At 36.1% G+C, this 52,357-nt stretch overlaps 1 protein-coding gene across 1 annotated transcript; it reads left to right on the top strand.

Annotated features, from left to right (window-relative positions):
- The first annotated feature begins 15,189 nt into the window (after nucleotides 1–15,189).
- Znf33b (zinc finger protein 33B) lies at nucleotides 15,190–52,031 on the top strand. Its single transcript, XM_027947925.2, has 5 exons — nucleotides 15,190–15,213; nucleotides 16,306–16,358; nucleotides 19,232–19,376; nucleotides 19,639–19,734; nucleotides 49,739–52,031. Exons 2-5 carry the CDS (start codon nucleotides 16,350–16,352, stop codon nucleotides 51,805–51,807), a joined length of 2,319 nt encoding a protein of 772 aa, XP_027803726.1. The 5' UTR covers nucleotides 15,190–15,213; nucleotides 16,306–16,349; the 3' UTR covers nucleotides 51,808–52,031.
- Nucleotides 52,032–52,357: the final 326 nt, after the last annotated feature.

The raw sequence follows: 52,357 nt of genomic DNA on the forward strand, positions 1-52,357 counted from the left end.
GAAGTTTAAATCCCATGTGTGGCATACAAAGAATACCAAAGAGTTCCAAGCTCGACCAGCAATCTGTGTGCAAACAGTGGTGTAACTGTGACAAAATTAGGCCACTGTTCCTATCTCTAGCTCCAGAGCTGTAGCATAGAGTTTTTTTCCCAGAGGGAGAAGCAAGTTACGAAAGAGAGAGAGAGAGAGAGAGAATGCAAGCATGAGCGAGCGTGCTATGAAGCTGTCTCCATGAGAATTGACTATGAAAGATAATATGGAAAGTGAAACAATAGAGATTTGGGATATTGACAATGAAGAAGGCTGGTAGTTCCATGAGGGAAACAAGTTATACCAGAAGTTTACCAGAATAAACTAGACAAAAACATTCTAGAAAGAATAGTCCTGGTATTAGGGGTCAGATAGATGAAAATGGTGGAACACAAAGTTACGAGAATAATTCTATATAATGGACCCACTGTTCTGACCCCCACATACTTTCTTTGCCAAAGAGCAATTTGCCTGCAGCCTAGCCAGGCCTAAGTGGACAGGATATGTCACAATCCTCAGCAAACTGAGGGAGGGGCAAAAGTCAGGTAATCAGTGTAGGAGAGAGGATGAAGACTGGTTAACAAAGAACAATGGGCTGATAATGGTCAACCTCTGGATTGTGCTCCTAGGCACTCTGGGTTGCTAACAATTAACCTCCATGCTTCTGTTCCTTCCTGTTCTGAGGTTCTGTAAAAAAGCAAGTCGCACCCCCTTTCATGGACTCTTGGCTCTGAGGTTCCACTTCTCTTCAAAAACTCTGTCCCTATCACTTTCTTAATAAAACTTTCTCTATGCTTTCCTCAGCATCTCTTGTGTTTATTCTTCAACATTGGGGAATAATAACCTGTTCCCCATCTGCAATGGACTGGTATCACTGGAATCAGAATCTGAAAACCTGGTCTCAAAGACTATTTTTGAAAAGCAGACTGAACTTAATTGGATCATTGTAGTGTAATTTATATTCCAGATCATTGTGTAAAACAATAACTATCAGCTTGAAATTAGTAGTGACTAACCAAAAGGGACAGTTTTATAAAGAGATTAGGGAAAAAGAGAGTTTTTCTGGGAACATTGCTATTTTTGGCTCACTGTGAAAATGCCCAGGGCTTCACCATTCTGAGGAACTACATCAGAGGCTGTACTTTGCAAGGGAATTAGACTTCATTACAATAGCCCAGACAAGTCACTCCTCAAGCAGGCAAACACAATGCCCTGGTGTGTGTGTGTGTGTGTGTGTGTGTGTGTGTGTGTGTGTATGTGGCAGGGGGATCAATAGACACATTGTCATAATACATAGTCTACAATATTCAATTTTAAACAACAGCAAATTATAAGATACAAAGAAGTAGGAATGTGTGACCATACACAAAGAAAATTCAGGTAACAGTGCCTACAAGAAGAAAATGTAGCCCCAACTCTCCATCATGTTGGCTTAGGAACCAATTTCCTCAACAAGACTCCTAAAGTGCAAGAAATAAAATCAAGAATCAATAAATGTGATAGTATCAAACTAAAAAGCTTCTTCACAGCAAAGGAAATAATTAAGAATGTGAACAGAGAGCCTACAGAATAGGAGAAAATTTTTTGCCACCTGCACCTCAGATATGGCATTGATCTCCAGAATATATAAAGAACTCAATCTTAACCCCCACCCCACCCCCCAAAAAATCCCAATAAATAAATGGGCAAAGGAACTGAACAAGTACTTCACAGAAGAAGAAATACAAATGGTCAACAAATTTATTAAGAAATGTTCAACATCCCTAGCAATTACAGAAATGCAAATTAAAAAACTACACTGAAATTCCATCTTACTCCAGTCAGAATGGCAATTATCAAGAATGCAAGCAATAAGTGTTGAGGACGCGGGGGAAAAGGTATACTCATACATTGCTGGTAGAACTGCAAATTAGTGCCACCACTCCGGAAAGCAGTATGGAGATTCCTCAGAAAACTTGGCAGGAATTACCAATTGACTCAGTTATCCCATCCCTCAGTATATACCCAGCATACTACAGTGAAGTAGCCACATCAATGTTTATAGCAGCTCAATTTTACAATAGCTACGCTATGAAAAAAACCTAGGTGCCCTTCAACAGATGAATGGATAAACAAAATGTGGTACATGTACACACAAGGAGTATTACTCAGCTATAAAGAAGAATGAAATTATGGCATTTGCCAATAAATAGTTGAAACTAGAGACTATCATGCTACATGAATAAGCCAGTCTCCAGAAAAAAAGGCTGAATGTTCTTTCTGATATATGGATGCTAACACACAATAAGGGCATGGCAGGGAGAATAGAAGTTCATTGGATTAGACAAAGGGGAATGAAGGAAGGGAATGGGAATGGGAATAGGAAAAACAATAGAATGAATCACTCATAACTTTCCTATCTTCATATATGAACACATGATTAGTGTAACTCTACATCTTGTTCAACCACAAGAATGGGATCCTAATTAGAATAAGTTATATTCCATGTATGTATAACATGTCAAATACATTCTACTGTCATGATGTATATCTATAAAGAAGAAATAAAACAAGAAAATTTGGATAACAGAAATTGCCTTTATATTTAGCTAAAACTTTAAAGCATCTCTAATATGTTGAAAGAACTAAAGAAACCCATGATTAAGGACATAAAGGAAGATTTGATGACAATATCTCAATAAAGAGAAAAATATTATGAAAAAAATAGACATTTTGGAGTTCAGAAGCAAAACATCTAGTATGGGACTCTGCCCGTAAATTATTTGAACTTATATGAACATCTATACTCAGTCTTGAGCCAGGAAGGTTTAGGTTTGGCATTGCAAACTATTTTGTGGCCCTCCCCACTCAATGGATTGCGCAATGCATGTGACCTCTGCCTTGGCTCTGCTAGGAAGACCGCTTTCATAGCTCTGAAGTTGGGCGTAACCTGTTGGAAACTGGACAGCCCACTCCTATCTTAATTGGCAAAGAACATTCTATGGAAAACCTTTGATGTTTCCCCATATAAATAAAGCAAACGCAGGCTCTCACTCTCTTTTTCCAGTGTGGAAGCTTGATACTTAAGATGGAAGAGCTGTCCTGCCCTTTCTTTCTTTCTTTTTAAAAATTATTTATTTATTCTAATTTGTTATACATGATGGCAGAATGCAATTTATTTCACATTACACATATAGATCACAATTTTTCAGGTCACTAATTGTACACAAAGTATTTTAACACCATTTTTGTCTTCATACAGGTACTTAGGGTACTGATGTCTAACTCATTCCACCACCATTCCTACCTCCTTGTCTCCTTCCTTCCCCTCCCTCCCCTTTGTCCTATCTAAAGTTTCCCCATTCCTCCTATGCTCCCCCCCCCCATCACCATTATGAGTTAGCATCCTCATATCAAAGAAAACATTCGGCCTTTGTTTTCTGGGGGTTGGCTTGCTTCACTTAGCATTATCTTCTCCAACACCATCCATTTACCTGCAAATGCCATGATTTTATTCTCTTTTAATGCTGAGTAAAATTTTATTGTGTATAAATACCATATTTTATTTATCATTCATCTACTGAAGGGCATCTAAGTTGGTTCCACAATTTAGCTATTGTGAATTGTGCTGCTATAAACATTGATATTGCTGTGTCCCTATAGTATGCTGTTTTTAAGTTCTTTGGATATAAACTGAGGAATGGGATAGCTGGGTCAAATGGTGGTACCATTACAAGTTTTCCAAGGAATCTCCATACTGCTTTCCATATTGGCTGCACCAATTTACAGTCCCAGTGTATGATTGTGCCTTTTCCCCCCACATCCTCGCCAACATATATTGTTGTTTGTATTCTTGATAGCTGCCATTCTGACTAGAGTGAGATAAAATCTTAGAGTAATTTTGATTTGCATTTCTCTAATTTCTAGAGATGTTGAACATTTTTCATGTTTGTTTAATGATTTTATATCCTCTTCTGAGAAGTATCTGTTCAGTTCCTTGGCCCATTTATTGATTGGGTTATTTGTTTTTTTGGTGTTAATGTTTTTGAGTGCTTTATATATCCTAGAGATTAGTGCTCTATCTGATATGCTTGTAGTAAAGATTTGCTCCCATTCTGTAGGCTTTCTTCACTTCATGATTGTTTATTTTGCTAAGAAGAAGCTCTTTAGTTTGAATCCATCCCATTTATTGATTCTTGTATAACATGTCAAATACATTCTACTGTCATGATGTATATCTATAAAGAAGAAATAAAACAAGAAAATATAGGAGTCTTATTAAGAAAGATGGGGGGCTGGGGATGTGGCTCAAGCAATAATGCTGTCGCCTGGCATGCGCGGGGAGCTGGGATCGATCCTCAGCACCACATAAAATAAAATATTGTGTCCACCGAAAACTGAAAAATAAATATATAAAAAATTCTCTCTCTCTCTCTCTCTCTCTCTCTTCTCCCTCTCTCTCTCTTTAAAAAAAAAAAAGGAAAGTTGGGGCCTAATCCAACATGATGAATATTTGGGCCTAGTTTTTCTTCCATTAGGCACAAGGTCTCTGGTTTAATTCCTAGGTCCTTGATCCACTCTGAGTTGAGTCTTGTGCATGGTGAGAGATAGAAGTTTAATTTCATTTTGTTACATGAGGATTTCCAGTTTTCCCAGCACCATTTGTTGAAGAGGCTATCTTTTCTCCAATGTATGTTTTTGGTGCCTTTGTCTAATATAAGATAACTTATGTGGGTTAGACTCTGTGTCCTCTATTCTATACCATTGGTCTACCAGTCTATTTTGGTGCCAATACTATGCTGTTTTTGTTACTATTGCTCTGTAGTATAGTTTAAGGTCTGTTATAGTGATGCACCAGCTTCAGTCTTCCTGCTAAGGATTGCTTTGGCTATTCTGGGTCTCTTATTTTTCCAGATGAATTTCATCATTGCTTTTTCTATTTCTATAAGGAATGTCATTGGGCCTGCCCTTGCTTTCTAAAATTACTTCCTGTGCCCTGTGATTTCTTCACCGCCTTTTTTCCCCTTGGCTTTATTTTGCAGCCAGCCTACTCCACCAAAGAGAAACCTTCACATCTACCACTTGCGGGGCATGTGGACAGGAAACTAGTAACAAAGGGTCTCAATAGTAAATATGATCTAGAAAAAAATCAGTGGATTTGAAGATAACTGGATGCAGATTATGCAATCTGAATGACAGAGGGAGAGGGAAAAGTGAAAGACAAACAGAGCTACAATAAAACATGGAAGCCATTAAACACGTTAATATAACTTTAACAGAAGTAGTCTGAACAGAAAGAATAGAGAGGGAAAGGAACAGAAAAAAAAATCAATCAAAAATAGTATTTTGTCATTACAAAGTCATATATAGTCATATAGGTAGAGTTGTTATATTAAAAGTCCTTTAAAAATTGATAAAATGAGTCTCCAGAGAATTTCCATGAATAAAACTCACAAGGAGGCTGGGCGTGGTGACACATGCCTATAATCCCAGCTGCTTGGGAGGCTGAGGCAGGAGGATTGTGAGTTCAAAGCCAGCTTCAGCAATTTAGCAAGGCCCTAAGCAATTTAGTGAGACCCTGTCTCAATAAGTAAGGAAGGAAGTAAATAAATAAATAAATAAATAAATAAAAATTAGAAAAAGAGCTGGGGAAGTGGCTCAGTGGTTAAGTGCCCCTAGGTTCAATCCCTAGTACTAAAACTCAGAATGAAAATGACTAGCACTGATAGTTTATTTTATGTGTAAACTTGACAGAGCTGCAGGGTGCCCAGATTAAATATGATTTTAAATGTGTTTGTTGAGGGTATTTGTGGGAGGCCAAGCTTATGGGTGACTGAGTTACACTCCCCAGCTGGGTGCTGAGGTGCTCAGTCACAGAAATGGGTGTGTCTTGCTACAGCCCCATGGGTGAAGCTATGCTCACCTGTTCCTTTGTAATATAACCCCTTGCCCTGTTTAGGATAGAATGTTCCATGGAAGTGCCTTGTGTGTGTCCCCTCCTCTTACTGTGCACTTGGGTGTGGCCTACCCAGGTGTCAGTCAACCTGTTGACAGTGGACATAATGAAGATAGACTCAGCCCGCTGACACCTGACCCCTTGCCTCATTTGAATAGCTTCTCCTCAATAAAAGGGGTCAGCGCGTGCTCTCGCTCTCTCTCTTTCTGTGGACCCTTAAGGTCAGAGGAGCCATCACAGCAACCCCAAAGAAAAAGGTATTTGTGTCTCTTGTGTGGTTATTTCGTGCAGCCCAGTTAGCCCAGTTTAACTAGAGTGACCCCTGAGCCTTTTAGTCATGAGAACAGAAACCCGGCAATTGGCATCCAACGTGGGCCGAAAGGTCTGCATCTTTAAGCCGCCGGGGACAAAGGGGACAAAAGCGACAAATGCTGGTTCCTAAGGGGACTCCAATTTAAATATTAAAGAAAGTTAGTGAAGTTGAAAGTTCTCTCCAGAAGTTAAGCATGCTTAGGATTGCAGAGTATTGTGGGCAGAATTGTAGAAAGTAAGTGAATTAGACAAAAGGAAAATCTGTGACGTTAAAATTTTTAATATTGGGGTATAATTGTAGAGACTCTAAATAAATATAGTTATTAAGATGATTGATGGGCTATGTTGTTGAGTTGAGTCCTCTCCATGGAAAGCGCACTTTTGTGGATTTTTTAAAATTGTTTTTATAAATCTTTATAAAAGATTTTTTTGGGGTTAGGATTGTTGCTCAGCGGTAGAGTGCTTGCCTAGCATGGGCGGAACCTGAGTTCGATCCTCAGCATCACATAAAAAAAAAAAAGCCTAAAAAAAAAAAAAAAAGAGAGAGATTTTTTGGCCTTTATGTTCTAGAAGTTTGCGCTAGGAGAGTGAGAAAAAGGGAGAGAAAATGTGATGTTTACCTGGAGAGAAATAAGTTTCAATTTTTATTGTTTTTGTCAATACTCAGAAAATATGTACGGACCTTTTTACTACATGATTGTCCTATGAGTCAGAATGGCTGTAACTCAGCCGCTGGGGACAAGAGACTTTAGCCGCTGCTGCTCGCTATGGGGTCCTAGCCCCTGCGGCCAACAGTGCTTTTAATCCTTGAATTACTTGACCTAAATGCCAAACACAGACTAACTTAAGATCTGATGGTAATGCTAGTGTTTGCTGCTAAAAAAACTTTGGAGCACCCACGTGCCACAGAAAAAAGTGCAGGATGTACATGAGCTGCAACCGCAGGTCGCAGAGACAGAACAAGCTGCTACCGCAGTAAGATCTTGGCCAGGTGGGGGAAAATGCAGACAAAATCAAACAAAATGCAATCGGCTAGGAAAACTTGGGGAACTTTTGCCCCGAAAATGGGCAGCGGACTCCATGTTGTTTGCATCACCATGGTAACCATGGGGTGACTGGCCGGAAGAGCAGGCTTCCTGGTCCCACCTCCCACACTTTCGCGGGCTTCCGATTGGTTCTTCCACAGTCACTCAGACGGGACTTCTAGTCCTGCCTTCCAGCCACTAACCTGTACTACTGTGTTTCAGATTTCTACCGGAGCTGTTCAGAGCCTGTATTTTTAAGAATGCCTACCTGTGAATGCTAACGAAAGATATCCTTTTCAGACAAAATTTAATTCCACAGGTTTCTATGTTGCAGTCCTACATTTAAGTTAGTTCTGAGTTAAATAACCTGACTTTTCTCTATAGTTGTGTTACTAAATAATGTTCTATTGATGAGAGATATCAAACATGCTTCTTTATATTTTACTTTTAATTTTGGAGGTTATGAGGATGCATTTGCTTGCCACAGGAACAAAGCCGGCAATGTTCCTGTGATGACCAAAAAATCCTTATTCTCATTCCTAACTATAAAAAAAAAAATATGTATACTCAAGGATCTTAATTTCAGTTACATCAAGTGACATCACATAAAAGAGTGCACTTTAGTTAAAAATAAATTAAAATGGATCCAAATATTTTAAGACCACGTGGTTACATAAAATTAATACAATTATAAGTTATGTTCTTATTCTTAATATATATTTTTTAGATATTTAGATAACCTATATTTGTTAATCTATAAAATAATTAGCACATGCCTAATTGATTAGTTAATATATATTTGCCTAATTATTTTTCAACAGAAAACCCATAATTTATGTTTTATATTTACATTTATCAGATACTCTGCCTTTTCAGTTACAGATATTTGAGATAAATGTTTACTATAAATTTGCTTTTAAGTGAAAATACAATCTTCAAGTAGTTTCTAATTCTCAGAGTTACTGTTCAAACTCATAAGATGATAAATAATTATAATTATGTCTACAAAATATCTAAGGATTTTAACTATATTTTTCATTGATATTTCTTATCAAAGTACAATAATTTGTTTATAGATTCTAAGGTTTTCAGAAATTGTTCCAAAGTATAGTCAAAAAATTTTTTTTTTCTAAAAGAAAAAGATGCTTCAACAAAGAAAAAGCACACATGGATCCTAAAAAGAAGAAAGAAATCATCTTTGGGTAAAACAAGGTCTTTATATTCATATTTCAATGATAAAAGTATTTTCCTAAGTAAAAAGGATTTTTCTATTATTATCTAAACAGAAGATGTAAAAAGTTAGAATGATTAAAAAAGAGATTTATGTATACTAAACTAACTATAATTAATTTAAGGGTATTTCAGGCTATTTTCCTAATTTAACTATACTAATGTGAGCTAAGATTTTGTCCATATTTTGACATGATAAGCACCTATTAAAATGTAAGTTTATTTCTTTAAAGAAAGATCCTTATTGCCTAATAATTCTTACTGTTTAAGACAAAGATTAATTTTGGTAAATAAATTTACATTGTTGATTAAACATTAAGTATATTGAACTACTAACTTAAATCCCGATTTTAACAATTGTCCTTAGAGACTAAAATTGATTGATTCTAAGTCACTGAGATACTAATTTTTACATATTTTGTTTGTTAGATAATTATAAAATTAAAAAATTTTTTATTAAGACTAAGGTTCTCCAAATTAAAGTTATATATTAATTTTAAACAATAAAGGTTACAAACTAAAAAAAAAATTCATTGATATTATATAAGTTCTCTAACTAGATCTATTGTCCATAAAAAATACAGTAAGATTTATATACTGCTCCCTACACAGAAAATAACCTTCATCATATTTTTTAAAGGCAATTAAGAGATACCTATGTAAAGGATAATATTCTTAAATATAGAGATTTTGAGACCTTCTCTCAAAAAGATTGAGGATTCTTTCTAAATTGTTAGGATGGATCGACTAGTCTATATTAAAAAATTTTAATAATCAATAAAAGGTAAATCTAAGTCATTTAAATACTTGTACTATTATCTATAACTTAAACTAATAATACTATGACTTATGCCAAGCCTTTACTCAATTTTATTAAATAAGGAAAAGGGGGAATACAGGATCCCAGAAAGACACTAGATTTTACAAAATACTTTAAAAGTTTTTTCTTAAATTGTAATATTGAGAGTCTTAATGTTACTGAACATGATTCAGTAAATTAAATCAGATATCAAAGGAGAGTTTAAACCAGTCATCATGATAATGACTGAGAAACCTGGCCCAGGAAGGTCAATTTCCAGCTACAGAGTTTATAGCCATGCAGCTTCACGAGCTTGTCAGGTAAATAAAAATTATGAAAAGACTTGTATGGACCCATTTTCCAGGTCCACCTTTAATGTGTCTTGCAGTGTGGACTGGAAAGTCCACCCATGAAACTAAATTAATTGTCCTGACTGTAATGGTCAGTTATACCTATATATTGATTCTATGGTAAACAGACTGTCTGGAAGTATCTTTTGAGAAAAAGACAGTGTTGAAATAATGGATTGTTCTGCATCCCTATGGATAGCAGCTATGGACCAGATATGAGTAACACCAATTAAGGGCCAGTTGTGTATGAGGGATCTCCTCTTCATCTGTCTCTCTCAGCTTTGTCACTATATTACTGTTTGTCTTTCTATGGCCTGTCTCCTTCCTTCCTGAATGCATCCCCACCAGCCCAGTGCTGTGAGCTGGGCCCTCCATGGAGAAGAAACCTGAGTTTGCTGATCCTAGGGTAAATGCTGGCGTGGAGGCCATGGGGGCATTATCTATCAAGGAGACAGAAAGCTCTCTTGGGGACGATACCGTGCACACTCCACATCACCCTGTTTGGCCCCAGAGAATGGCTGGTTAGCCAATGGCGGGTAAGATTCCTCAAGGGAGGGACAACCTAAGACAGGCACAGTCACAGAGGGGCCATCAGGAGAAAATTTGGGGGCCAACTGAGGTGAGGCAAAGAACCTCACCCCCCCCCCCCCCGCACTGGTGCAAAGGCCTAATTCTTCTCCCCTTCTGAGAGAAGTCTCCTGCCCCATGGTTGCTTTGCTCCCCACATCCAGCTCAGATCAGAACCCTAGTGACAGAAACCTAGTCAACAGTGACTGCCTGCTCACCACAGCAGGAGACAAATGCAGCTACAGGAATGGGCCATGTCTGGATGCTTTTCTCTTTCTTGGTACTCATTTTTTTCTATGCCTTTCCTTTTCCTTTCTTTTCTCATCAGGGTTCTCCTTTGACAATAAATTTAATAGAAGAGGAGAAAATGTTAGAATAGCCTTCAGTTGCAACTAACAGCTACGAGCATATAGAGTTTCCTCACAGTATGGTTACATTAGGCAGAAGATGATTGCCTTATGGATATTATCTTGCTAATGTAGATTGACAGGCACGCCCACTCAAACCCGTAACAGTTGTGCACATTCCAAAATGAAACTGAGCTACTGGACATTAACTTGAGGTTTGTCACCAGCCAGTTATCACCAGTTCCCGGGACTGAGGTAGCCAAATAGTGCAGCAACAAATTGACCACACCAGTGACAGAAACTTATGCTAGAGAGCAGATAAAAAACTCAAGCCAGCCAATTTTGCTGGACTTTAGTGACTAAGACTACATTTACCTTTATGGACAATTGTTGGAAAGATTATTAAAATAAATTTTTCCAAGGGTATTTGAATTACTGACAGACCTAATTAACTCCTTAAGTATGAGAGTGAAGAGAAAAAATGATAAATATCCTGTAGCCTATAAAAATATAACTTATTGCCTCATTAATTATTGCCAGCTAATATTTCCAAACTATAATATGCTGAAGTTAATATTCAGGCTTTGAAACAGGTGTATGTCTATTAACCAGACCTAGCCAAACTGCTGATCCCATAATCCCTAAAGTAACTACTTTAAATATTATTCCTTGCTTATTCAATTTTGGCCTTTGTGGCTATGTCTTAAAACTTACAATATATAGATTTTCTTAGTGTTTGACTTAAATTACATCCAACTTCCCTCATGGTCAGATAAATACTGATGGAAGGATGAGAACTAAGTAATGATGTTCTAGAAGACAATGTAATGAATAATGTGAGTGAGCCCTTTGCTCTATGGTTTATGGAGAGGCCTAAATGCCATGGCAATGAAAATGTCTGTTACTGTGGCCAAACACAATGCCTCCCAATAAAATTGGGAAAAGATTAAAAATCTTCTGATGAGTATTTGGCAAGGTAATAATAATCCAGATTATTGTGTTGACTGTTATGAAGATAATATGTTTTCTACTAATTCTTTTTGTGTTTCAATAGCAGATTGTGATGACCTTGGACCAAGAGCCAAGTGACTGAAAGAAAATTTCCCAGTTACATTCTTTTTTTATATTAAGAAAGGGGGAATATGTGGGAGGCCAAGCTTATGGGTGACTGAGTTACACTCCCCAGCTGGGTGCTGAGGTGCTCAGTCACAGAAATGGGTGTGTCTTGCTACAGCCCCATGGGTGAAGCTATGCTCACCTGTTCCTTTGTAATATAACCCCTTGCCCTGTTTAGGATAGAATGTTCCATGGAAGTGCCTTGTGTGTGTCCCCTCCTCTTACTGTGCACTTGGGTGTGGCCTACCCAGGTGTCAGTCAACCTGTTGACAGTGGACATAATGAAGATAGACTCAGCCCGCTGACACCTGACCCCTTGCCTCATTTGAATAGTTTCTCCTCAATAAAAGGGGTCAGCGCGTGCTCTCTCTCTCTCTCTTTCTGTGGACCCTTAAGGTCAGAGGAGCCATCACAGCAACCCCAAAGAAAAAGGTATTTCTGTCTCTTGTGTGGTTATTTCGTGCAGCCCAGTTAGCCCAGTTTAACTAGAGTGACCCCTGAGCCTTTTAGTCGCGAGAACAGAAACCCGGCAGGTATTTCTGGACAAGAGTAACATTTGATATCTTTGAGAATCAGTTGACTGTTTATGGTTGTATTTATTTTTGGGATCTCTGTTCCATTGGTCATTGTATCTATTTTTAATTAAATACAAGACTATTTTGAATACACTTCACTGTCAAGTTGGGACATCACGTCCCATCTTCTCCTGCCTCAAAATAAGATTTATATCATCACTCTGCTGTTTCTCAGGTCTTCAGACAGAATTATACCAGCAGGTTCCCTGTGTCTCTTGCTTTCAGATGGCACATTGTGAGACTTTCTTGGCCTCCATAATCATGTAAATCAATCCCTTGAAGATACCAATTTATGACTTTCTCTCTCTCTGTTTGTTTGTGTGTGTGTGGAGAGATTATGAGGATTTGTGATCACAAACCCTCATAGATTTCTATTCCTCTCTCCTCCTCCTCCAGTTGTGCTCACTGGTACCTGCAGAGCATTACTGGTTGCAGGAATCCTCTTGAATACCAAATTCTGCAGAAGCTTAATTAAGTCCCTTATATAAAAGAACATAATATTTGTATCTAACATGAACACATGCTCTCATATACTTTAAATCTTCTCTAGATTACTTATAATAGCTAATATGCTGTAAATGCTATGTAAATAATCATCATCAGATAGAAAATTGGTGATACAGAAAAAGAAAATGAAAAAAACCCACATTGGAATACAGGAAACACCTATGAACCTTTGAAATGCAAATCAAAGTTCTGAGCAACCTGTCCATGTCCTTGGCCAGAAAACTTGCCCTCAGAAAGTAGCATAATATGGGTCATACACAAGTACAAGGAAAACTGGCTTGAAATTGTATAACTCTAGACCTCATTTGCTAGCTATTCTCTAGCTAAATATTAATAGACAAGACCAAAGAGTTGCTGTCTCTTCTGGAGATGGCCCTATTCTCCCTTAAATGTGAGTTCCACGCTATACCAAAGCTTCTCTTTCTCAAGATGTGTATTTCTTGCTTTACCCCAAAAGATGTCTCTCTATTGAGAGAGCACACATTCTACCTTGAATTGTGTATTTGCTTTCCTAAGTAAATCTAGTTTTGTCTCTGACTGGTGGTGCTGAAATTATTTTCCTTCACATATTCCAAGGACCTCACTTGTCTTCAGTCAAGGGCCCCTTCTTTGGGAACTCTTCCAGTGATAATCATGCTTTATTTTTTAGGGAATCAAGGACACAAAATCTGCACATGTTCAGAACAGATGCTTCCCCCCAGCCCTAATATTTGTGATACATACTTGGATTGAATTTGTGAATGAAGAATGCAGATTTGCTTTTAATCTTAAAAAAAAAAAAAAAAGTCCTGGAACTGAGCTGTTTGTTGTTTTCTACAATAAAATATATCAGGCACTAAATTTATGGTTTGTTTTTAGGGTCTCCGTTCAATTTTTAAAATTCTGTCAACATTATTCATTCTTTGTGGGTTAAATGTTTCAAAAATTGAACACGTTAATTTTTTTCATGCATAATCTAACATAACTTTATACATGTTCTTTATTGGAATGACATTCTGTTAGGAATACTCCATTGTTTTGAAATTTTACAATTATTATTTAGTAGTATTTCTTTGTGATACCAGTTATTGAAATCAGGGGCATTCTACCATTGAGGTGCTTCTCCAGCCTCTTATTTTCTGAGAGAAGGTCTAACTTGCCCATTCTAGCTCTGAATTTGCCATTTCCTGGCTCAGGCTCCCCAGTTGTTGGGGTTACAGTCCTGTGTCACCGGCCTGGCATACGCTTATTATATTCAAAAAATACTCTTAATCATGGCATTGTACTTCCTTGAAGCAGGTGCCAAACTATTTTAATGCAGCAATATTTTACATATTGCTATTTCTTAGTTTTTTTTTTTTTTGGGGGGGGGTGTTAAAATATACTCGTTAATTTAGGTTTTTGTTTAACACTGATGAAGTTGACAATGCTTTTGTAATGTGCACAATACACTAAAGAGAGAAAAACACATTTTGAGATTTTTATTGGAATTTTTTCAACGAATAGTCTTCCTATTAATTTCAGTATCGCAGAGGTACGAATCTGTACTATTTATTTTCTTCTTTCTCATGTGCTCGTTTTCTGATTTAGCTTCCATTTACCTTTGAGTGATTTTGATAAGCTAGGTTTCTTATTCCGCGACCACTTTTTTCCTCCCAGACACAATCTCTGATGGTGTCAGATGAATTTTTTATTGTATGGATTTATCTACTTTCCAGTTTCTAAAAAGTGAGATTGACAGACGGCTTTCCTTTCCTTGACAGTTCTGCGTGTAAACTGCACACAAGCCACACAAGGAACTAAGAATCCGTAGGGGAACCAGGGATGGTTGCTTGAGACACCAACACGGACCTCAAACCCTAGAGCTAAATCCACAGTTCCCCGCAATTCCTAAGAATTATTGGTCGCGGGGCCTCATGGGAAAGGTAGTTTTTCATTATTGCGTCGGGCCCTGCACCGCGTTTTGCGCATGCCTCATTTCGTCTGCTGCCTCTAGGACTCCGTCTTCCCTGGTTTTATTCAACTCCTGAGTTGGTCGGGTAGCAGAGTCTTCGTAGTCTTCTGTGGTCAATGCGACACGGCTGGGGATTGACCAGTGAACCCTGAAAGGCTGGGCAAGGAACGAGGGGCCCCGAGAGCGGTCAGCGGCCGGTATCTGGCGGTAGTAAGGAACCTTGTGGACCCCGTGGCGGGACCCTGGGACTGCGGGGTCTTTGTCAGGATGTGAGGCCCCGTCACTACAGATTCAGTGGCGCGCTTGTTGAAGTTGTGTGTGGGGCCGCGAAAGGAGGAGGTGTGCACAGGAGGAAGTTTACTAGGAGCTCCTGGAGAGGGGGCGATGCTGCAGGGAGAGCCTGCGTGAGAGCTAAGGGTTCTTCCAACGCCTTGCGTGGGAGTTTGGACTCGTTAGTCACTACGGATTTCTTATCAACTTTGTTTAGGCAAGTTCTTTTTCCTTGGTTCTTCATTCTTTAGAGATTATGAACTGCTTCTCTATTATGTTCATCACTGCATCTTGATATGTGCTGTTTTTCTGTCTTAATTCTCCTAAAGTTTAGGAAGGATCTACAAGAATTATCTTTTTATTTCATTTGAAAAGGAATAAGAAAAAACCCTAAAGGTTTTTGCATCTCAGGATCATACTTTGTTAGTGGCCAAAACTATTTTGAGATCTCCTGACTCCCAAGCCAATCCTTTCTACTTTGTCATTTAAGTGAAAGGAAGTTTCTTATTAAACACATGTTGAGTAACAGCAACAAAGTTAAATTTAGAATTTTTTTTTTTTCCTCGTGAAGCATTGCTTTTTGTGGAGTCACTAATCAAAGGTTAAATAACACTAGTAGGAAAACTGATAGATATCAGTCCAGAGTATTATTTTACAACTGTGAAATGTTGATGTTACTTCATTAGATGTAGTAATATAATTGACCGGTATTATTGTTTTAATATTTTTGTGAATCCTTAGTATTCACAAGAGAATTCTGTTGAGATCCATAGGAAGCAAATATTAACTTTCATTCAGAAAAAAAAAAAAATTGTGCACATGAGCTACATGATTATATTAGAGTCAGGTGGTCTTTCATCATTCCTCCTGATTATTCTGAAGGGTCAGTGGAGTGTTGGCATTATTCTAGGTTATTATTCATTAGGTCACTGGCATCAGTAGTAATTATTATTCATTGTGTCATTAGGCAGGTTACAGAGTTAGCAACATTATACAGCTACATGTTACTTCTCAGTTACATGTTACAGTTAACAGTGTGCAATGTTAGGACTTTTGTGAAGCTCTTAAGAAAGTCCATTGTTTAAAGTTACTGTTTTGTGGACAGGTTCAGGCTTAGTGGAGCTTGGTAAAACATTGTGGTTGTCTAACAAGAGAGTTCCATTATTCCTAGGAGCTGTGTGCCTGAGATCAATTCTCCCACAGGAATCATTTTATCTAGTGAATGAGTGTAGCTTTTTAGGGCAGGAGAATTCATGAGCTGCTGAGCAGGCCAGATCTTTTATGATCCCATTCCCTTTTTGCTAACTAGCTGTGTCTTCAGAGTTGTCTACATCTTTCCAAGAACAGCACAAGATGAACAAGGTAAGTTGTATGTTTATTTGTCCTTCATGTTATTTTACAATGGATTTTGAAAGATTTGTAAGAGTCAATGTGAAGATGAGAAAATTGTAATAGATAAAAATCCAATTTTGCAGAAAATATAAACCAACAGATAGGTTGTCGCATTGGCATGTTGATATATACTGACTATATAACCTTAAAATCACTCAGGTGAGCTGCAAAATGTCTCTTGGGTTTTCAACCATCAGGGCAGATGAGTTTTGCAGCAGAAGACTGAATCCTATGAAAACAATGGTATCTTTCTGAAAGATACCTTTTGTTTTTAACAAAGATACATAGTGAATAACCTTCCAATAATAGCCTTATATTAATGCAGTCTGTTTCCTTAAACTGTTCTTCAGCAGTGTCATTAGGCAGGTTACAGACATGGTTCAAGACATGGTTCAAATAGTGTCAATTTTCTGAATGGTCTTGTATGATTCTGGCATAAAACTAGAATGTTGAGAGGAAGAAATGGCCTGTTATGTATACCTGTAACATAAACTTTACATAGCTATCTTATATTAGCCAGGTTTTGTATATAGGTTATGTAGCATACATTTCAAAGTTGACATTCTGGTAAATGTTTCTGAGTCTCAGTCACATTTCCTCTCATAGTATGTAGTATTGTTTCTACACTTTTTTTTTGGAGTTTATCTAAATAAAGGTCAATCAATGACTAGATTGTGGTTGCATTCCTTGAATAAGTGCTACATTATCCTACTGATTTTTGTCCTTGGATGACTCCTCTGTCAGTATCTGATAGCATTCTTTTGATGCTTTGTTTCTGGAGTCTTCCTTATCGTGTTCAGTTCCAAGTTTTCATACTTTGTCTTATAGTCTTGTTTTGTTGAAATACGTACATTAAAAACATATAGCTGGTGGAGCAATACTGTTTATTATTTTGAGTGCTTTTAAGTGTCTTCAAGCTTAGATGATACACATTTTCCCTCCCACTTCACCAGTAGCTGTTAAGAAATCAAAAGGGGACAGAGGAAAGTTGCAAAAGCAGAATGAATGACAGAATAGCAGGATGGCAGAAAGGCAGAAAGGCAGAAAGCCCCTTGTCCAAGCTGCCAGCTTTATTTATATCAATAGGTTACATTAGGTTACTGGCATCAGTAGTACATTATTATTCATTGTGTCATTAGGCAGGTTACAGAGTTAGCAACATTATACCGTTTATTTCTCAGTTACATACTACAGTTACAGTGTGCAATGTTAGAACCTTTGTGAAGCTCTCAAGAAAGTCCATTGTTTAAAGTTACTGTTTTGTGGATAGGTTCAGGTTCAGTGGAGCTTGGTGAAACATTGTGGTTTTCTAACAAGAGAGTTCCTTTATTCCTAGGAGCTGTGTGCCTGAGGTCAAGATTGAGGCTGATAAGACTCTAGCACAGAGCCTCCTCAGGAAGGGCATTGCCATAGCAGCTAGGCACTGCATATGTACTAGTTATCTTACTAGTTCCTGGGAGAAACTGCAGAATATTCCAAGTGTGGAAAACAGGGTGCCTGTTACCACCCCCCCCACCCCCCCAGGAGTTTGCTCACCAGAGGAACGCTGTCCTGTACATTTCCACAGCCAGAATCCTTACTAATAATTTCAGATCTGCTCATGTGTAGTTTATTGTTTCTTGTATTTTATCAATGTTGTGATGTTTTGTACTTTAGTTGCCCCCTGCCTTTCTTGAAAAGATTGGTTCTATAAATGAAAACCTGATCATATAATATGCTCCTCTCTCTTCATTGGCTCTCCTCTTCCATAGCAGTATTTCCTAAAATAAAGAAATGTACCCTAGAGATATCCAAATCAATCCATTTGGATATTTTGTACTGAATATCCTACAGATGTTATAATAGATCCCAAATCTTTCCATTTTCTATACATCCTAATTATAGTCTATAACTTGAAGGGTTAGAACCTGGAATATGTATTGCAGTGAAGTAAAATGTTAGACATTCAAATTTGTGTGTGTGTTTGTGTGTGTGTGTGTGTGTGTTACCCCTGGGATTAAACTCCAAGAGCATTCTTCCTCCGAGTTACATTCTCACCCCTTTTAAAAATTTTGGGACTCACCCTCCCAAGTAACTGGGATTATAGGTGTGCACCATTATATCTGGCTATCTTTCTACATTTTAAAACCTAAATGAGAATTAAAGTGAAATTCATAAGAAATGAATTGACAATTTCTGTAATTTGTGTTAATTGGTAGTACTCAAAAATATTCTTGCAATGGTCATATACTGTGGAGACTATTAGTCTAAAATTACTTCGTAATGAATTCCTTGAATACTTCCATGGCAGTATCTCATGACAGCACCAGACCATGTTCTCATGTCTTCCTCTGCCATTTGCCCTATTGCTGATTTCTTCAGTGTGTAAAGTTCCCTGCCTTTGCTTGTGCCATGTCTTGTAAAGAATACTGTATTACTCTTCAGCCAAAAGCTGTGCTTCAAAATAGAACTCATCTTGCTCCCAATTTATATTAGTCTATCTTGTATGTACTTTCACTTTCACATTTACAACATATTCTGTATATATTATGTTTTTTTTTTTTTTTTTTTTTTTAAATCAGGTTGTATGGTTCTTAAATACAAGAAGATTTTTAACAGTTTTTCTATTTCCAGCTACTATAATAGTTCCAGGTACATTGTGAGAACTTGCTAATTTTTTTCGCACATCAATTCATACCTTAATGCAATAGTAGAATATTCCTATTATTGTTTCTCTTTTCCTACTGATATATAAAGCAAAAACAAATATCCTGTAAATCATCTTAGTAATTTGTAATCAATAAACACAGTGAGGATCAGTTCCATATGTCTTTTTCCATGTCAACTAATTATGAACATTTCAGGTTGAACAGAAATTCCAGGAGTTAGTGTCATTTAACGACGTGACTGTGGGCTTTACCCAGGAAGAATGGCAGCACCTGGACCCTAGCCAGAGGTCCCTGTATAGAGAGGTGATGCTGGAGAACTACAGTCACCTTGTCTCTGTGGGTAAGACCTGTTTACTTACTGTGTAATTCCAAATAGCATTTATTTATTTCTTTAATTATGAAATATATGGGAATTCTATTTAGTTTAATAATATTTGAGATTGGAATTCAGAAACCAGTGTTGATTGATCACTTATGGGGCATCGAGGATAGTTGTGTTCATCTCTCTAGTAAAATGTTACAATGGCAGTGGGTTTTCCTCTCTGTCAGAGGCCCTGACATCTAGGCTGCCAGCCAAGTCCATAATTATTTCCTGTTGATAGGGTATTGTGTGACCAAGCCAGAGGTGATCTTCAGGCTAGAGCAAGGAGAGGAACCATGGATATTGGAGGCAGAATTCCCAAGCCAGAGCTTCCCAGGTAAGTTAATCTCTATTGTACAGAGAAACATCAAGAGATTTATTATTTTCTTGTAGTTAATTCAGGGGTTGGCAATTGTGGAACATTTTTTAGAGGACTTAATCCTTACTGATTCTTAATTCAAACCTCCAAACACCATTCTCAAGTATTTTTTGATTCATTTAAAAACTAATTTCTATTTTTAGACCTGCCCATTGTCTAGTCTTTGCTTGTCTTATGTTTACTGTTGTTTTTCTTGGTTACTTTGTGCTTCTCAAAGCAGTTTCAGTTGCCCACTTTAACTTCCATTGTTCTATATTCCTTCTGTTGTCACACATTCTTTAATATACTCATTTTTTGACTCAACAAATATTGAGTTCTTGCTATGTGTTAGTCATTTTCTAAGAACTCAGTATATAGTAGTGAAAAAAACAACGTCTAAATGAATTTATACAAGTAGTACTAAACACAAAACAGATACTTATGTATAGTCAGTGTTCTGTGGTGATCAGAGGAAACCTTAGTGCAGTTAAAGTTAAAGCAAAAACTTTAATGAAATGATGATATGAGCTATGAAGACTGCGTTTTTTTTTTTTTTTTTTCAGTAAGGTGAAATAATAGCTGCTGAGCCCATGAACAGGAATGTGCTTATGTGTTTCTGAGGAATAATAAAAAGTCACAAGGACTTTGGGGAGTGATTGATGGAAGGAGAAATAGCTGATGATGTCACAGAGGTAGTTACTATACAGAAGATGAGAGAATCATAAACTCTGTTAAGTAATTTAATTTTATTGATGATTTTCTGCAGATGAGCAATGTGTGATGTATATTGTGTAAGACCTCTCTCAACTCTATAGAGAAAACATTGATATAGATAACAAGGACAAAGAAAGTTCATTAGTTCAAAGTTCTCCTTATGAGTGATTATGATGACTTAGACTAAATTGGAAGGCATGGAAGTAAGAAGTAATTTGATTCTCTTGATATATGGAAAGAGGGGCAACAGAAAAAGACCTCACAGTTGTAACAGTAACAGATGGAGAAGAGAGAGGTATTTAAAGTATTTGAGGAAGAAATGACTGAAATCTTCTCAAATTTAACAAAACCATAAAATTTTTCATTCAAGAATCTGAATAATATCAAATAAGATAAATCCAAAGAAATGCATGCTGAAGGCACATGATGATCAAAGTATAATTATTAATCATAATTAATTTATTAATCATAGTTAAATCCAAAGGAGAATTACCTGTAGGAAGTGACAACATATTTCTCATCTGACACCATGGTGACTAGAAGAAAGTAGTATCTTTTTAAGTACTGAAAGAGAATAACATCAAACAAATATTCTGTCTTGTGAAATGCAGTTCCATTATTAGACAAAAGCTAGCAAATCTACCTTTAAGAAAATGGCTAGTTTTCTAAATAGAAAGCAATGAGACTTGAACCTTCAGAAAAGAAATTGAAAGTTGGCAAAGATAGGGGTAAAAGTAATAGAGTAACCCTCTTTTGAATTTCTGAAATTATATTTGAAGATTAAAGCAAAATTTATAGTGTCACATGATTCAGTGCTCTCTGTAGAAGAAATATGTAAGACAGTTATATTTAAGACATGCGGAGGGTGAAGTAATTTAAATGAAATTGAGTTTTCTACATTTCATATGAAATGATAAAATATTGATGCTGTTAAAAAGTTACATAGGTAACTAGATCAACTAACTACTAAGAAAAACTATAGAACATGAAATACTTAGTAACACCAAATATGCATTGATGGAATATAAGAAAACAAGAGGAACAAATATGAGAAATATAGAAACCAAATAAAATAGGAGTCAAGTGACAAAATTTGTCTTAAATATAAATGATTAATATATATTAGATAAAATACATATTGATGGTAAAGAAAACAAGAAGCATTACTATAAAATATGTTATCTGTAGAAAACTCATAGCATAGTTACCAACATAGTTTGGTTAAGATCTTGAAAAAATAAGTTATACAAAATTAATCAAAACAAAGTAAGAACGGTTCTGTAAATTTCAGATATGGTAAACTTCAAAATCTTTCTTCCTAATGGATGCCTTTATTTCCTTTTCTTTATTATTTTCACTGGCTAGAAGTTATTCTACAATGTTGACTAGCATTGGTGAAAGTAGGAATCCTTGTCTTATTCCTGATGTTAGGAGGATATCCTTTATTAAGTTGTGGAATTTCTATAAATGCCCATTATCATGCTTAAGAAGTTGTCTTCTATTCCATATTTCTTAGTATGTACCATGAAAGGGATTGCATTTTGTCAAAGCCTTTTCTGCATCAATCAAGATGATCATGTGTTTTTTTTTTTGTTTCTATTAGTGCAGTCTATAACATTCATTTTTTTGTGTTAAAATACATTTCTGGGGTAAGACCCATGTAGTTATAGGATATAATCCTTTAAATATATAGCTAAATATATGGTTGAATTTATTTTGCTGGCGTGTGGGTATGTGTGTGTGTGTGTGTGTGTGTGTATAATCTACCATCTATAGTCATAGAGGATATAGGTCTAATTTTTTTCCTGTATTTATCTTTATCTGGCTTTTGTGTTGGTAATAATACTGACTTCATGAAATTAATTAGGAAGTTATTCCTACCTTTCTAATTTTTGGAAGAATTTGAAAACTGGTGTTAATTCTTTAAATGTTAGGTGGAGTTCATCTGTGAATCTATCTGTTGCTTAACTTTTTCTGTTGGGCATTTTTTGATTACAGACTCAATCTCTTGTTATAGAGCTTGTGAGATTTTTCTGTTTCTTGTTGAGTCAGTTTATTTCCAAGTATTTATTTCATCTTGGTTATCTAATTTATTAACCTATGACTCTACAAGGTATATTCTCTTAATTCTTTGTATTTCTTATAGGTTAGTAAATAATATCTCCATTTTCATGTTAGTTATTCACGTTTCCTCTCTTTTTCTCTTTAATTGTCTAGATTTAAGATTTGTCAATTTTGTTTATTTTCTCAATGAACCAACTTTTGGTTTTGTTGATTCTCTGTATTGTTACCCTGTTTTCTAGTTTAGTTTTCATTTCAAGGTCTGTTTCTAATCTTTATATCCTCTCTCCTGCTAGCTTTGGGTTTCGTTTGCTCTTCTTTTTCTAGTTACTTAAAGTGTAAAGTTAGGTTATTGAATTGAGTTCCTTATTCTTTTTTTAGTATAGATTGTATACAGCTTTAAATTTTCCTATGAGTACTGCTTTCACTGCATTCCATAAATTTTTATAAGTTGTGTTTCAGTTTTCATTGGTGTTTCTAAGCATTTTGTAATTTCTCCTGTCCTTTGACCTGTCCATTAAGTGTTTAATTTACATATATTTGTGAATCTTCCAGTTTTCCTTACTATTATTATTAGTTTCATTCCATCATGACTAAAAAAGAACTGTATAATTTCAGTGGTTTCAAATTTATTGAAACTCTGTGTGGGGGGAGGGAGGCATATCATGAGGTTTATCCTGTCATATTTATTGGCTGTTTGTATTCTTTTGAGAAGTAGCTCTTTCATTCTTTTGCCTGCTTATTGATTGGGTTATTTTTTGTTGGTTTTGTTTTTTGGCTGTTAAGTTTTTTTAGTTCTTTACATATTCTGGATATTGATGCCCTGTCTGAAGAGCAGATGGCAAAGTTCTCTCATTCTGTAGGCTCTTTCTTCACACCCTTGTTCCCATTGCTGTGCAGAAGCTTTTTAACTTGATGTTGTCCCCCTTATTGATAATAGGTTTTACTTCTTGCATTTTAGGAGTCTTGTTAAGGTAGTCAGTGCCTGTGCCAATATGTTGGAATGTTGAGCCTATGTTTTCTAGTAGCAGTTACAGTGTTTCTGGTCGAATTCTTAGGTTTTTGATCCACTTTGAGTTGACTTTTGCCAGAGTTAAAGATAGTTTCATTCTTCTACATATGGATATCCAGCTTTCCTAACATCATTTGTCAAAAAGGCTATCTTTTCTCCGGTGTATGTTTTGGCACATTTGTTGAGCATCATATAACTGTATCTCTGTGGATTTGTCTGTGTCTTCTCTTCTATTCCATTGGTGGTCTTGTGTGTTTTTATGTCAGTTTCATGCTGTTTTTGTTACTATATCTTTATAGTTAATTTGAGGTCTAGTACTGTGATGCCTACAGCATTGCTATTCTTGCTCAGGATTTCTTTGTCTATTTGGGGTCTCTTATGCTTCCAAATAAGTTTTAGAACTGATTTTTTTCTAGTTCTGTGAAGAATATCATTGGTATTTTGATGGGGATTGCATTGAATCTGTATAACTTTTTTGGTTATACACCCATTTTGACAGTGTTAATTCTTCAAAATTTTTTCTTTCAGTGTTCTTTAGTTTTCATTTTAGAGTTCTTTGACCTCCTTAGTTAGACTTATTCCCGATTGTTTATTGTTTGTTTGTTTTGTTTTATTTTTTGAGGTTATTAGGAATGGGAGGATTTTCCTGTTTCTTTTTTAGCAGATTAATTACTGGAGTATGGGAAAGTGATTGATCTGTGTATTTTGATCATGTATCCTGCTACTTTGCTAAATTTCTTTGTCAGCTCTAGAAGACTTCCGGTAGAATTTTTTAGGTCTTCAAAATACAGGATCATGACATCAGCAAATAGATACTTTGACTTTTTTTTTTTTTTCCCTATTTGTATCCCTTTCTTTCTCTTGTTGGATTGCTCTGGCTAGAGTTTCAAGACAATGTTGGATAGGAATGGTGAGAGGGAACATCCTTGTCTTGCTCCTGTTTTTAGAAGAAATGCTTTCAGTTTTTCCTCTCTATATTATTTAGTATGTTGGTCTGAGGTTCATTGTATATAGTCTTCACAATATTGGACATTAGAGATAAGTTCCTCTATCTCTAGTTTCTCTAGTGTTTTGAAATTGAATGCATGATGGACTTTGTCAAATACATTTTCTGTATGGAGATGATAATGTGATTCTTGTCTTTTACTCTTATTTATTTGGTAAATTACACTTATTTAAATATTTTGGTTGAATAAACTTTGCATCCCTGGGATGAAGCCCACTTAATCATGGTGTACTATCTTCTTGTTTTTGAATGTGGTTTTCCAATATTTTAAGGATTTTTGGATGTATGTTCGTCTGGGATATTGGACTGAAGTTTTCTTTCCTTGATGTGTTCTTTGTCTGATTTTGTAATCAGGGTGACACTGGCTTCACAATAAATTTGGCAGATTCCTTCTTTTTTATTCATGGAATAATATGAGAATTGTCATTAGTTCTTTAAAATTGTGGTAGAGCTTGACTGAGAATCCATTTGATCCTAGCATTTTCTTTGTTGGAAGGCTTAAAATTGCAGCTTCAGTTTCATTGCTTGATATTAATTCATTTAAATTTTCTATATCCTCATGGTTCAATTTGAATAGGTTATATAACAGAATTTCTCAGTTGTCTTAAAGATTTTCTAGCTTAGTGGAGTTTATATTTTCAAAATAGTCTCTAATAATCCTCTGGATTTCAGATATGTCTTTAATTTATCATCTCTAATTTTTGTTGATTTAGGTCTTCTTTTTTGGTTAGTTTGGCTAGGGGTTTATCAATCTTGTTTATCTTTTCATGGAACCAACTACTTTTTTTCATTGTTTTTTATTTTCAATTTTATTAATTCCAATTCTGACCTTAATTATTTACTATCTCCTACTGATTTTGCTATTATTTTCTTTTTCTAGTGCTTTTAGGTACTACATTAGATTATTTATTTGGCATTTTTCAATTTTTAAAATATAGAAGCCCAGAGCTATTAAGCTTTCCTCTTAAAACTGCCTTCGTATTGTCCCAGAAATTTTGGTATGTTGTTTCTCTATCCCCTGATTTCATGTGTGATTTATTGCTCATTTGAAAGTGTGTTATTTAATCTTGATATGTTAGAATGGCTTCTATTTTTGTTGTTGATTTCTGGTTTCATTTCATTATAATCTGATAAGATGCAAGGACATTTTCTGTTTCTTGTATTTGCAAAGCTTTGCTTTGTACCCTAAAATATAATCTTTTTTAGAGAAAGTTCTATGTGCTGCTGCGAATAAAGCGAATTCAGTTGTTGATGGATGAAATATTCAATAGATGTTTCTTAGGTTCATTTGATTAATAATATTTTAGTACTAAAGAGTGTTTACTTAGCTTATGTTTGCAGTGCCTATCTAGTGGTGAGAGAGGTGTGTTGAAATTACCCAATGTTATTGTATTGTGATCTATTTGATTTTTTTTATTGAGAAGGGTTTGTTTCATATATGTAAGTGCACTGATATTTGGTTCATAAATGTTTGCAATCATTACATCTTGTTGTTGGATGATTCCCATAACCAGTATGAAGTGACCTTCTTTGTCTCTTTGATTTATTTTGGCTTGAAGACTACTTTATCAGATTTATTTTGGCTTGAAGTCTACTTTATCAGCTACCCTGCTGGGTTTTTGTTTCCATTTGCATGATGTATCTTTTTCCATCCTTTTACCACAATCTATGGATATCTTTGCCTGTAAGGTGAGTCTACTGTAAACAATATGTGGTTGGGTATTGTTTTTTCTTTTCTTTTAAATTGGTTCTTTTTAGTTTTATATGACAGTAGAATCCATTTTGATATAATTATATAAGCATGGAATATATGTTTTTCTAATTATGTCCCTAGTCTTGTCGATTTACATGATGGTGAGAGTCTTTGGGCTTTGTTCATATATGTAAATAGGAGAGTTATGTTATATTCATTCCACTGTTTTTCCTTTTCCTATCATTCTTTTCACTTCATTCCCCTTTGTCTAATCTAACGAACGTCAGTTCTTCCTATTCCCTCCCTTATTGTGGGTTAACATCTACATATTGGGGAAAACATTCAACCTTTGGATTTGTGAGATTATCTTATTTCACTTAGCATTATAGTTTCCAGTTCTATCCGTTTACTGGCATATGTCATAAAGTTATTCTTAATGGCTGAGCCATCCTCCATTGTGTATATATACCATATTTTCTTTATCTATTTATGTGTTGAAATGCCCCTAGGTTGGCTCCATAGCTTAGCTATTGTAAATTGTGTTACAGTAAACATTGATGTGGTTGTATATTGATTTTAAATCCTTTGGATATATATAAAGGAATGGGTCAAATAACTGGGTCAATTCCATTCCTGTTTTTTTGAAGAGTCTCCATACTGCTTTCCAGAGGGGTTGTACCAATTTGCATGCATCTTGTTTTTTTAATCTTTTGATTGGAGAGTTGATAATATTTAATTATTATTATGGAAAGATTATTTTTATTTCCTGATATTTTGGGTTATTTCCAATGCTTACTTAATTCACACTTGATTCTTTTTTAATTAGTTGTACTAGTGTGATTTGTCCCTATACTGATTTCATATTTATTTTTCATTTCTTATGCATGGAAATAGTCATTGTGTCTTGTAATATAGGCTTTGTAGTTATGAATTCTTTTAGTTCTGGCTTATCATGATAGAGTTTTATTTCATCTTCAGTTCTGAACGCTGCATATAACAATCCTGGTTGGCACCCATTTTTTTTTCAGGGCTTAGTATATATTATTGTAAACCCTCCTGGCTTTTAAGGTCTGGACTGACAAGTCAGTTGAAATCTAAAATGACTTAACTCTAAATGTGGCTTGCTGATTTTCTCTTGCAGCTTTTAAAAATCTTGTATGTTAGATATTTTTATTATGTTATGTCTTGGAGAGGATCTTTTTGATCTTGCCTATTTTGGTCTTGTGTTTGAATTTTAATCTTAGTCCTAAGATTTGGAAAACATTCATTGGTAAGATTGTGCATTCCTTTAGTTCATATTTTGGAGCCTTCTACCCCAGTGATTCTTTTATTTTATCTCAATGTTATCCCAGATTTCTTTCATATTCTGGTCATGCTCTCTTTATTTTTGACTATTTTCAAGATTAATATACTTTGTCTTCAAAGTCTGAGAATCTGTCTTCAGAGTGGTCTAATCTCTTGGTAATGTTTTTCATTGAATTTTTGATTTGAGGATTTGTTTTGGTTCTTTTACAGAATCTCTCTTTATTGAAATGATCTTTCATTTCCTGTATTTTCTTTTTAAAATTTTTTTGATAGTTGTAGATGAATAGAATGCCTTTATTTAATTTGCTTATTTTTATGTGGTGTTTAATAAAGATCAAACCCAGTGCCTTTATACATGCTAGGTAAGTACTCTGCCACTGAGCCCCAGCCCCAGCCCTCACTTCCTGTATTTTCTAAGTACATTCCTTGCATCTTCTTCTAGCTCCCTGAACATTTTAACTGAAAACTTTCAAAATACTTGCTCTGTCATTTCCTCCACTGTGGTGTTGCTGAAATGTTGTGGGCTGTTTGAGGTGATTTGTTCCCTTCCTTGATTTTTCATTGTTTGCATCTACATAAATGTTGGGATGATTATCACTTCTTCACTTATGTAAGGGACTATTTTACTGCCCCTGGCCAGCTTGGGCAGCCACACTAGGGTTACTTAAGTGAATTTTCTAAGGTACCAAATAAAACACAGACACACAATTTATCTTTAATTCAAGCCCTGGGATGGCTCCTCTGCCCTCAGCCTCAAGCTTCCCAAATGGAAGAGCAAGGAATATCACGAGAGGCTGGTGAGAAAGAGCTAGCACATTTGGGAGTGGTCTTTTATTGGAGAAATTCTCATTTTTTAGAAATTTCCATCCAAAAAAGGTCAAGAGGGGCAGAGTTACAAGGACAGGAAAGGTAACTCAACCCCTGGGGCTGTAGGAATGCACACCTATGCATGAAGACACGTTTTGGACATTTTACGACTTCCAAAATCAGAGCTGCCATCTAGGGCCACTTTGATGCTGGCCAGATCACGGGAAGTGACCAACAGATCCTCACCAATCAGGAAGGAAAATGCTGGTCACATGGCATGGCGGCCCCTCACATATTCCCCCTTTTTTCTTTGAAAAAGCAGGTGATGGGTCACTTTTTCGAGTCCCCAAATCCTTGTTTTGAAGGCTCGCCATCCTACAACTACAACACAGAAGAGAATTAATAGCAAAGAGAACAATGCAAGACTATACCTTGCAGAGTGTTTAATATTTGATTAGCTAAGGAAGTAGGTCCGAAAAATCAGTCTTACTTCTTTGATCTTTTGGAGCTCCATATGATGATGGAGCTCCAAAAGATCCAAGCTGTTATTATTTTGCCAAATACTCATCTAAAGGTTTTTAACCTTCTCCCAGTCCTATTGGGAATCATTGTATTTGGCAGCAGTAACACACACATACTTATAGCTAGCATGACATTTAAGCCGAAAGTTCATTACCAGTATTTACGACAGTTGCCTCTAAAACATTTAGCTTAGTCTCAGTCCTTTCATCAATATTTATTTGATTATGAAGAGCCTTGGAAGTATTCTGAGATAAATTATTAAGAAAATTTGCATGTTGAATATTTTGAGATATAGCCCCTGAAGCTGTGATTGTTAAGCAATAAAAGAAACCAAGGCAACAACTCCCACTATTATGAGTCCAATGGCATGTTTAGATCTCGCTAGCTTGGCATGTATTTGTTGTAAGACTTGAAAACCAGCATCAATGTACCATGGCTCTGAAATATTAGCTGGTAATAAGACAAAAGAAGGCTGATGGAGTATCAGTGTTCCTTTTCTTGTATTATATCTGGTGCTACAATTAGTTAAATTACACTTACTACATGTTACAAGATATCTATCATCTTTTCATTTAACTTTTATATTTCCAGTAATTAAAACATAAGGAGATTGAACACAGGCTTGTAAGCCACAGCAAGAACCTTCCTTACAGTTCTTGCCTACAAATTCTGGTAAAGTTTTAAGTAAAATGTAAGAATTCTGAGGCAGCAATTAAGCACCAAACATCTTTCTGAATGCCACTTTTGCTGAAGGTCAGGATGTTGCTAACAAATCCTCTAGGAGTCATGGCAGTACTCTTGTGTAACTGCCTTTTGTCAGTTTTAGGAGACCAATCCAAAATATACCCACTATTTCTAGACACCTTATGTTGTATTGGAAAAGTATTTATCCAATCTATACATTTAGGAAAGGTGACAATTTCTATTGCAGAATGGTTAGGACAATGAGATATTCTGGGATGTTCTGCTGAGATGACTGATTTGTTATGAGAAAGTCACAACTGATTTTAGTAACTGATCTAATATAAGGTTTTGAGTCTCCATTAACAATACGATTAGTTGGTTTAGGTCTCTCAATTGCTGTATTTTCCTCAAATGACACTTTTAGACAGCCAGCATGTTTATCATGGGACCAACACAAAGGTAATTGGGCATTATAGCTGGAATAATTAAATCCAGTCACATGATTGGGAGCATTATGAGTGTCTGTAAATCTTCCCATCATATATGAGTCATTAATAAATACTGGGATGGATTCTCCAATCCACACTGCTGGGTGTACTAGAGGTGGATCTGGAAAATAAGTCCAATAGGTTTCTCTCTGATTCCCTTTTACCTGATAGCCCAATAGGGCTATTACTGCAGCAGTCATTGGAGTTTTAGCTTCACCTGGAAGTCGAATCATTTTTGTAGCATGTAGCGTTAATTTCCTTAGATCACTCCACGAGATCAGCTTCTTCATTTGGTTTCTCCGAGCCACTCTTCTCTTCTTCTGAGGTTTCTTCCTTTGGGAAGGCTTCTCTGGGTTGATCTTCAGTCATTTGAATCTTGGTGCTCCATGTCCTCCATGCCTGATTGGAGGTACCCAAATAGGATGAAAAGCACCTTTATTAAAAATACAAGCATGATCTCTGCCCCACATAATCTCTGGATCTCGTCCTTTCCATTGACCAGTCTGTAAGTCCTTCCACCAAACTCGGCCTAAAGGACCTGTTGCTGTGGAAGACATATGTCGCTCAGCTGCAGTGTGACCTTCTGAGTCACAATTTAGAAAATTTAAAACAAACAGAGCATGATTGAGGTTATTTTGGGGAGTCATGGTCCTACTCCCCTTTTAGTTTTTGTAATTGTAGCTTAATAGATAAATGAGCTTGTTCTACAATGGCTTGACCTTGAGGGTTATAAGGAATACCTGTTTTATGGTCAATCCAAAACTCTTGGCAAAATTATTGAAAAGAGAGCTTGCATAAGCTGGTGCATTGTCGGTTTTAATCTGTAAAGGACATCCTAATACTGCAACTAAACAATGAGAAATAACATGTAAGTTTTGAGGATGGATTGTATGTCCTTTAGTTAAATGACCTAAAAGCAACTAAACAATGAGAAATAACATGTTGAGTATTTTCTTTCTTATAGGCTGTAGCAAAGATAAATCTAGAATAAGTATCTACAATTACATGCGCATAACATTGTTTACCGAATTGAGGAATATGAGTTACGTCCATTTGCCATAATTGGTTTGGCTTTAATCCATGGGGATTTACCCCAGATGGTAAAGATAGAGTGTGTATAACATACTGGGGGCAGTGACGTACAATTTGACAAGCTTGTTCTCTAGTAATATTAAATTTTTTACGTATGCTAAAAACATTTTGATGATGTAAAGAATGCAAAGCTTGTGCATAGTCATAAAAAAACATTTGCTGACAAACAGCAACTAATTTATCAGTCTTATCATTACCTGATGTCAGAGGCCCTGGAAGATTAGTGTGGGCCCACATGTGGCCTATAAAACATGGGTACTTTCTCATTTACAACGTCCTTTGTAGGGTATAAAACAAATTGAATAACTCTTGTGATGACATATACACAATAACTGAAGTTTCAATATTTTTGGTAACTCAAATTGCATGTAAGCTGTCAGAATAAATATTAATAGGCTCATTTGTAAAATAGCTTAAAGCACAGATGAGAGCTTGTAGTTCTGCTCGTTGGGCAGAAGCATACGAGGTTTGTATTACCTCTGTATGGACATTACTATAAAAACCTGCTTTACCTGAACTTGAGCTATCAGTGAATACTGTTAGCGCACCATTTATTGGTTGTGCATGTACAATCCTTGGGAAAATAAATGGCGTTATTAATGCAAATTGAATAATTTTATCACAAGGATAATGACTTTCTATATGACTAGGAAAATCAGCAGAAGCTACTTGCCATAAATTAAAAGTTTGAAAGAGCCAGTCATTCTGTTGAGCAGAAATTGGAATGATTATAATATTAGGTTCTGATCCAACTAGTTGTAAAATTCTTGTTTTGCCCTCCATCACTAATTGAGCAACAAAATCATGAAAAGGAGTTAATGACTTTTGAGGAGAGTGGGCTAAACTCCCAATGTTTGCCATATTGCCCCTGTAGGAGCGTGAGCAGTTGGAATGTGAGCAGTTGGGAAATATCAATAAATATGTAGGCTCTTAAGGATTAATTCTAGTAAGTTGAGCATTTTTAATAGCAATTTCAACTTTCCTTAAAGCTGTCTTTGCCTCTGCTGTGAGATGATGAGAAGAAGTTGGAGAAGGATCTCCCTGTAATATCTGGAATAAAGGACTTAAATTTGAAGTAGTTAGCTTTAAAGATGGCCTTAGCCAATTAATATCTCCTAATAATTTTTGAAAATCATTAAGGGTATCAACTCCTTGACTCTTATTTTGAGGACAGATTGTGTGTCCTTCAATTACATGACCTAAATATTGAAAAGGAGATATTTCTTTTGCACCTTCTGAGTTGAAATGCACAAACCCATTGCTGAGTGAAGTCTCTAATGGGCAAAATTTTTTAAAAGTACATTTGAATTAGCATGAGCTAAAAGTATGTAATCCATGAAATGAATAATATATGCATTGGGAAATTTTTCCCTTGTAGGTGTGATAGCTTGTGCCACAAATTTTTGACATAGGGTTGGACTATTACGCATTCCCTGAGGCAACACCTTCCAGCAAAACCTTTTGACTGGTTCTTTGAAATTAATTGCTGGGACACTAAAGGCAAACTTTTTACAGTCATCTGGATGCAAAGGTATAGAGAAAAAACAATCTTTTTGATCTATTACTATCAAACTATATAATTCAAAGGAATAGTTGTAGGAGAAGGAAGCCCAGATTGTAGAACTCCCATAGGTTGAATTGCACAATTTATTGCCCTTAGGTCCTGTAATAATCTCCAATTACCAGATTTTTTTTTAAATTACAAAAATGGGTGTGTTCCAAGGCCTGAGCATAGGCTCTAAATGACCAGCTTGAAGCTGCTCTTCAACTAATACATGAGCTATCTAAAGTTTTTCCCCTGTTAGAGGCCACTGACTAACCCAAATTGACTCTTTTGTGAGCCAAGTGATCTTTCTGTCTTTTGGGCCACGGAAAAGGTCAGGGCCCTTCAAAAAATTTTGGTTGGGTGCATTAATTAATCTCTGTTGAGGAGATTGATTCATAAGTAGGTGTATTCGTCCTGTAAGTTTCTCTTAATATCCCTAGGAGTAAACCCTTGATTAAATTTTTCAAATGACCTGATAGAATTTGGAGTTGCTAATAATAATCTTAAGCTGCTTAGGATATCTCTTCCCCATAAATTTACAGGTAAACTGTCTAAAACATAAATTATTTCCATCTTGGTCCTCTCAGCGAAGATATTGGGCACTCTGGGAAGCCTGAGAAATCTGCCCTATGCCTTCTAAATTGGTTGGTGCAGTATGTAGAGGCCAGGTTTTGGGCCAAAATCTGTGAGATAAAACAGATTTTTCTGCCCCAGTATCTATAATTCCCTGAAATTTTTTTATGATCTATTTTAAGTTCCAGTAGGGGCTCTCATGCTGGACTAATTGGGCCCAGTACGCTCCATGTGGCGAGTTAGATATCGGAGTTTTTTTTTTTTTTTAAAGAGAGAGGGAGAGAGAAATTTTTAATATTTATTTTTTAGTTTTCAGTGGACACTACATCTTATTTTTATGTGGTGTTGAGGATTGAACCCAGCGCCCCGTGCATGTCAGGCGAGCGCGCTACCGCTTGAGCCACATCCTCAGCCCAAGATATCAAAGTTTTAATTGGACTGTCCGTGGAGCTGCAGGGTAAAAGTATTAATTGGGCTAGCACGTCTTTAGTAGAAAGCCAAATGGCATATTCTAATTCTACAGTGCATGTTAGCTCACCTCTGAAATAGGATTAATAATTCCTGGATTGGATTGTCTCTTTAAAATTATTCCGTCCCCAAATTAAGCCTATAGTGCCTGGGAGTAATGGCCCATGGATCCGATAGGAATCCGCTGGGGTCCTATTTCAGGTGTTAAATCAATTACCATGGCTGGTCTAAAAGTACTGTCTGGGTGATACTGGCCGATAAAAATGTTGGTCCGCCATGGTCAGCTATGATGACATCAGAGCCTATCTATTTGGTGGGCCTGGGGAAAGGCCCTCCCCTTGTTTTTTGGCACCAGCGAAGGCAGAAGTGAAGGAAAAAATGGAAGTGGGCTGCCGCAGTCTGGCTGGGCACAAAATAACCGAGCCACCACAAAAGCCTTGTAGATTCCAACAGCAACTCTTTATTCTCGAACTGTCACCGGCACTCTACACGCACTTTCTGGGGAAATAACCCTCCACTCTGCATCCCCAAATACTCTCTGAATCCCGCGAGAACTCAATGGGAACTCCAGGAGCAGGCGGGCGGGCGCCTGAGGCAGCAGGATACTCCCTATTCCCAGCAGGATACACCCTAAACCTGGACCCACCCTAATCCATCCAGCAGGAGCAGGATCCTCCCTAAACCCGGATCCACCCTGGTCCTTGAGCAGGGTCACCTTTCTCAAACATTCATGCAATGTCACTGCAAATGACCTGGGTCCAAGGCAAGCCCATTTCCACAATGGAGAGTCCTCCCTCTAAGCAACATGGGATAGGCTGACAAGGAAATTGCCATGTGTCATTCCTACTTGGCAATGGCTCTCAGCAGCGGGCAGACTCCATATTGACTTACTTCTCCCCTTGCCATGTGGCCTCTTGCCCTGCAATGTCACCACATGAACTGGGAAAAGTTTCTGCCCTGTTGTGCAGGGACTCACACCATGTGGCCATTTCTCCCACAATTAAAACACCACCTTCGAGAATGGTGTCTCTGGGATTGGGGTTGAAGTACCTGCTTTAAAGCCACAGTGAGCATAAACGCTTGCAATTGGATCAGGCTGATGTCTGCACAAAGGCAAACAAATTCTGAGATGGTCGGTCCCCTTTTTCCTAAGAGGCCAGAGGATGTCCTGGCCAACCTTATTTGCATTCTCAAATGCTAACTGCTTAACAATAAACTCACAGGCACCTGAGTCCCCAGTTGACCTGTTAGCTGCTGGGTACAAGCGCACTACAAAGTTGAAGAACAGTTCTTCTGAGCCCTGTTTTATCTTAGTCAAAACTAGATTAGACTGATCCTGGGACGAGATCTACTGCCATGCCTTCTTTGCACGTGAAGTAATCTGATTATAAACTGTCATAGTTCAACTCCTCTCTAAATCTGCGAATTCACCCGTTCCCATCAACATCTCCAAAGGGGTCTCAAAATTTTATCTCCTGTTTCTCTCAGCCTGCTCAGTACAGAAATCGGTCCAGTAAGACCACCAGAGAAGGTAATCAAATTAAGACAAGCTCTGGTCATAGACACCCAGTCATTGGGTGGAAGAGGTTCTGGGCAAACCAAGTTGAGCAAGCTTTGTACAAATGGCGAATGAATTAGGGCCGTAACTACCTCAAGCATTTTTTAATTCTTTTAAGGTTTTAAAAGGAATTATAGCATGTATGCAAACACGCTGGTTTTGCTTTTTAACCTGTTCAAAAACTGGAAAAAGCTGAAAGCCTGTAATATCTTCCCCCACTTCCTGCGCCCTCCTGAGTCCAAGTCGTAAGGGCGTAAGCATAGCTATGGCCAATTCAGAGTACTGATTAAAGCCTTTTCTCCCATCTGAAAGTGGCTGAATTTGGATGGCGGGTACTGGTCCAGCGCAACCTAGCAAAATTCTTCTCCATTTCCTCGTCACCATTGGACTGAGTCCCCTCCGACTAGGACTCTTTGTCTGTCTCTTGCCCATACTGTTCCTTTCAATTTTGAATTTACCTCACAGAGTTTCGCTCAGGACTTGTTTCCTCTCTGGAACATGCCCCTTGGACTTGTTTCCTCTCTGGAACATGCCCCTCAGTGCTCCTCTGAATTACTGATCTGGTCTGCTTCAGCTGAAACTGAACTCTTGGTTTTAGGTCTCTCCCTGAGGCGGTCTGCCTGCTGGATGGCAGATTGAGTGAAATTTGAGTCCACTCTCAGCCATGATATGGAAAGAGAAAATTTTTTTCGAAAAAACAGACTGTTTTTCCTGATCTATGTTCTTAACTGCTCTCTGAAGTCCTTTTAAAAGGTCTTCTGGGGGCCATTGACCTTTATATCTAGATCATCAAAAAGACAGATTTCTACTGTAGTCCAGACCTTCTGAACACTGTCTGTTGTACTTCTAGACAGTTTGGTAGAGAGGCAGCCTTTATACAGTTTTCTTCCTAGTCTCTCCCAACTATGTAAATCCGATAAATCTTGCTGGTAAAAACATGGAAAAACCTTGCTATCTGTTCTCAGGAACTGGGCTAGCTGACTCTTTTTCACTTGCTTTCCTTTCCGGTTAATTATAGTTCCAAAATTGTTAAATACATCTCTTTATCTGAAGACATGGAACTGCCCATGATATTTCTTTAATGTCCTTGGCTCTAAAACTGTCTGCTTCCTCCGTGACCCTTCAAAAAATTTCATGGTCCAATAAGTTTCTATAGCATGCTTCCTCAATCAACCTGGAAATTTCCCTTGAGTAGCCCAACATTCTGGGCGCCAATTACTGCCCCGGCCAGCGCAGGCAGCCAAACTAGGGTCACTTAAGTGAATTTCCTAAGGTACCAGATAAAACACAGACATGCAATTTACCTTTAATTCAAGCCCCGGGATGGCTTCTCTGCCCTCAGCCTTAAGCTCCCCAAATGGAAGAGCGAGGAATGTCATGAGAGGCTGGTGAGAGAGAGCTAGCATGGCCTTTTATTGGGGGGAGCTCTCATTTTTTAGAAATTTCCAAGGTCAAGAGGGGCAGGGTAAGGACAGGTAAGGTAACTCGACCCCTGGGGCTGTAGGAAGGCACGCCTACTCATGAAGACACGTTTTGTGACATTTTACAACTTTCAAGATTGGGGCCGCTGTCTAGGGCCACTTTGATGTGACCAGATCATGGAAAGTGACCAACAGATCCTCACCAATCAGGGAAGGAAAATGCTGGTCACATGGCGTGGTGGCCTTCCACAGTATTCAGTGAGCTTATTCTTAAAAGCCCCATGTATTGATACTTTCACTCAATCTGTATCCTCTGCTATTCCCAGTATCGACACCACTTTGAGAGAAGACATTAAACCCTATTTACTACAATCATTTCAGAGCAAAGCCACATACATACTAATCAACCTTAGGAAAAACAGAAATTTATTGAAAAATATTCCCCACTGTTCCACTAATACATGTATAAACTTGTAGGAATGTTCTGGAATAGGTTGAAAAATTAGTTATTAAAGAGAGTGAAATTAGGCTGGGGTTGTGGCTCAGTGGTAGAGCACTTGCCTAACATGTATAAGGCACTGAGTTCTATCTTTAGAACCATATTAAAAAATTAATAAAATAAAGGTATTGCGTCCATCTACAACTAAAATTTTTTTTTTTTTAAAAGATAGTGAAATTGCTATTATATTATCTAGGGTCTGAAAATGGAAGGAGAGAAAAATCAGACAGAAAAAGAAATAATAGTATAAACCAAGATAAAAAGAAGAAAAGATGGATGGTAGGTGGATTTGAGGAAGTATCAGGTAATATAAGAGAGCAAGTCTAAATATGAGCTAAGAAAACAAAAAATGATTTCAATTAAAGTTCAAAACACGTTGGGCTGGGGATGTGGCTCAAGCGGTAGTGCGCTTGCCTGGCATGCTTGCGGCCCGGGTTCGATCCTCAGCACCACATACAAACAAAGATGTTGTGTCCGCCGAGAACTAAAAAATAAATATTAAAAAATTCTCTCTCTCTCTTTAAAAAAAAATTAGAAGAAATATGATCAAATGGGTCAGTGATATAATATCGAATATTAGGGTAACAACTATCCAATCAAAATGAAGAATTTTATATGTATATATGTATATATAAAATCAAAATTTACATTAGAGCTATTTATATATAGTCAATCATGCCAAGGAAGAGAAAATCCTTATTTGAGCCTTCCTGGTTTGGGTTTTATCAGGACTTGGGACCTTTAGAAGAGTCTGTGACTTTTCAGCTTTGGATCTTCTTAGATATGCTGGGGCACAGGAGCTACTTCCATGGTTGCTGTGGATTTCTCAGCAGTCTGTTCTTGTTCCTTAATCCAGGAATAAGGGCATGAGGCTGAGTGCTTGGAGGGTTCTATGTGCTGTGTTTCATCTGCTGGCTGTTTCTTTTGGGTACAGGAGGATATGATGTTGTTGCTCTGACTGCTGTGGGGATTTCTGTGTATTTACTTTACTCCACAGGGCTGCCTTTAAAGTGGTAGACTGGTGGCTGTCTGCAAGTATGAGATCTGTGATTGCAGGCTTTCTGTGTGTGGTTAGTGGTGCAGAATTGTAACCCCCGACTGGTGTAGATTGCTGGGGTACCATACCCGTGATTGAGAAAGAGAGTCAGATGGGCCACCTATGTCTGAGTCCTCATGCTCTACAATTTGAATTGTGGATGTTGGCTCCCACCTTTGCCTGAACACCTTGTAGCGGCACTGCCCCTTTGCTTTAGTTAGCTTTTTCACTGCTGTGACCAAAAGACCTGACAAGAACAGTTTTAGAGGAGGAAAAGTTTATTTGGGGGCTCACTGTTTCAGAGAACTTAGTCCATAGATAAGTCCTCCTTTGCTTTGACCAAGGTGTGGTAGAACAAAAGAGTGTGGCAAAGGAAAGTGACGAAGGACATGGCACCAGAAAGCAGAGAGAGTTCTAAGGGACAACATATACTCCAAGGTCACATCCCCAATGATCTACTTTGTCTAGCCACACCATACCTTCCTTCATTGGGGAAGGTTCTCATAACCCAATCATTTCACCTCTAAACCTTCTTGCATTGACTTACACATGAGCTTTTGGAGGACACCTCACATCAAAACCATAATCTGTAAATTCAGAACATCATGTGCCTATTAGGTTAGAAGAATCATGGCTCACTTCTCTTGGAGACTTGTACCGCCTTAGGTATTCTGAAAGTATCCAAGAAAGAGTAGTAAGTTGGGTTTTGGGGTCCAGAGGACCAAAATGATAAACAGTGCTGGTGTTTTATTACTTCTGGGAGGAGCAGTGTGGCCTCAGGCCTACACGACTCACAGAGAGGGCCCTAACTATAGCTGCTGCCCTTAGCCCCCACTTGCAAGCTGTGGCAGCTCCACATGTACTAAGCCACACCAGTGTTTTTTTTTTTGAGATGGGGGTCTCAGTGAGTTGTGCAGACTGGTCTTGGACTCATGAGCTCTATGTATCTGAGACTACACTGTGTATCTCCATTTCCATCTTTTATAGCCTTCTTGAAATGACAGCATACAGTTGGAGAACAGATTATTGGTTTCTGGTGGTTACAAAGCCAAGTAGGGTAGGAGGTAGCTGTAGTTATGAAAGGGTAGCATGAGGGATCCTTATGAAGGAACTGTTCTGTAACTAAACAATTATGGTTTTTATACAAATCTCTATTGTGGTCAAATTCATTGAACTAACTACACTCAACTTTAATGCATGTAAAAATTATGAAATCTAATTGAATGAATAAATGCAGTTCTTGACTGATATTGAAATTTAATAAAGATATTAAGTTAGGAAAAAATTAGATGAGGAATATTTGGAATCATCTTATTTCTTACACCTAATATCAACCTAAAAATTATCTTCAAATAAATGTTTCTATGGGATGGGGATATAGCTTAGTTGGTAGATTGCTTGCCTCACACGTACAAGGCCCTGGGTTCAATCCTGCACCACCAGAAAAATAAAAAAGTTTCTATAATTGTTTGCCAAATAAGAATATAACTTCATAGTCTTTAACAATAGCTCATAGTAAAAAACAGGATATTCATACCGTGATTCATGAAAAATTAAAGCATTCTTTTCTACCTGGGAAATGATGGTTTTACTGTATCATGAATTTTGCTAAATGCCATACAGTCCATTACACAAAGGGAAAAAAAAAGTGAAGATTGGAAAGATAGGTTGTAATTTTGTAGATTATCTTTTCACATAAAAGTAAATAGTCTGTACACAGTAATTTAATGTTAGGTTAAACAGGTGGTTGGTTGGCTATAAGAACAGTATTGCACAAGATCTTACTATAAAACAAGAATGTAGGGAACAATATTATTAAGTTTTATGGAGGCAGAACTCACTGTACACTTCACCAACTTAACATGTATAGTTGAATCATTTTTAGAAAATTCACAGAATTGTGTAGCTATTACTACATTGATTTATTTAGAACATTTTCCTTGGCCCTAAAACAAAGTTAGTATTCATTAGTAGTTACTTTCTTTTTCTCTTTCCCATAGCCCTATAAACACTGTATGAATTTGCTTAATCTGGTTATTTTACATAAATGGAATCATATTGTAGCATATATCAGTAATTCACTCATTTTTTATAGCACTGTTCCATGTTTAATCTGTCTATTTCTCAGTATATTGATATTTGCAGGTTTTTTTTCCCCCTCACATATGAAGTAGAATGCTGGTATGTTAACATATTTCTGGGAAACTTCTGGATTTTTTTTTTCTTAATCATAGCACCTGCAATATACCTGCCCATAATACCTGATTTTTTCCCCTAAATCTTTGCCAATACTTGTTATTATTCTCTTTTTTATTATACTTTTCTAGTAGTTATTAAATATCTCATTGTGGTTTTTATTTGCATTTCCCTTATGTCTAATGATATTGGATATTTTTAAATTGGGCATTGGTATATCTTTGCATATTTTAAAAATTTATTTTATTTCATGGCTTATGGAAAAATTGAGAAGATAGTAGAGAGACTTGCCATGTACCCTGCAGCCAGTTTATCCTATTATTAACATATCAGTATGCTACATTTGTGACAGTTATTGAACAATATTGATACATAATTATTGACTAAAGTCATAGTTTCATTTAGATTTTGTTAACTTCATGTAATGTCCTTCTCTGTTCTAGGATCCCCACCAGGATACTATGTTATATTTAGTTGTCATGACTCTTTAGGCTCCACTTGGCTGGGGTAGTTTCCCAGAGTTTGCTTGTTTTGTATTATCTTGACAGTTCGGAGGAGTCCTATTGGTATACATAAATTACACTTACTGTAATTTGTCTGATGGTTTTCCTAAGACTGGGATTATGGGTTTGGGGGAGGAAGGCCACAGTAGTAGAGTGCCATTTTTGTCCCATTATATCAATCATGTATACCATTACCATGTTTTATGAGTGAGTATCGGGTTTAGTGACTTGACTGACAGTGTTTGTAAGATTACTCCACTACAAAAATTTTTTCCCCCACTTTCTATACTATACACTTTGGAGCAGTGTTATTATGCTCACACCTAAACATTAGATATTTGTGCATATTTTGAGCACTTTTTTGCTTTCTGGCATTATAATATACTCTAGGCTCATCTTGTATATTTTTTTTCCTGGTTTTAAATCAGCCATTTATGCAATTAACTCCAGCTCCCTTTTATCAGAAAATGGAATTAGAAGTGCAAGATCTGGCCATTGGTATGCTTGTTGCTAATAGAATGTTGACCCTCTCAACTCACTCTCTCTCTCTCTCTGTCTCTCTCTCTCTCTCTCTCTCTCTCTCACACACACACACACACACACACACACACACGTATAATCACATATACATATCACTAACTCCCATAAACATACTTATTTTTAATATTTTTTGTATTTAACCATTTGTATATTAAGTTAATCATGCATCTGTATTATCTCTCCAACTCTTAGTTCCTTTATCACACTGATTCTAACTTCTTTCCCCACCTTAATTTATCTGTAAATTAGCACTTACAACAGTAATAAATACATCTCTATCTTCCTACTGTCCATTTTCTTTAATTGTTCTTTAGTTTGGTACCCGGGATTGAATCCAGGGGCACTCAATCACTGAGCCACATCCCAGCTCTTTTTTAGGTATTTTATTAGAGACAAGGTCTTGCTGAGTTGTTTAGGGCCTTTCTAAGTTGCTGAGGCTGCCTTTGAACTCATGATCCTTCTGCCTCAGCCTCTTGAGCTTCTGGGATTCCAGGCATGTGCTACTGCACCTAGCTTATTGTTCTTTCCCTTATAAATGTATGGTACATCAGACTAGTCACACTCATATAGAAAATACTTGTGTAGTTTTATCAACTAAAGTATAGTATTTTATGCAAATTTGCCTTTAGTCTTATGGACTCACTTATTTTTCAGGTTATTTAGGTCAGCATGTTTTTTCCTACTCCTTTCAATGATTGTCATTTGTAAAACAGATTGTTTTGTTGTATTCTTTGTTCATTATTGTTTTTTCCTGACCTAAAACTTGGGTGAAATGGAGATATATATATATATATATATATATATATATATATATATATATATATATATATATATATATTTTAGTTTTAGGTGGACACAATATCTTTATTTCATTTTTATGTGGTGCTGAGAATTGAACCCAGTGCCTCACTCATGCTGGGCGAGCGCGCTACCACTTGAGCCACATCCCCAGCCCTGAAATGGGTTATTCATTGAAATGTACAAACTACTATGTCTTACACAGGAGAAATGGATCATTTAAATGGGCCTATATCTGTTAAAGAAATGGAATCAATAGTTGAAAGCTTTACAAAAAAGAAAAGAAACCATCATCAAGCTTTATTTGTTTTCACCATGATTCCTATACAACATTTAAGGAAGGAATGTACCAGTTCTTTTCAGTTTCTTTCAAGAAAACAGATTCAGAGGAAGCCTCTTTAACTCTTTACAGCTTTTATTTCCCTAATCCCAACAGCTGTTGAAGATATTATACAGAAAAAAGAAACAGACCAGTATCTCTCATGAATATAAATGCAAAAGTTCAAATAGAATCTAACACTATAAAGAGACTTACACATCTTGATCAAATAGGATTTAACAGGAACTAAAGGCCAGTTTAACATTCAGAAGTTAATTACTATAATTCATCACATCATTAGGTGACAGAAGAAAAATCATGATCATCTTAGTTGATGCAGAGGAAACATTTAATAAAATCTAAAAGCATTCATGATTAAAACTCAAGAAATTAGGAATTAGATGGAACTTAATTGATTTAAAATATCTATGAAATACCTATTGCAAGCAATATACAAAATGTTGAAAAACTGGAACCTTTCTTATTTAAAGATAAGGAACAAAGCAAGGATGTCTTCTCACCACTCTTGTTCAGTATCTTACTGGAAGTCATAGTTAATGCAATGAGAAAAGAAAATGAAAAGTATGCAAATGGGAAAGAAGAAATAAAATTCCCATTGTTTGCAGAGGCATCATTGTCCAAGTAGAAGGCATCATTGTTCAAGAGGCATCATTGTCCAGAGAATTTGCAAACTCCCTAAATAAATCAGCCATAGTGAAATTGAAGGATACAAGGTTAATATACAAAAAAATTATATAATTATTATATAATTTTATTATTTTTTCTTGTTGAGTTGTAAGAGTTCTTTACCTATTGTGTTTTAGTCTTGTAATGATTTGAATGTGAGGTGTCCCTGAAAAGCTCATGTATGAAACAATGAAGAACATTCAGAGTTAAAATGATTGGGTTGAGAAAGCCTTAACCCAGTCAATGAATTAATCCCCTGATAGGGATTCACTGAATGGTAACTGAAAGTGGGTAGGGTGTGGCTGGAAGAGGTGTGTCATTAGAGTATAACTTTGGGGTATATATTTGGTCAGTTGAGTTTAGTATCTCTGCTGCTTGATCATCATGTGAGCTGTTACCCTCTGCCACACTCTTCTCCTATGGTGTCCTGCCTCACCTCAAACTCTGAGGAATGTAGTAACTAGCTGTCTGTAGACTGAGACCTCTGAAATCATGAGCCTCCAAAAAGTTCATTAAAAAGTTTATAAAATGTATATCAATAATAACCAAAAAATAGAAATGGATTTTTTAAAATAAACTTTTCCTCCTCTAAAATTGTTCTTGTCAGGTCTTTTAGTAAACAGCAAAAAAGCTGACTAAAGCAAGTCCTTAATGTGCTAATAATTTCTTCCATTTGTAGGTTGTCATTTCTGCCTTGACTTTATGTTCTGCAGTGTTTGTTTTGTTTATTTTTATTCCATTTTGTCTTATTGTTATTGATTACCAAAATGTAATAGAATTAAAAGGAAAAATATACAAACAATAGTAAGTGGAGACTTGAACACTATATCTGAAATGGTTTTGTCTATACAAGGGCACAAAGATTCTTTAATTAAATACCTCTTAAATTTAGGCCTGTAATCCATTTTCATTTTTGTGTAGTGTATGCAGAAGGGAATTGTTTTCATTGTTTTTCATGTAAGTATCCAGTTGTTTTGGCATCATTTCCTGGAAAGGCTATTTTTTTTATCATTGAGTTGTTTCAACATCTTTGTGGACTCTGAATTTCATTTTATTCTGCATGTATCTCTTATATCTGGTTGATTTACAGTGTCTTCTGTTTTCCTAGTTTATATTTTGCCCAGTTTTGCATTACTGGAATTGGAGTGTTCAAGTCTCCACTTACTACTGTTTGTTTGTATATTTTTCCTTTTAATTCTATTGTTTTTTGCTTCATGTAGGCCTTGAGGTTCTGTTATTGTCAGCATATATGCTTAGAGTTGTTATGTCTTTTTTTGACTGACTCTTTAAAAAATCATTATAACATTGCCCCCCTTATCTTTTATCTTTTTTGGTACTGGTGATCTAACTCAGGGCCTCATGCATACTAGCCAGATGCTTTACCAGCTCTTACAGCATATTTTATTTGATACAAAGCTAACCTCTCCAGCCTTACAAATGCCATGTGCTTTTAAAAATGTTCAGCCTTTTATGTCTTTGAATCTAAAATACATCTTTTATTGACAGTTTGTATTTGGATTTTTACAACCTGAGAATTTCTATCTTTTGATTGAATTTTAAAATCAATTTCTATTTTTTGGTTATTATTGATATACATTTGGTCCTCTATATCAGCGAATTCTGCATCCATGAGTTTAACAAACCATCAGTCAAAAGTAGGGGAAAAAATCATGTCTGTACTGAATATGTACAAACTTTTCCTTTTCATTATCCCCTGAACAGTACAAATTGGTGACTATTTACATAGCATTTTCACTGATTATATACTATATGCAGTTTAGTAATGTTTTAAAGCATATGGGAGGATGTCTATTATATATAAATACTAAGCCCTTTTATATAAGGGACATGAGCATGCACAAATTTTTGTATCTGAATTCTTAGGGATTCTGAGGGATGACTTAGAATGTACAAAATGTTTTGTACAGTTGAATTTACAGCTACCATTTTACTTTTTGTTTTCTATCTTACAACTTTTGAATCACTCTGTTTTATTTCTGCCTTTTGCATGAAATGAATTTATTTAACGTTTTAATTCTTCCAATGATCATTTCATTTTATTTTCCTGGTAGTTCCTTTAGGACTTACATAGTGAAACTTATAATCTATTTTAGATTTATACTTTATTAACTCCAATCAAATATGGACAGGTTATTCATATAGCCCTGTTCTCTTTCTCCATTTTTGTCTCATTTTTAAAGTACATATCACTTTTGTATTTTGTATATTTTTTTGCTGTATACATTAATTTATTTTATTTTTTATTTTTTAAATTTATATATGAATGTATTACAATTCTTATTACACATATAGAGCAAAATTTTTCATATCTCTGGTTTTATACAAAGTATATTTCATACCAATTCCTATCTTCATTCATGTACTTTGGATAATAATGACCATCACATTCCACCATCATTTCTAACCCTATGCCCCACTCCCTTCCCCTCCAACCCTTCTGCCCTATCTAGAGTTCATCTATTCCTCCCATACTCCCTCTCCCTACCCAACTATGAATCAGCCTAAGCATAACAATGTGTTGTTATAATTGTTACTTTATATAATATGTTGTCTTTTGAAGAAGATGAGACAGAAAAAGGTAGCAAGTATATATTTGTAGTTGTTATATTATTCATTACTTCTACTTCATTTCTTTTATTAACTGTTGTCATTTCCTTACCCCAATATAGATTTGTTCCTTTGTCTCACTTTGCTTTCTTGTTAAAGATATATTTCTGTATGCTACAGGCAGTCCCAGTAATACAGTTATGTACAGATGGAATTTGTACTTTTGCTTGTCAAATTGTTTGGGAAAAGAAAGGAAAATAATTTTGCCTTTTTATTCTCTTTTGCAATTACCTAATTGCCTTTACCCACAAATTTTATGCATTTGAACGAGTGTTTGGAATCACTTGTTTTCAGCCTAAAAAACTTGTATGTCTTTTATGGCTGATGTACTAACAATGGAAACTTGAGTTTGTCATCCTACTTCTTCTGGTCTCTACTGTCTCTGATGAAAAGTCTGTTGTTACTCTTATTCTTTGTATGTGATGAGGTGTATAATTCTTGATGTCTACAGTATTTTTTCTTTGTGAACAGATTTGTGTGTTTTGGGGCTTTCATTTCTTTGAATATTTTTTCTGCTGCTTAGTTTTTCCTCACTCCTGATACTTCCATTATGAATATATTGGGGGAGTTAATGAGATTCCTCAATTTTTTGAGACTATCTTCATTCTTATTTGTCTTTATTCTTTTGACTATTTATTCTCAATTGTTCCACTTTCAAGTTTACTGATTCATTGTTGGTTTGGTTCAGGGACAGCCGAGAAGAGGACCATCTTATATTTAGAATTTGATTCTCGGGTAGATCTGACACTACAACTAGGAAAGGATAGGAGAGTTTTCAGAATTACAGTTAAAGAATATAATGTATTATTTACATGTATTGTTAATCTCTCATTCCACATGGAATGCAGGTACAATAAAAACAGAGATTGCCTGTTTTTCTTACTGTTGAATTTCCCTTTTCTTGATCCAGGCTTGTCATGAAGTAAACACTCAGAAATGTGAAGGATGTTGGTGTTGTAACAAATGAAAACAAAAAATAAAAATAAATAGCCCAATTAAAACAAAAACTGATTAAAAGGGGTGAACAAACATTTTTCACAAGTGTATATACAAATGGATATAAAAACACTAAAAGATGTGAAATTGCATTTTTAATAGAGAAATATCATAAGATCAGAGTTAACTACTACTTTGTACTGTTGTTGATAATATGTAGTAGTGGGAATTCTTATATAATGTTGTAGCTCAACCACTTTGGAAAAACAATTTGGAAAACAATTTATTATCTTGAATAGTTGAATAGTGTTTTATTGAGCCTTTTTGCTGCTGTGACCAAAAGACCTGACAAGAACAATTTTAGAGAAAAAGTTTATTTGGGGCTCACGATTATAGAGTTCTCAGTTCATAAATGGTTAACTTCATTGCTCTGGGCCCCGAGGTAAAGCAGAACATTATTGTGGAAGGGCATGGAGGAGGAAGGCAACTCAGAACATGGCCACCAGAGAGCAGAAAGTGAGTTCTCTCATCAAAGACAAAACATGTACCCCAAAGACACATACCCCCCATGACCTACTTCCACCAGCTGCACCCTACTTGACTACAGTTACCACCCAATTAATCCCTGTCAGGGGATTAATGCACTTATTAGGGTAAGTCTCTCATAACCCAGTCACATAAATAAATTCCTTTTGATTTAGTTTTATACTTTATATTTGGGATAACTTTTGCATCAAACTATGAAGAACATTGCATTTTTTAAAAAGTATGTCATTGTTAATCTATCATAGATACTTTTTGAATTATAGTGAAAACATAAAACTACCTTAAGATTTCTGTTAAAATATAGTTTTCCCTGTTCAACCAAGAAGGAAGAGAAGGTAGATTAAATTTATCCTTCCATCAAGTCTGTCAGACATCAAGTTGCAGTTCAAGAATATAGTATACTATTTACATATATTGTTCATCTTTCATTCTGCATGGAATGAAGGTATAATAAAAACAGAGATTTTGCCTGTTTTTCTTACTGTTGAATTTCCATTTTCTTGATCCAGGCTTGTCATTCAAGTAAACACTCAGAAATGTGAAGGATGTTGGTGTTGCAACAAATGAAAACAAAAAATAAAAATAAGTAGCCCAATTAAAACAAATATATGAAAAAATATATGAATCAATGAATGATTTTTCCCAGAAAGTTTTTCCACATTCATTATACTAAAAGCATTTATCTCCTGTGTGTACCCTCTTGATGTTAAGCAAGGTGAGACCTCTCCCCAAAAAACTTTCCCATATTCATTACATTTCAAAGTGTTTTTCTCCTTTTTCTGAAGTTATAAGAGACATAACTTCCTCCCAATATTATTCCCACATTCGTTATGTCCACAGTATTTACCAGTAGCCCATTTATGTTAGAAAGAGGTTAGCATCCCACAGGATTTCTCATAAATACTTAAATCTACTGTGATTCGCCTCTGAGGTAGATATGTGAGGAATTATCACAAAAAGTTTTTTTTGAGAATGTGGATCAAGTCTTATTTCTAGGAAGTTTTCTTAGATTGAAAATTTCAAATATTTGGTGTATTGTGTTTTTTCCTCTTTAGGGACTCCTATGTATATATTTAGTTGCAAACTATCTTATTCATCCTGGCCTATTTTTTTGATCCAGTTTTCTTTCTTTAGACTTATTTTGATAATACTTCTCTTTTTCCTCTCCATTCAAGCTCTTTTTCAATATTATTTATTAAAATTTCAATCTTTTTTTTTTCCTTGGTGTCTGCATTAATCTTCTTGGGTTATTATTTGATTATACCACAGATTAGGTATCTTAATCTATTTTTATTTTCTCACAACTGTAGAGGGTTCCCCAATATGAAGGTGCCATCAGAATTGCTTTCTGAGGAGTTACCTTTCCTTGGTGCACAGATGTCATCATCTTGGTGTGTCTTCTTGTACGCTTTTCTCTGTGTGGTAGATGGAGTGTGTGAGAGAGACAGAGAAAGAGAGTGCATGTGCACTGAAGGCTTTCCTTGTCTTGGTCACCAGCACCATCAGGTTAGGGCACCATCTTTATGACCTCATTCATATAACCTTGATTACTTCCTTAAAGGTCCTATCCAGTTACATTGTAGGTCACCATAATTTAGTCCATAACAGGTTTCTTGTAATTTGAGTGGTAATTTCTCTAATCACTTTGTCCTTCATAAAGTTTTATTCTTGACTTTAATAAACCCTTGCCTCTTTACTTTTTATCCACTCCATGTTCATTCTCTTGGATTTCCTAGTAGTTGAAGCTCTGATCCACCTGGACTCAGACATTTTCTTATTATTTTCCCACTCACAGAAGAACTTTACCTTTCTGGGAGTAATTATGATTCATCATTTCTGGGTTCTCTGTCCATCTTTACTTGTGATTTTCTTCATATATGTGGGCTCTCAATTATTCTGTTTTTGAAATTTTATTTCCTTTCCTCGTGGTGAGTTGAAGGAACTAGCATTTTCTGTCTCCTAGTTATGCTAAAATCATGCTGTTATAGCTATGATATAGGTAAATCATGCTGTTGGCTCTCCTTGTGTCATATATGTGTTTTAGAGAATGCATGCAGAGATTCAGATTATTATTCATACATTGGAAACCAAATGTATGTATTCAAATAGCCAGATTCTTTTCCCTTCTTCTGCTTTACCAGAACTTTTGTTTACTTTTTTCACCACAAAGCCATGTAATAGAAGAAAAAATGCACTGCAGTTATATCAATCCCTGGAAATAGGGAAAAAAATCCACAATCAGCATTAACATAAAACATTTATATAGAGATCTTGAGGTCTTGTTCCATCAAAAATGTATTGTTAGAATTTAAGTGGTAAGTAAGATTAATTTTCCTTATTTCTAGAACTTTGGAAAGCTGATTATCTGAAGGAGCAGAGCCAAGAAGATTTGTGGAAAGTTGTATTCATCAGTAACAAAATGCTGATGAAGGAACAAGGTAATATAATAGGAAGGCCATTTGACTTGGACATAGATTCTTTTCCTTCCAAGAAAATACTCTGTCAGTGTGACTCAGAAGGAAGAAGTTTCAACAATATTTCCAAATTGATTATTAGTAGGAAAAAGTACTTAAGAAAAAAGCCTGATGAACTTAATGCCTGTGGGAAATTGCTACTCAAAATTAAACATGAGAAAACTCATACTAGAGAGAAAATTGAATTTTTTAGAAATAGGAGTACTTTCAGCCATTACAAGGGAGAGAAGATTCAAACCTTAGAGCAAACTTCTGAGTATAATATATATCAGGAAACCTTCCTTGAAAAGACAATATTCAACACATACAAGAGAGAGAACATGGAAGAGAATTACTGTGAATATAGTGAATATGGGAGAATTTTTTGTGGTAATTCATCTCTCTTGTTCCCTCACATATCTACTTCAAAGGAGAATCACTATGGATTTAGTGATTATGAGAAATCCTGTAGGAAGCTAACCTCTTTCAAATATGATGGGCTACCTGTAAAACACTGTGATGAATATAATCAAAATGGGAATAACTTCAGGAGGAGATTATGTCTCTCACAACTTCAGAAAACTGATAAAGGAGAGAAAGACTTTGAATGTAATGAATGTGGGAAAGCATTTTGGGAGAAGTCACACCTCACTCGACATCGGAGGGTACATACAGGAGACAAACACTTTCAGTGTAATGAATGTGGAAAAACTTTCTGGGAAAAATCAAACCTCACTAAACATCAGAGATCTCACACTGGAGAGAAACCCTATGAATGCAATGAATGTGGGAAAGCCTTTAGTCACAAATCGGCCCTCACACTACACCAGAGAACGCATACAGGGGAAAAACCCTATCAGTGTACTGCATGTGGGAAGACTTTTTACCAGAAGTCAGACCTCACTAAACATCAGAGAACACATACGGGGCTGAAACCTTATGAATGTTATGAATGTGGGAAGTCCTTTTGTATGAATTCACATCTTGTAGTACATCAAAGAACTCACACAGGCGAGAAACCCTTTGAATGCCTGGAATGTGGGAAATCCTTTTGTCAAAAGTCACATCTTACTCAACATCAGAGAACGCATATAGGGGATAAACCCTATGCATGTAATGCTTGTGGGAAAACTTTCTATCATAAATCAGTACTTACCAGGCATCAGATAATTCATACAGGATTGAAACCTTTTGAATGTTATGAATGTGGGAAAAACTTCTGCTTAAAGTCAGACCTCACAGTACATCAGAGAACTCACACAGGAGAGAAACCCTTTGCATGTCCTGAATGTGGCAAATTCTTCAGCCATAAGTCAACCCTTTCTCAACATTATAGAATACATACGGGAGAGAAACCGTATGAATGTCATGAATGTGGGAAAATTTTTTACAATAAATCATACCTAACTAAACATAATAGAACACATACAGGGGAGAAACCCTATGAATGCAGTGAATGTGGAAAAACGTTTTGCCAGAAGTCACAGCTCACTCAGCATCAGAGAATTCACTTAGGGGAGAAGCCCTATAAATGTACTGCATGTGGGAAAGCTTTCTGCCATAAGTCAGCTCTAATTGTACACCAGAGAACCCATACAGAAGAAAAGCCCTATAAATGTAATGAATGTGGGAAGTCTTTCTGCGTGAAGTCAGGACTTATTTTACATCAAAGAAAACACACAGGAGAGAAGCCCTATGAATGTAATGAATGTGGGAAATCCTTTAGTCACAAATCATCCCTTACAGTACATCACAGGGCTCATACAGGGGAGAAATCTTGTGAGTGTAATGAATGTGGAAAAATATTTTATCGTAAATCAGACCTTGCTAAACATCAGAGATCACATACTGGGGAGAAGCCCTATGAATGTAAGGTATGTGGGAAAACCTTCTCTCAAAAGTCAAACCTCATTGTACATCAGAGGACACACACAGGAGAAAAATCTTATGAGATAAAATAAATATTTGAAATATTTAGCCACAAATCAGTTGACAATACAAAATATCAAAACTGCAGAAAGCTCTGTTGACATCCTAAATTATAGTAACCTTTATCCACAAATTGGCTTTACTTTATTCCAGAGTAATGATGGAGGATAAACTCAACAAATTTAGGATGGCCTTTGTTAAGAAATGACATCCTAAGGTAATGCTTATACAAAAACTCATAGATTCTTTTGAATTTTGAAAAATTTTTAGGTAAAATACAAACTAAATTATGTCAGAATTTATATTGAGAAATTTATGAATCTGAAAAATAAAATGAAATTTTACTTAGAAGTAACATAGTACTACAAGTTGTATTTTGAGTTTGATACCTTAATTGTCTTTAGAAAAGTAATTTATGCCTATATGTTGCAGAATATAAAACTTTAAAAAGCATATTTTAAGTACTAAAAAATGTATATTCACAAGAAGATTCAGTAAGAGTATAGAGAGAATTCCTTTGTGCTTTTAATCAGCCTTACTGTAATGATGATATGTTATATAACCACTGTATGTTCTATAATA

This window comes from Marmota flaviventris, chromosome 4 (genome assembly GCF_047511675.1).
Source record: "Marmota flaviventris isolate mMarFla1 chromosome 4, mMarFla1.hap1, whole genome shotgun sequence".
NCBI classification, from domain to species: Eukaryota; Metazoa; Chordata; class Mammalia; order Rodentia; family Sciuridae; genus Marmota; species Marmota flaviventris.

Excerpts from the sequence above, each read along its gene's own strand:
- Znf33b (XM_027947925.2), top strand. Across the intron at positions 19,377-19,638 it reads CAGTCACCTTGTCTCTGTGG|GGTATTGTGTGACCAAGCCA; the intron begins GTAAGACCTGTT and ends TCCTGTTGATAG. Across the intron at positions 19,735-49,738 it reads CCCAAGCCAGAGCTTCCCAG|AACTTTGGAAAGCTGATTAT; the intron begins GTAAGTTAATCT and ends CCTTATTTCTAG.